Genomic DNA, 72,089 nt, shown 5'->3' with positions numbered 1-72,089 from the left:
AAGCTTATAGTTAGGGCCACTCAGGATCACCAGAGTAAATAGTAAATACTGTTTTAAAATATGTGCAGAACAAGTATAATATTCACCTCTGAACTTCTGGAGAGATAAGACAAGCTGTTTGGTACAAAATCCATGTTTTTTTTTCTTTGGGAAGGAATATGGCAATTTGAAATTGGTCCATTGGAGTGTCGGGTTCCGTTCATCTACTTTCTTGAACAGTTTCATTGCAAAAGTAATGGGAGGTGTCATACTTAGATCAGATGCCAGGAGGTCAAAACCAAGATGGTTCTGCACAATGCCGGAATGTCAACAACATGCAAATAATAAGGGCACCAGTATGTTTAAGTAGTTTTTGCAATTCATTCTGTCTCCATTCTCCCCTCTACATGTGTCCCATATCCATCCAAAGTCACCTTCCTTTTACTTCTCCTCTCCATCTGAATTCCATTGTTGTTCTTTCATCAACACATCTTGCTCAGGATGATGCCACTATAAAACAAGTGCAATGCCCTTTTTTTCTTTTGTGTGCTTCTTTTCTGTTTGTGTTCTCTGTCTTCCTCTGTTTTGTCTCTCATTTGCTCCCTCTTGCTTCCTCTTGCCAGTAGTTGTCTGTCTTTATAGAGACTTGTTAGGCTTTAGATAAGAGCTTTTCATGGCACAAATGATAAGGACACAGGATGTGGTTTATTCCTTTTGCAAACAATGATCTGTAAAAGCATACTGAATGACATGTAAAACAAGCGCTCTGCAGAGACTGCCTAGGTGGACCTGGAATAGACAATTCAACGCACCACTTACTGACACAGTCAGTCATTTGTACTTTAAGGGAATGTACACAAGGTGGAGAGACTGGAAGCAAAAGTATTTTTAAAAATGCTTTGTACAGCAAAGAAATAGTACCATGGAAATGTATCAGCCTGACTCAGTTGTAAAACAGAGGTTTGAGATGTGGTGAAAATAAGAGATTGTCCTGACCCCCGGCACTCCCTCTCTCTCTGGGTGTTTGTGCAGGAGACTGGCTCACCTGGTCCCAGTCTTCTGTCTCTGACATACAGACATGACTCATACCTTCACTGTCTGCCAGAATGTTGACTATGTTCACCTTTTCTTGTGACTGGTCTCCTGCCTCATTTTCCTCCTTCACTCATAACATTACATCAGATTACATTCCAGCTGATCACCCACTACTTCAGTGTTCACAAATGCCAAGAACCTCCTACTCCCGATCACCAACCTGTTTCTGCCATCTACAATCAACACCAGACTCCAGCTTGTCTGTCTGAAATATGATTGCCCCTGCCAGACCCAAACTTACCTGTGGCAAGTTAAGGAGGAAGTCTCCTTGGTGACCTTATCATCCTGCTTGTATTTTTTACTAGTTCAGCCTGTTCCTAGCCTACCTGGTAGCGTCGTGCTTCTGTCAGAAGTATTCTGGTGATAATTTAGCTTGTTCCTGCTATCCTGCGCTGCAATTAGTGACCAGTGTGTGTGTTGCTCTGGGAACCCTGTCATTAGTTCTGTTCACTCTGCTTAATTCTTTAAGCTAAGGGTGAATGATAGTATTAGCTCTGTCTTTAACTTTTTATTTATTCTTCTTTACCAGTGCTTTGTGTTAGTTTACAACCTGTCTAGCTTCTCCTGTTTTGAACCTCTTGTGCCTTGTGCATGTGTTTTTTTTTTTTTTTAATTACATTTATAATAAATTTCTTTGTCGATACCTGTGTGCTTATTGTCTGCACCTGGCATGTCTGATTAGCTGTGACACAAGTTTGTCTCCCAAGTCAGAGGCGAAAGCAATCCAACAAGAACTCACAAGCTGAGAAATCATCTGATGCAAAAAGTAACAAAAATATAATCATAAAAATAGAGCAAGTGATTGCATAAAAGTTCACCAACTTCAGGTCAAATTAAAACACTGGCCAGAATTACAGCCTTTCACCTGTGTGGATAGAACTTAATTAGCTTTGTCCATCTGAACGTTGCAATTTTACCCTATTCTTATTTGTAAAATTTTGCTCACATGCTGTCAGTTTGCATGGGAGTTGTCAGTAAACGTCTCTTTTGAAGACCAGCCACAAATTCTTAGGTGAGACCTGGGCTCTGACTCAACCAGTCCAAAATAGTTACTCTGTTGTCTTTAAATCTTTTTTGTGTAGCTTTGCCTGTGTGCATTGGGTCATTATCTTGCTGGAAAACAAATCTTTTCAATAGTAGTAGTTCACTTTCAGACTGCATCCGGCTATTCTCTGGGATTTCCCTATATTTTGCCCCATTCAGTTTACCCTCTTCTTCTACATGCCTTCCAGGGCCTGATGCTAAGAAGCTTTCCCACATGACAATGCGGCCACCACTGTGCTTCTCAGTGTGGATGATGTGTTTGTGATGATGGACAGTGTTTGTTGTCTGTCAAACATATCATCTCGTTTTGGAGGTCAACAGTTTTTCTATTTTTGCCATTGTCCCATAAAGCTTTTGACAGGTACAGAACATGCAACACTTTGTGTATGCATGGTCTCGTCTATGTCAATAACTAATGTTAGCAACTCCTTCAGAGGTGTCTTGATAGCCTCTTGTCTTTTCCTTACATAGTCAGTTGCTGAGGATGGCCTGCTCAAGGCAGCTAGAGGAACACCAGTTTCACTTTAGGGACCAGTGGGATAGTCTTCTGAACTTCAGCAAGTACAGATCTCTGTTCTCCAAACTTGCCAGAGCTTTAGATAAAGATCTCAAGAATGTGATCATAGAATGATGATAAACACATTTGATAGTCCTTTAGTGTGGTTTTGGCAAGTTGAAAAACATTCATCCTGCCCTGTCCTGTCCTGTATAAACGACCATTTTTCCCCTGTCTCTTTGTCACACTAATGTTGCACATGTCCTGGTTTCACAATCAGTTTCCGACTCTCACACCTACCTTACTTTTTGACCTTATCAGCAACAGCATTCTTTGATCGATGTATTATGGGTCCTTGACATTAAAAATATCTGCTGGGTTTAAAAATATACAGACAGCAATGCTAATCTTTAGTTAAATTTCCCTTTGCCAAGTTCACATCAACTGTGCTTTTGGTAGCCATCCACAAGATTCTGGCAAGTCTCTTGTAATATTTTTAGCCACTGCTCTTGACAGAATTGATGCAGTTCAACAAAATTTGTTAAATTTGTCAGTGTGAAGGAAAAATTACTCACTTTCTCACAACTGAGGTGGTCCCTCGTTGTTAGTTTATGACATCCCAAATGCCATATATGATTTGTAAATTTATGTGATGCCTTGTTTCAGCTGTGGTTTTATTTTATTTTGTACAAGCTGCATTAGCTGTCTGTTAATTTTATGTTCGAAATAAATACTTTTTCATTTCATTTCATTTCCAGTGTGTCTTCTAACTGCAGCCACCCTAAATCAAATGTAGGTACCAAGCCACCCCAAATTACTCTTCAGGATGTCACCCTTGACCTTTGTTTCTCCTAAATTGAGGATGCAAACATCTTATGCTCTGTCTGTCCCTAATATGGCACTTAGACAGACAGACGCTGTTTAGAGATAAAATAGAAGTGAAAGACAACTGTTTGTAACGAAAACAAGGTTACATTGCTGTATTCTTGTCCAGATTCAATTCAATTCAATTCAATTTTATTTATATAGCGTCAATTACAGTCAAATTGTCTCAAAACGCTTTCCAGAACCCATATGCCTGAGAGCAAGGCCAAAGGCGACAGTGGCAAGGAAAACACCCTTTTAACAGGGAAAAAAACCTCGAGCAGAACCCGGGTCTATATAGGGGGGACCCATCTGTCTGCTGGCCGGGCGGGTTGAGAGGGACAGAGGAGGGCAAGGGGGAGGGATGGGAGAAGAGGGAGGGGTGGGAAAGCAAGGAAAGTACAACACACATTTGGATACATGTATGACAAGATATGTGACACAAAGTATAAGCTAACATTGAAAACTGACTCATAGTTTACTCTTGTGATGTACGGCTCTGACATTAAATATACTACATATAGAGCTAGCAGTAAAATTCAAACAGTATGAAGATTAGCATAACAAGTATAGTGAGGGCGATGCAGAGTTGACTGGTGGAAAAGTGGAGCTGGAAGCGAAGGGCTGGAGGAAGATCAGCAGCGGCATCCCACAGTGGACATGGTGGAGACTGGACCAGTTGGTGGAACATCGACCGCATATCTGAAGCATCCAGCTCTGGGACCAGGGACACTCGGAGAAATAACACAGGGGCAAACAGAGTGAATGTAATGCAATAACAGGATACATATTAAATGTAAAGGTAGATAGAGAAGGGCTCAGTGCATCAAGAGAAGTCCCCCCAGCACCCTATAGGCCTATAGCAGCATGACAAGGGGCGGAATGAAGGGACGTCCAAGAGGGAGTCAGCTGTGGAAATGAAGACACAGGCCGAACCCCTGTGGGTCACCCAGTCAGCCCCAACTATAAGATTTGTCAAAAAGGAACGTTTTAAGCCTGGTCTTAAAAATAGAGAGGGTATCTGCCTCCCCAACCCAAACTGGGAGCAGGTTCCACAGGAGAGGCGCCTGATAACTGAAGGCTCTGCCTCCCATTCTACTTTTAGAAATTCTAGGAACAACAAGTAAGCCTGCAGTTTGAGAGCGAAGAGTTCTACTAGGATAATATGGTACTATCAGATATGTAGACTATCAGATCTTTAAGATATGATGGAGATTGGTTATTAAGAGCTTTATATGTCAGAAGAAGGATTTTAAATTCTATTCTGGATTTAACAGAAAGCCAGTGAAGAGAAGCAAGTATAGGGGAAATATGATCTCTTTTGCTAACTCTTGTCAGTACTCTTGCAGCAGCGTTTTGGATCAACTGTAGATGTTTGAGAGAGCTATTTGGACAACCCGATAATAAGGAATTGCAATAGTCAAGCCTGGAAGTAACAAAAGCATGAACTAGTTTTTCTGCATCACTCTTGAGACAGGATGTTCCTGATTTTTACAATATTATGCAGGTGAAAAAAGAAAGTACTACAGACTTGCTTTATGTGTGAGTTAAAGGACATGTCCTGGTCAAAAATAACTCCAAGATTCCTCACAGTAGTACTGGAGGCCAATGTGATGCCATCCAGAATAACTATTTGCTTTGAAAGCGAGTTTCTAAGATGTTTGGGACCAAATACAATGACTTCAGTTTTGTCTGAATTTAGCAGTAGGAAGTTAAAAGTCATCCAGGTTTTAATGTCCTTAAGGCAATCTTGCAGTCTAGCTAACTGATCAGTTTCATCTGGTTTCATAGATAAATACAATTGTGTGTCATCTGCATAACAATGGAAGTTAATACAATGCTTCCTAATAATATTGCCTAAAGGAAGCATGTATAATGTGAAAAGTATCGGTCCTAAGACAGAACCCTGAGGAACTCCATGATTAACTTTAGTATGCTCAGAAGAGTCATTGTTGACATGCACAAACTGGAACCTATCTGATAAGTAGGATTTAAACCAGTCCAGTGCTGTCCCTTTAATGCCAATTGAATGTTCTAGACGCTGTAATAAAATTTTGTGGTCGATTGTGTCAAACGCTGCACTAAGATCTAACAAAACAAGTATAGAGACTAGTGCTATGAGAAGGTCATTAGTAACTTTCACCAGAGCCATTTCTGTGCTATGATGCACTCTAAAGCCTGACTGAAATACTTCAAACAAATTATTCCTTTGTAAGTGTTCACATAATTGATTTGCAATTGATCTTTCCAGAATTTTAGAGAGAAATGGTAGGTTGGATATCGGTCTATAGTTAGCTAACACATCTGGATCTAAAGTGGGCTTTTTAAGCAAAGGTTTGATGACAGCAACCTTAAAAGCCTGTGGTACATAACCTGTTACTAGAGAGAGATTAATCAGATCTAACATTGAAGAATTAATTAAAGGTAAAATCTCCTTGAAGAGTCTAGTTGGGATAGGATCTAAAAGACATGTTGATGGTTTGAATGTAGAAACTGTTGAAATTAGTTCAGAGAGACAAATAGGAGTGAAGAATTCTAAAGATTCATCAAGTCTAACAGCCAATTCAAAAGCATCTGTGACATTTGTAGGAAGGGCCAGATTAATGTTATCTCTAATCATAACTATTTTATGTGTAAAGAAGCTCATGAAGTCGTTACTGGTTAGAGGTAAAGGAATACAAGGTTCAACAGAGCTCTGACTCTTTGTCAGCCTGGCTACAGTGCTAAAGAGAAACCTAAGGTTGTTCTTGTTCTCCTCTATTAAAGATGAATAGTATGTTGTCCTAGCATTACGAAGAGCTTTTTTAAAATAGATTACTAGACTATTTTTCCAAGCCACATACACTTCCTCTGAATTAGTGGAATACCACTTTCTTTCCAGCTTTCGGGATGCCTGCTTTAAAGTCCGCAGCTGGGAATTGTACCAAGGAGCAAGTCTTCTCTGGGATATAACTTTATTTTTTACAGGTGCAACACTATCAAGAGTTGTACGCAGTGAGGCTGAAGCATTATTAACATAATAATCCACTTCTGTGGGGGTAAAATTATAATATTTGCCTTCTGATTTATCAGTAAATGTTGCTGAAGTAAACAGAGAGAGTATTATTTCCTTAAATTTAGTTACTGAATTGTCAGATAAACATCTACTGTAATGATATTTGTTCTCAGCTGCTATACAATCCTTTACTTTAAATTGAAAAGGGTTCTAGGGAAACACTGTTAACTCTTCAATTTCTATGCCATAACTCAGGACAAGGTCAAGAGTGTGATTAAAACTATGAGTTGGTTTATTTACATGTTGAGAAAACCCAATTGAGTCTAATACTGAATTAAAAGCTGTTGAAAGGCTGCCGCTGTCTATGTCAACATGAATGTTACAGTCACCCGCAATAATAACTTTGTCCGAACTGAGCACTAATTCAGATAAAAAGTCTGAGAATTGAGATAAAAACTCAGAATAAGGAGCAGGAGGATGATATATAACAACAAATAAAACTGGTTTCTGAGCTTTCAAATTTGGATGAGAGAGACTAAGAGTGAGATTTTCAAATGAGCTGTAATCAGGGTTAGGTCTCTGGTTCAATTTTAAACTAGAATGGTAGATTGCTGCTACTCCTCCTCCTCGGCCTGTGATTCGAGGAATATGACAGTTAATATGACGAGGGGGAGTTGATTCATTTAGGCTAACAAATTCTTCCTGCTGCAACCAGGTTTTAGTCAAACAGAACAAATCAATCTGGTGATCAGTTATCAACTCATTTACTAGCAGAGATTTAGACGAGAGAGAGCTAATATTTAACAGACCACATCTAATTGTCCTGTTTCTTTGCTCTGTTGAAGTAGTGGTATTAATTTTTATTAAATTTTTATGGTTACTATTACTTTTGCATATTTTTGATTTGTTTAATTTATTGAATTTTGGTGGTCGGGGGACAGACGCAGTCTCAATAAAGCTAACTGAATTACTGGAGAGTGACAGCTGTGAGGAAACTGCAGAGAGGTGTGTAAAAATACAGCTCTGCATCCTGGTCTTAACTCTGGGTTGTCATGCTTTAGAGTACTAATAAAATCAGCCATATTCCTAGAAATGAGAGCCGCACCAGCCAAATTGGGATGGATGCCGTCTCTCCTAACCAGACCAGGTTTTCCCCAAAAAGAGCTCCAATTATCTATAAGGCCCACCTCGTTTGATGGACACCACATAGACAACCAGCGGTGAAACACGACGACATGTGGCTAAACATATCATCGCTGGTCAGATCAGGCAAGGGTCCAGAGAAAACTACGGAGTCCGACATAGTTTTGGCGAAAGTACACACCGATGCTACGCTAATTTTGGTGACCTCCGATTGGCGTAACCGGGTGTCATTATAATAATAATAATTGATTGTATAATAATCTTACTATATTTACGATTATCTTTAGCCAGCAGTTTCAAATTTGCTTCTATGTCGCCTGCTCTGGCCCCTGGGAGGCATTTAACTATGGTCGCTGGTGTCGCTAGCTTCACGTTTCTGACTATGGAGCTGCCAATGATCAGAGTTGGTTTCTCAGCGGGTGTGTCGCTGAGCGGGAAAAAACGATTAGAAACAGGTTTGTGGTGGGCCGGGACAGCGGGCATCAGATGGATGCTGAACTAACAGTCCTGCCTCCATATTTGGATTGTAGCATAAACATGGCATGCGTTCCAAATGATATACAGTCCTGGCCGACATTGTTGGCAGCCCTGAAATTTTTCCCAAAAATACACCATTTCTTCCAGAAAGTATTGCAATTCTAAATGTTTTTGGTATATGTGTGTTTATTTCCTTCATGTGCATTGGAAAAACACAAAGAAGCAGAAGAAAATGGCCAAAATTGACCGAAATTTAATAATGAATTAGATTTATATAGTGCTTTTTTGGCCACTCAACGCGCTTCACAATGGATCCATTATTCATTCATTCACACATTCTCACTCTGGTGGTGGTAAGCTACATTTAGCCACAGCTGCCTTGGGGCAGACTGACGGAAGTGTGGCTGCCAATCCGCGCCTACAGCCCCTCCGACCACCACCAACATTCACACACCGATGTGAGAGCAGCACTGGAGATAAGGCGGGTAAAGTGTTTTGCCCAAGTACACAACAGCACATGACTAGGTCAGAGCAGGAATCAAACCGCGACCTTTTGATCATTGGACGACCCGCTCTACCCCCTGAGCCACAGTCGCCCCACAATTTTACACAAAATTCAAAAATGGGCCAGACAAAATTATTGGCACACTTTTAAAACTGTGGGTAAAACATTTTATTTCAAGCATGTGATGATCGTTTAAACTGACCTGTGGCAAGCAGCAGGTGCTTGTAACATAGAAATCACACCTAAAGGCAGTTAGAATGTGTGAAAGTAGACTCAACCTTTGTGTTGTGTGCCTAAGTGTGTCACACCAAGAATGGAGAGAAAGAAGAGCTGAGAAGTGTCTGAGGACTTAAGGAGCAAAACTGTGGAAAAATATGAACAATCTTAATATTATAAGACCATCTCCAGAGATCTTGAAATTCCTTTGTCCACTGTGCGTATTATAGGTTCAAGGTTCAAGGTTTCTTTATTCGTACCTGTGGGTAAATTTGTTTGCAAAAGGGAAAGCAGCAATCCCAAACAACCACAAGAATAAACAATAAAAACACAGACACAAATAATATTATATATAATCATAATTATATATAATATAAATTATAATCAAGAAGTTTATAACCCATGGAACTGTGGCTGATCTCCCTGGATAGGGACGGAAGAGAATAATTGATGACAGTGCAACGCAGGATCATCTGAATGGTGGCTAAACCTCCTCAGTCAACTTCTACACTAATTCAGGCTGTCCTGCAGACTCAGGGTGCAAAAGTGTTAGCTTAGACCATACGTCATCATCTGAATGAGAAGAAGCGCTATGGCAGGAGACCAAGGAGAACCCCACTGCTGACAAAGAGACAAAAGAAAGCCACACTGGAGTTTGCAAAAACGTACCTGACTAAGCCTCAATGGGAGAATGTTTTGTGGACAGATGAGACTAAGGTAACGCTTTTTGGAAATGCACGTCATTTTTTAATTTGTATTTCTCTCATATTTCTCACTGTACATAGCTCACCTTTATTGTTTTGGTAGAATAGTTAATAAATGTTTTTACTTAGACCAGTCCACCGTCTTGTGTGTTTACTGTGTGTGAGAACTGAAGTCAATTTCAACCGAGAATTCTACACTTTCAGATATCTGACTGATCAATTGTATTTCAACGGGAATCTCCTTGAGATTCTGCCTAAATTAATAATTTCCCCGGATAACCGAGGTGGTGCCCCTTTATTTTAACGAGTGCAAATATAATCACTTCAGTGGTTACGCTACATATTGAACCTCATTACAACCTTCTTGTGTATTTCAGACTACTCCATCAATTGGTCAAAATCAATTACACACGTGGACAAAATTGTTGGTACCCCTCAGTTAAAGAAGGAAAAACCCACAATTCTCACTGAAATCACTTGAAACTCACAAAAGTAACAATAAATAAAAATTTATTGAAAATTAAATAATCAAAATAAGCCATCACTTTTGAATTGTTGATTAACATAATTATTTAAAAAAACAAACTAAACCAAACCAAACAGCAGGGTGACTACTTGTCTCCCTTTAAATAGGCAGACTGACTGATTATGAGTTTGGAAACACCTGTGATGTCAATTAAATGACACACCTGAGTTAATCATGTCACTCTGGTCAAATAGTTTTCAATCTTTTATAGAGGCACCATCATTTTTGTCCAGGCCTGTTTCATTAGTTTGTTTTTTTAAATAATTATGTTAATCAACAATTCAAAAGTAATGGCTGTTTTTGATTATTTAATTTTCAATAAATTTTTATTTATTGTTACTTTTGTGAGTTTCAAGTGATTTCAGTGAGAATTATGGGTTTTTCCTTCTTTAACTGAGGGGTACCAACAATTTTGTCCACGTGTGTATATTACCTCAGAAAACTTGTGGAATCCCGCTGTCCAAAACTCGCATTTTTCTATTCCTACTGGCAGGACTGGCCTTAGACTATCAGGTGCCCTAGGCGAAAATGTTAAATGACGCCCCCCCATCCCTCTCCAAATAGATGGGTTAACACATCTCAACACATTTAAAATTTCTTGTCTTTTTTCTTTATTTCTTACAATATTATTATTTTAAACAGTATGTACAATTACACACACACACACACACACACACACGTTTGTACTTCTATCTTAGTGAGGACATCCATAAGCGTAATGCATTTCCTAGAGCCTAACCCTAACCTTAACTATCACAACTGATTTCCTAAACTTAATCCTTACCCTAACCAAACCTCAATTCATACCTGTTCTCTAAAAACAAGTCTTCACCTTCAAACATGGCTGTTTCAAAGTGAGGACCGGCCAAAATGTCCTCACTTTGTAAAAATGTCCTCACTTTGTAAAAATGTCCTCACTTAGATAGTTAAATGCAGAAATGGTCCTCACAATGTAGCAAGTACAAAACACACACACACACACACACACACACACACACACACACACACACACACACACACACACACACACACACACACACACAATTTAACACTTACAAGTCTACTGCAAAAGTCCTCCTGGCAGGGGAAAAACTGAAAACACAGGGTCAAACTGAGCCATAAGCTCCACTTCCTTTAGAAAATTCCCATTGTTGGGTTGGTTCAGTGTGTCTGTGGACCCCCTGAGAGCAATATTTCGCTCTGCCAGTGACTGAATGATTGCCACCTTCTCCTTTCAGAATTTATTAGAGCAAGTTCAACTTTGTTGCTTGGCCCTTTTTAGACCGAGACTCCAGTTCTTTCCATGAGCCCATGTTCTTTGTATCTTCAGGACTGTTCTCATGTGTTTTGAGTATGTCACTGCAGTTTTTCCAGTCATTAACACCATCACTGCTTAGTTTAAATGTTTTCTGGGAGAAGAGCTTGCAACAGAAACAGTAAAACTATCATTCTTTTTGGAATTGTGGGGAATATTCATTTCAACCTATCTATCAAACAATCATGTTTTAATTCTAACTTTAGTTATAATCCATTTAATCATAAATCATCATTTGATCACATCATGTAACCAATTATATATCAGTGTGCTTGCAACTTGTATCAACCCAATAATCAAATATATTAAAGTGCTTATGAATGCATGTTTGAGTTCGAGCTCATAACCTGGAAAAGTGTTGATCTAAGCAGGTTGTGCAGGTTTCAACGTCTAACTTAAAGGAAAGTGTGTTTAAGGTAAATGCTTGATGCTCCACTTGACTAAAAGGCTTGTGGTTACAACTGACCTTTCAAAGAGCTGAGGGGAAAACTCTCCTCCTCGCTTCAAACTGACAAGCTGAAATAAGAATAACATCTAGGATGGCAGTTTAGCGTGGACAGGTGACAGTTTTAAAATAAAAGTGAAGAACATCCGTTAAAACTATGCAATACTTGGAAGAAAGAGGGGGGTCTGCGGTTACAGAGATGTGCAACTTGTCACGTACTCACAGAGGACAGAGACAGGGCAAAAGGTTCAAACAACAGCTAGATGTTTAAACAAGAATAAAAGTTAAAGTATTAAACCATAAAACAATATTGGGGAATTAAGATTAAAATATAATGTTCATAAGAAAAATACTTAAAAGAAAATGTAATCAACAATGTCTTAAATTAACAGTAAATTGGGGACAGGCATAGAAATCTTATATTAACCTATGAGGATCCTAGATTAAAATAGGGATGAAATCAGATTAATCTGCCTTATACAAATAATTAAATTATTGATATTGTTGTACTATTATTAAATATAAAATTTAATAAGCTGAATTAATAAAACTCAAAGCTCAGCATAAATTGAGCAAGAAGCTCAGACCTGTTGTCTGCAGAAAGCTGAGTTGTAGTCTGTGCAAAGGTCACAGGAAGCCACACCTCAGGCAGGCACATACACACACATGCAAAGTACTCTCAATACAGGGTGAAGACGGCTGTGGTTGGACGAAGACTGAAGACATCCGGCAGTGTGAACCAATCAGAAGACAACACCTTCTTAGTTAAAAACTCATGTAATAGTTTAGAATTCGCTCTTTGTTGCGAACAGCTGCATGCAGAGGAATATTGTCTTAGTTTTAGTCAATCTCATGTCAGCATGAACAACAGAGAGTCTGCATGCATGCATTTCTGTACTATCCAATGCGTTTTTTACTAAATATTCTTAAATGAATATTTTGACTCTGAGTCATCCTTGTCTCAGAGTGTTTTTTCCTCATTAACAGTACCAAAGAATCCGCTCTGACAGAATACATCAGCCACGTTCTTTTGATTTTCTCCCCATTCACTAACCGTCTATAGAAGTAGTGGTGATGGCAACTTCCTCCATCTTGTTTTTTTGGGAATGTGAAGTCTGATTTTATCACATAAGGCCCTTGACTGACTAACTTGGTCCTCTCTAGATTAGACAGATGAGGGGGCCAATCAGCTGGATCAATGGGGGCTGCTGTGACAGACTCATATACACCTGTTGATGTTGATAATGTGTCTTCAGGCTGGTGGATTGAAACATGTAGTCTGCTGGCAGTGCTGGGTCTTTCTTCTGAAAGAGAATTAAACATACACAACAAATCATTTAGGCATCTATAGAGGCATTAATACAATGGTTTTAGTTCAATTAAAAGACAAAAGTTTTCAGAGTTTCTATTTTTAGTTTTAACTTTTACAACACAAAATCTAGTACTGTCGTACTCACCTGGATTTACATCTTGAAGCTGTGTCTCAGTTGCTGCTGTGTTGCTGCTTTCTGTTTGACTTAAAGCTGCTGTGTAAAACACAAAAAACATCCACCTTTAAGAATAACATCTAAATTGTGCCTTTTGTGGGGTTTTTTTTGATACAACTTCTGAGTGATTATTCATATAAATATGCCAAAAAATAGTATAGTATGGATTTGCTTCTGTTTACATAATATTTGTACATTGTTAACAAAACTGACTACTACTGTAACACTTACCTGGATCTACATTTTGAAGCTGTGTCTCACTTGCTGCTGTACTGCTGCTTGCTGCTTGACGAGCAGCTGCTGTGTAAAACACAAAATCAGTCAGTTTATGGTCTTTATTTATAGCTTGACACTGATAAAAAATATTATTTAGTCTATATAAACCCCACTTTTGGACAAAGTCTGTGATGATCTGAGGCATTGGAACAACCTCCCCATCTCCCTTTTGGGACGAATAGCGACAGTCAAGATGAAAATATTACCTAAAATCAACTGTCTCTTCTCTATGATTCCATTTAAACCCACATCAAAGTGGTTTCAATCGTTAGACTCTGCCATTGGTAAATTCTACTCAAAGAGCAAAAAGGCTAAAATCAGTCTGACCACCTTCCAGAAGAATAAACCCGAAGGGGGACTGGGAGCCCCCAACTTCATGTGTTGTTACTTAGCCAACCAACTACAGTATGTCACCAAATGGATTCATCCACATGTAGAATATAACTCCTGGCTGGAACTAGAACAGTTAGATTGTAACCAGGTCAAAATCTCTGACCTGCCCTTTATCACTTCTGCCCTTAAACATCACTCCTGCTTCAAGAACCCAATAATCGCCTCCACCTTGTCTGCTTGGTGGAAAACGCTGGAAGTCACAGGCTCTCAATTAAAACCCAGCATACTGTCCCCAATCTGGCACAACCCTGATTTTGCAAACAATAAAATAGCTCTTTATTTCAGCACATGGGCAGAGAGCGGAGTCACCCACCTCCATCACCTTTTTGATGATAGCATATTTTGGACATAGATAAACTTATTCCAAACATTTGAAATAAAAAATGGGAATGTTCTTCAGTACCTACAGGTAAAGAAGACGATTACTAGTAGAATTCCATCGCTTCAGTCTACTTCTCAGTCTACTTCACAGCCAACTGATTTACAGCCACCTGAATTTGTCAAACCCATTACAAAACTGTCTCCAAGAAATCAGAAGAATCTGTCAAAAAAAATATAGTTTACTTTCAAAGACAGACTCTATTCACCTGCCAACTCACAAATGGGAAAAAGACTTAACCAAATCTTTTGACTCTGATTTCTGGACCGAGATCTGTGAAAACACATTTAAAATGACAAAAAACACCAACTTACAACTGATACAATTTAAGGTTCTTCACAGACCGCATATAACCCAATATAAATTATATAAAATGGGTTTCTCGCACTCAGACACATGTACTCAATGCACCCAAAACATGGCTGATACTTACTTTCATGCTCTTTGGCTATGTACACCTGTCTATCAATTCTGGGCAACAGTCACACAGAAACTCTCCAATATTTTGGACTGTGGGATTCCGCATTCCCCAAATGTTTGCCTAATTGGCGACCTAACACTAACAGCCTTACCAGACATTCATATCCAACCCATACTTGCAGCTATTGCCATTGCTATCTTACTATTTTAGTTAACTGGGAAGATACATTTTTTTTCAATTGCTAACAAGCATTGGTCCAAACTGAAGTCACATGTTCAAAACTCTTAACACAGCCTGCATTTCCATCATGCATCTCAGCTAAACAGAAAATCTCATCCCCAAAACTGTTTCTCATCAACAAAACACTTCATTCATGTTTCAAAATAAGCTCATTCAATCACAACAGTAGAAAATAGTCTCACTTTGGAAGCAAACGCTGTCACTCTGAGCACACTGAACCACAAAATACTAACAACAGAGAGCATTACATGAAATTAATTGAGATCTTTCAAGTTTGAATGATTCCTTTTTAGATAAATCAATATTTTATTATAAAATAAGATCTTTGCCCTCTGAGTGTTCTAAATCATTGTAATATATTGAAACAAGAATGAATCAGGAATGCAGCAGTTTACTTCACCAACACTGACGTATTTTCTCTGTGCCTGTGAATCGGCACTTTGGGACCTTAGAAAAAATAAAAAGTTTACTGTCAAAAAAAAAGCAGAATCTCAGAATTCAGGGGGCAGAATAGAAATCAAGAGATAAAAGTCAAAAACAACACATGTATTATAACATTCACACCCTGTCGTTTGCATTTGGCCACGTTTCCATCCATTACATCTGATGTCTTCTCTCACGATGCACTGTGGGTAGAACCTTTTTGAGTGTCTCGTTCTATATGGTTTCTGATGAGGCCAAACACAGATCACTTGAATCGGTTTTCAGCTGACAGCTACACTCAGCTGTGTTTGGAATTACATAATTTTTTTTAATTTATTTTTATTGTCAATACTTTGATATGATTTTCAATAGAGTTCAATGTGGCTGCAGCAGAAAGTCCCCATGTTTTTTCCCCATCATTCTGTTCTGATTGTGTTTTTAACTGTTTTGAAAAAAGTGTGTTAGCATTTGAAAAATGTGCAGTAAAAGTCTAGTGTTTTGCAGGTGGTGAACTAGTAACTGAGAAAAGAGTTCATGAATTTTGGTGACTGTGGTCACTGACTGCATTTTGTGTGAAAGCAATGGAAAGTGATTTGCAGTTCAGTTCACATGGACTGCTGTTTTGCAGACTGAGTTAAGAGTTCTGAACATGTGACTTCAGTTTCGACCAATGCATGTTAGTAATCGAAAAAAAAATGTAACTTATAGTTATTATCATGTATGTGATTTTTGGTATTCTTTCTTTCTTTATCTCTCTGCCAGAGGAAGGGGGATGTTTTGTTGTTGTTGTTTATTTGTTTGTTAAAAGATAAAATTAATCTAAAAAAAGTAATTCTCTAAAAGTTGACCCTTTAGTTTTCTTTTAAATATCGATAATGTAGCAGATAATTTTAAGTTATTCTCCAGCCCATTCCATAAATGTGGACCTTTACAGCTTATACTAAAGCTAGTACCTTTTAAATTCCTATATTTCCCTTTTAAAGACTTCAGTGGTCCTTTCAGACTCTAACTGCCTGGTGTGTAAAATAAGCTGTTGGTTGATGTGTGTTAAAAAGATAGAGTGATCTGTAGCTGGTTATTGAAAAGAGAAACGGTGAAAGGATAAAAAACATTTCATTCGCTCACAGTAGCTAGCGTAGAAGTACGGGGGCAAAATTAAATGTGCATTAACAACAATAATGATTTTAGCTTCCCACCATCGCATGAATGCGATCGACTGACCACATGAGCTGTTCACTGCGCGCATGTACAAATGCACTTCCGCATTGAAACTGCCACGTCACAATTGTGATGCATCATGGGAGATTAGCTCAAATGGTAGAGCGCTCACTCAGCGTGCGAGAGGTAGCGGGATTGATGCTCGCATCCTCTAATATGTTTACTACTTGAGTAACAGATAACATTACTTCTTGCTGCACTTACAAATGGAACATAGGTAAACAGTAGTGTCTATCGATACACTGATGTTGAAGGTGAGAGGTGGGGCTGAACAGTGGAGTAGTGGTTAGCACTTTCAACTTGCAGCAAGAAGATCCCCAGTTCAAATCCCAGCCTGGGATTTTTCTGCATGGAGTTTGCATGTTCTCCCAGTGCATGCGTGGGTTTTCTCCAGGCACTCCGGCTTCCTCCCACAGTCCAAAAATATGCTGAGGTTAATTGGTTACTCTAAATTGCCCATAGATGTGAATGTGAGTGTGATTGTTTGTCTGTATATGTAGCCCTGTGACATACTGGCGACCTGTCTAGGGTGTCCCCTGCATTCACCCGAGTCAGCTGGGAGAGACTCCAGCACCTCCCGCAACCCTAGTGAGGATAAAGCGGTGTATAGTGGATGAATGGATGGATGTTGGTAAACAGATTGTAGTTAATAAATTTCAGTTGCCTGTAATTATTGCAGGAGTTTAAAGTCAAGTTTGGCTTACTGAAAGGGACAGTACATATTTCGAAGGATGCTGAAAGTGAACAGCAGTGCTTTGACTTGTTGTGTATTGTGAAAGGAAATGCACACTCTTTATTGGAAATAGAAGTTACCGAGAATGTGTTTATCACAAAACTAAAAAACTACAGTGAAATTGTGCTATATTGAAACTGTGTAAATAAGGTGATAGACTATAGTGAACTGAGACAAGCAACTGAACAAAACATACAGAAGTCAGAAATGTATTTCAGCATTATGTTTATAATTTTGAAGTGTTCAAGAACACATGTGGAGAAGCATCCTGGAATAAAGTGGGATTCACTGTATGCTCATTGTTTCTGCTTTATCTACCTGATACATGCTACGTTTTGTTATTGTGGTATTTATTCTTGAAACCTGTCACATCTGCTTTTTCCTGCACCAGTCCCTGGCCCAAGTCTTGCTGCTGTTCAGCTCTGTATGAAACTCACAATGGACCTGCACTGCTTCCCCAAGCCCTATGGATTCTTTGTGCCTGGCTCCCCTATGCAAATTCCCCTCCCCTGCACTAGCCTCAGCCATTGTTGTCTTGTCACAATCTCTCTCCAGGTTGTGTCTCTCAGTCTCAATTTCCAACCTCTACTTCTTTGTTCTGCACAAAGCAATCCTTATAACATCAATTCATTAATTCATTTCTTTTTCAAAAGGACACAACATGCCTCCAGACTCTGAAAAGTTTACTTGACCAAGATGGAGAGTGGTGGAGGGCTTAAAATCGACAATGAGATATTTTGGGATGAACTGTCCTGCAAAATGAAGGAACGACAGCCAAACAGTGCTCAGCATATGCGGGAAGTCCTTCAAGACTATAAGATTTCCAGGTGACAACCTCAGGAAATTGTTTGTCAGAGTAAATTTGTTTTATTGAATTATCAATTTTTTTAGCAGGTTGGCAGACAGGAAAGTAGGCAATAATAAGGGGGGGGGGAGACCTGCAGCAAAGGGCCGTGAGCTGGAATTGAACCCAGAACACTGCGTCGGGAATCTTGCCCCTGTTTATGGCCCCTCAACCAGTCTATTCACCCTGATTTATCACATTTTTGTGCATTTTACCAATGTATCTTGACCGGTTTTACTTATTGCTGACCTCCCACCCCCTACCCTCTAGCCTTCCTCACTGGTTTACATGAGCATGCCTACCTTTCCTTGCTAAAGGTTAAGCCAGTACCTGGCTGTCTTATAAGGTTGTCTAATTGCCACACTTTTCATAGATGAAGGCTGCAATACTGAACCAGCGATCACAGAACAAAGAGAGGCCTGGGGACATACACCATTCTTGGGTGGGGAAAAGTATTGTATGATTGTGTCAGTGTGTTTATATTACACTGTTGCAGGGACATCTGGATTTATCATCCTAAATGCGTTATGTGTGTCCATGGAACTTGTCACTGCATCCACACATACACATATTGGTATAGTAACTATGTAAATAGCTTGAATTAATATGCATTGGAAGGTGAAAAGAGAGGGAAAAGTTTGTGAGTGGAAAGAAACAACGTACTTTCAAATGAGACGTGTGTGGTTGTGTGTGCATACAGTCTTCAGCATCTTTTTGCCTCTCTGGAAATGTGGTTTGTTTGTGTTTTTTTTTTCCAGTTGTAAGATATGCACTGTGGACGACTGGAGTGCCATCTCTTTCCGTTCAAGAGAATTTTCCACTTGTCTGCCTTTTGGATGTTGTTCTGTTCTCTTTCTCTCACATTCCCTCCATACCCCTGATATTTTTTCCTTATTCCTCTCGTCCTTTCTCCTCTTAATTTTGTTTAGTTGTTTCTTATTTGTGTCCTTCAATCTTATTTCTCTGTTGTTTCTTCTGCCATCCTATCAGCCTTTGTAGTCTCGTACCTTTGGCTTTTTAATCTTTTCCATCATCTTTCTATCCTATATTCCCTCCCTCTGTCCTTCACTTTCCAGTGTCGACTCAAAACACGCAGGTTGAATGCGTTAATGATGTGCTTGCACCTGGATCTGCCTTCACCACAGTATTTACCATATTATTATTTATTTACTGGGATGTTTTACATATCGCAGAACCTCCAACTCATCTCCCGTATTTACATTTGCATTTTCATTTTTTTTTTTTTTTTTTTTAACTGTGGCAGCTGTGCTCACATCATAGAAAAGAAATGTGCTGACGTTTCCCCCCATATTACATTTAAGGCCAGTAGCCAAGTTAATAGCATCAGCTACATGATTAAAGTGTAAACAATAAAGGTGTAAACTCTTTATAAAATGTTTTATAATTTAATATTTTTATTATTGTTATTATTAGAAAGAGGAACTGTTGACATTCTGGCAAATCTTGGCGTTTATACATACTTGCTCATAACTATGTTGTTTATGACAGTCTGTAAGCAAGTTACCCTGTTTGTATCTATTTATATGCATGCGTGTGTAATTTAAAATATGCGTGTACTCATGTCTCAAGTGTGTATCTAATCTAAACACTGACATTCAAGTGTGTGTGCTTTGTCATTATATATATATAAAAAATCCTGACAGAATATTAAATTACTTATAACAACTTTTATTTAAAATCTAGATTACATAACGCTAATATACGCTAATATGTTAGTACTAGTGCCTTTTTATCAAAACCAAGACTCAATTTTCCATCATTCATGCTACATAGGGTACAATATTTTTCCTTAGATACAGTGAGTATGGAAAGTATTCAGACCCCTTGAAATTTTTCACTCTCTGTGTCATTGCAGCCATTTGTTAAAATCAAAAAAGTTCATTTTATTTCTCATTAATATACACTCAGCACCCCATCTTCACAGAAAAAAATAGAAATGTAGAATTTTTTTGCAAATTAATTAAAAAAGAAAAACTGAAATATCACATGGTCATAAGTATTCAGACCCTTTGCAGCAACATTCATATTTAACTCACATGCTGTCCATTTCTTCTGATCCTCCTCAAGATGGTTCTGCTTCTTTATTGGAGTCCAGCTGTTTAATTAAACTGATTGGATTTGATTAGGAAAGGCACACACCTATCTGCCTTACTGACCTTACAGCTCACAGTGCATGTCAGAGCAAATGAGAATCATGAGGTGGAAGGAACTGCCCAAGGAGCTCAGAGACAGAATTGTGGCAAGGCACAGATCTGGCCAAGGTTACAAAAAAATTTCTGCAGCACTCAAGGTTCATAAGAGCACAGTGGCCTCCATAATCCTCAAATGGAAGAAGTTTGGAGCAGTTTGAAGACCCTAAGCACACAGCTACAATAACAAAGGAGTGGCTTCAGAACAACTCTGTGACCGTTCTTGACTGGCCCAGCCAGAGCCCTGACCTAAACCCAATTGAGCATCTCTGGAGACCTCAAAATGGCTGTCCACCAACATTCACCATCCAACCTGACAGAACTGGAGAGGATCTGCAAGGAAGAATGGCAGAGGATCCCCAAATTCAGGTGTGAAAAACTTGTTGCGTCATTCCCAAGAAGACTCATGGCTGTACTAGCTGAAAAGGGTGCTTCTACTCAATACTGAGCACAGGGTCTGAATACTTATGACCATGTGATATTTCAGTTTTTCTTTTTTGATACATTTGCAAAAAATTCTACATTTCAGTTTTTTTTCTGTCAAGATGGGGTGCTGAGTGTACATTAATGAGAAATAAAATGAAGTTTTTTGATTTTGGCAAATGGCTGCAATGACACAGAGAGTGAAAAATTTCATGGGGTCTGAATACTTTCCGTACCCACTGAATATTGCACAAAGTACTGCATGGTGGCTCGGTTGTCAGCACCATCACCTTACAGCTAGAAGAGCCCCGGTTTGTGTCTTACTTGTGTCCACTGCTGTCCCCTTGTGTTGCTGAAGTCTTTTCTGCTTCCGTGACATGAAGGAGGCATGACACTAGGAAAATACACACCATGTTGGAAGTGTGTATATGATACGTATATCACTCAGTCAGTATATATGTCATTCTTTTTTAGTCTTTTATCTTACACAGCACGTATGTGTTGAATAAAAGAATCACCATGTATGACTCACAATGTTTTCTTACTCTGGTATGTTGTGAACTGAATTATATCCTAAGTAAATATATATTGTAAGTTACCATAAAACTGTTCTGCTCATCTGACAGAGATAATAAAATACAGTGTTAGATTATAACAAAACTTGCAGATGTGCCAAACGTCACATTTAACTGATGCTGCTTTAAACAATGACTCCAAGGCAAGAATGCCTTTTTTTTTCCCATAGCCTGTTGCCTTGACACTTTCTCTTCATGTCTCTTCATATTTCTATGAGGAAGGACTTTTTTACAAAAATAAAAAAAATAAAACAAAGAGAGAGTAAAAAATCAGTATGTGTCAGATCTTGTGACAGACCACGACCAATAGATCAGAGAATGTATTTTTTAAACAGCGTCAGATGCCTCAACGAATATATCAGCAATCTGTGGTTGTTGAACTGACGGTGGCTGGTTAAAAATTTCCCAATCCTTACAGATTATTTGCAGCACTGATTACCAGGTATAAAATGCTGGCTGACTCTCTTAAATCTCTATTAATTAGTTATTTTTCTGACGGCTTATCCTTTTTTTTTTAGCGTTCTTATTTCTCTTTTTTATTTCTTGATATTCATCTTATCATTGTTGTTAGCTTTGTTCTTCCTTTATTTTGTTAATTTAAATGTTATGCAAATTAAGTTCATATACTACACACAGTATGTTATGTCATTTTACTAGAATTTGTCTTTTTTTGCATTGTGTTTTAATTTTTAGGTGAACTCCACAAGTGGCTGTACAGAAATACCACACATACATCAAGGAAACACAAAACACAAAATGATTCAGTAGGAATTCTTCAAAACCTGACAACCAAGAGTAGTCTGCGCTGCTGTTTACCAAACACCCTTTACAATTTTCACAATATAGATGCTTCACGCATTCGTCACGTGTGGCAAAGAATACATGCAAGAACCACGGTGGAGTAATAACGTACAGTTGAGGGAAAGCAGAAGTGACAGACATCCTCAGGAGAAGTAAACAATTCTTCAGTTACTTCAGGCCAAAACACACCTACATAAATTACACCGAGGTGAAGGTTAAACCATAACCAGCTCAGAGGAAAGAAACACTTTTTTGCATGTTCCCCTTGTTACATGATGGGGTGCCATGCACAGCTGTCAGTAATGGTCTGCAATGAACAAAAGTACTGCAGTGGTCCTTTAAGTTGATGAACAACATCTTGCCGAGATGTGTATAATAAACACTTTTGTAGATTGGCACGAAGCAAGAAGGAAATGATTGCCATCAGCAGCTCATTGCTTCCAAATATTTTAAAACATGCTTTTGTACAAGTTCCATTCCTGTGCTGCTTTACAAAAATCTGATTGCCACATACTCTGTAATATTTGTCTTTGTGGGACTCTGCTATTTCATATTTAGATTCCTATTTTCATTCCTTTTGTTAAGTGGGGCGAAAAATATAGCTTGCATGTCATTTAAAGCCTTTGCATTTGCAGAAATAGTGAAATTCTGTCATTATGTGGTGTTATGGCCATGGGTAATGATGCACAATAACTGCTTTGGCACTGCTGGAGAATAATGGCTGACTTCACAAAGAACCATTTCTCCACATGGAGGAATAGTGTTTAGAAAGCCTAATATTTATGGTCATCTGTTCATCAATGGAGTGCTTACTGAAGGACTTTTCCTCACCTGACACGTTTGACTGTAGTTATAAAAAAGTAGCAGAACTAATTATGATGTAATGGCAATATAGATGATGCTTTTCAGAACAGTGTAATAGCTAAATTCAGAGCAATACAAGAGTAAAAGTAATAAAGCAGTTTACAAAAAAATGCAATAACGACAGATTTTAAATAAAAACAGAGTATTTGCAGACTGTTTTAAATTTTTCATTGTGTTTTCCAAAAACAGGTTGAAAAAACTGTCAAATCTCTCATGAGTTAATTTTTACTAATGTTAATTTGGAAATACATTTAATTTGTGAATTCTCTAAGCCAAATTGTTGCATTCGACAAGTTCTTCAACCAAAAACAACATTAAAAAATTGCCATGAAAATGAACATTGTGCTTTCTATAATATTGGTGGTATAAAAATTGCAATGCCATATATTGATTGCTATTGCACTAATTAGTGGTGGAAATTACTCATTTAATTTCAGTTACTACATGAAGAGTTTATTTGCAAAAACAAATAACTACATTTTATACTTATTTCTTTATTGTTTACTTGTGATAATAATAATAACAATAATTATTATTTTTTTCTCTTTTTTGTCATGTATTTGTCTACTGAACAAATCCACTCAACTTCAGTTTGATTGATATTATCTCAAATAAACAACAACAAAAAAGTTTTCTGAAAATTCATCAAAACAGAGTTATCTGTTTTTGCAAATAACCTCTTCATATATCTCACTGGGACTGCACAGTGGATTGGCGGTTAGCATTTGCAGCGAGAAGATCCCCGGTTTGTGTCCTGACCTTCCTGGGATCTTTCTGCATGGAGTTTGCATGTTCTCCCTGTGCATGCGTGGCTTTTCTCCAGGTTCTCCAGCTTCTTCCCACAGTCCAGAAACATGCTGAGGTTAAGTAGTATCTCTAAACTGTGTGACTGTAGGTGTGAATGTGAGTGTGATTGTTTGTCTCTGTGTGTAGCCCTATGACAGACTGGTGACCTGTCCAGGGTGTCCACTGCCTTCGCCCTACGTCAGCGGCCCTGACGAGGATTGAGCGGTGTATAGATAACGGATAGATGGATATATCTCACTCATTGTCTGCCAGAATAAAGTGATGATATCATTAAAATGCAGCTCAGCACAGATATCACTACGTTTAGTGCGGATTCAGATTGCCTTCAGGGTAGAGGTTCATTTAATCTGTTGCCAGTTTGTTCACTTTATTACAAATAAGCATCTAAAGGCACTTCACATTGGATTAATATGTCAGTATCCCTGTCAGTTATGAGTTACAATGTTATGATTGTTTCTGTGGCTTTTACATGCTTTGAACAAGTAGATTAAATAAAATGAATCACTGATGAATGAATCACTGCAGACCTGAAATAGTTCTCCCAGTCACCAGAGACAAGATCAAACGCTAAAAGCTTCTCAGTTCACACCCATTCACACTTATTTGACAGAGTCATTCAAAGAGCTACATTTGGACATATGTCCACCTGTATTCATAACCCCACTTTGTCAATAAAAATCATTTTAGGACATTATTCCACCACAAGATCCCAAAACATAATTTTGAGTACTCTACTCTGTCTTACCACCTGAGAAAATGAGGTGATGTCATCAAATTGCAAATGTCTTTTTTTTCAGAGATAAAAACTATTATTTTATGTTAAAATATTTAACATTTGTTTTTTATTTTATTTCAAATTATAAAGTGACACCAAAAATACCGGTGAATTCTGACATTTCAGTAGCACTTCTCAGCACTGTAATATCCTCTTAATGGAGATGTTGTGAAACTTCCTTGAAAGATTTTCCACAAATGTCACACAGTCACTGGGACAAAATATGTTTTTTGCAAATCCACTTTAGTTAGGAACATAAATTTTTGGTGACGAGGTAGGTTTCAATAAATGGCCTGAAACCACAATAGAGCTATAAGTGATCATTAATGTATCATACATTTAATATAATTCAACATTATGCAGGAGGTGGCTTTATATATTTCATGAGTGTGAGGTTGAAAGGAAAGACAGCCTGTATTTAAATTTAAACACTTTTATGACTGTCCATCCAAGGAGCATTTACTCTTCAATGTGCAATTATTATTTTTTGTACAGTTTCGATTCTTATTCGCTGTCAGTCATGGCAAGTCTTAATGAATGTGTGTGTGTGCGTGTGTGCGTGCGTGCGTGCGTGCTGGCACCCACGTGTGAGTGCACACATACACAGATATGTGTATGAACACACATACTCATGTGTGTATGGATGTTAAGTGTGTTGCTTCTGTCCTGAGCTATGGGAATAATCATTAAAATTACATGAAACTAGGCGGCAGCTTCTTGATATATCTTGCTCTTTAGTATGGCCTGTCACTCAACTCTGTGTGTGTGTGTGTGTGTGTGTGTGTGTGTGTGTGTGTGTGTGTGTGTGTGTGTGTGTGTACTTGTTTCTGCTATTCCGGTGGGGACTTTGACCTGACTATTTGCTATAAAGGTGGGGACTTGTCTTACGGTGGGGACCTAAAATGAGGTCCCCACGGGTGGCAACACCGTTTTCTTGGCCATATTGTTGTTAATAAAAAATGTAAAAAGTGCAAAAACGTTTGTTTAGGGTTAGGCATTGATTTGGTGATGGTTAAGGTTAGGGTTAGGGTAAGGGTTAGGAGTTAGATATGAATGGGAGTCAATGGTAAGTCCCCACCGGTACAGAAAAACAAACGTGTGTGTGTGTGTGTGTGTGTGTGTGTGTGTGTGTGTGTGTGTGTGTGTGTGTGTGTGTGTGTGTGTGTGTGTGTGTGTGTGTGAGAGAACTTGTATGTGTGTATTTGTGAGCACTAATTTGGGTATTAGACATTAGAAATGGGGATGTTTTCAGATAAAGTGAACACCCTGGGTCTGTGTGTGTGCGCGCCTGTATCTGTGCTAAATTGCTGAAATTAGAACACATATTTCAAAATTCCACCAAGTAATGCATTAGATAAACTGAGCCAGAATGTTTCATATGTTTTGTTCATGTTTTCTTTTACTTTGGAAAACTGCTTATGGAAAAAGTGTTAATTTTGTAGATTTTGCAGAGTTTAAATGATATAGGGCTGTCTGTTATTCAGAATATTATACCATATTCCATTGATAACATTGGTGGCCGGGTGCTGAAGTCATGTGCCTCGCAGCTGAGTGAAATCTTTCACTTCATCTTCACCCAGTCCCTTCTAGTGCAGAGAGTCCCGAAAATATGGAAACATGCTACTGTTGTTCCTGTTGCCAAATGCACGAATCCAAAGACATTAAATGATTTTCGACCAGTGGCTCTCACCTCACTGGTGATGAAAACTTTTGAAAATCTTGTTAAAACTGAGATCCAAAGGCAGGTGGAAGGTCAGCTGGATCCTCTTCAGTTCGCCTATAGGACAGGCAGAGGAGTTGAAGATGCAACACTGACATTGTTGAATCTTATAGTTCAGCATCTGGAGGCCTCTAAGACTCATGCTAGGCTCTTGTTCATTGACTTTTCCTCAGCTTTTAATACTATCCAGCCACACTTACTGGCAGAGAAACTTCTTTCTCTTTTTAACCTGAATTTTAACCTTGTTGGCTGGATATTAGACTTCTTGACTGACAGGTCTCAGTGTGTCAGGGTGAATGGCGTTTTATCCTCTAAACTGTACTCCTCTACAGGCTCCCCACAAGGCTGTGTTCTCTCACCGTTGCTTTTTATCTTGTACACTAATGACTGCAGGAGCATGCACATGAATAGGCATTTTCTTAAATTTGCTGATGATACAGTGATCGTGAGTCTCTTGGATAAGGATGAGTCTGAACATGGTCCTGTAATTGATGATTTCATTACTTGGTGCAAAGAGTTTCACCTGCAGATCAATGTGTCCAAAATTAAAGACATGATTATTGACTTTAGAAAGTCACAGCCCAGTGTCAGTTATACTGTCGTTAATGACATGGATGTTGAGATTGTTTCTCAATATAAATATTTGGGAACAATTATTGATAATCTACTTCGATTTGAGCCGAACACTGATGCTGTTTGTAAGAAGGTCCAGCAGAGACTTTATTTCTTGAGAAAGATGAACACATTCAAGGTGTGTAAGGTTCTCATGTCTCTTTTTTATTAGTGTTTTATAGAAAGTGTTCTTACGTACTGCATGGTTGCTTGGTTCGGTTGTCTTGCTTTGTCTAGTGAAAACAGACTTGTGAATCTGGTCAAAATAGCGAGCAAGGTGATCGGAGTGCAGCAATCTCAGCTGCAGGATATCTACAGCAGACGTATCGTCAGCAGGGCCCAACAAATTCTGAACTGCCCTGATCATCCCCTGTTTGCTGAATTTGATCTTCTTCCTTCTGGCCGACATTACAGAATGCCTAGAACCAAAACGAGGAGAGCCAGAACTTCTTTTATCCCAGTTGCCATTGAAAACCTCAATTCATTGGCCTGACCAGTTTCTTTCTTGAGTCTGCTTTTTGCACCTGTGGATAGAACTGATTGTTGATTTTAAGACTGTAATCTTTTATTATTTATTGAATATTTATTGCATCTCTTTTTATTTGCTTTACCCCGTATGTTTATCATTACTGTTTATTTATCTATTGCACAGCACTTCGACTGAATGCACTTTATGGGTTTTGCCTGATCAGAGTTTGGCATTTTGTGGCTTAAGTGTTGTCCTTTTTCACTTGTGCTCAGGATTTTCCCCATTTTCTTAATGTCTGTATGTCTTATGTTTTATGTCTTATGGTTTATGGTTTATCTTGTACTGCCTGCTGCTGAAAAACAAATTTCCCACGGGATAATAATAAAGTTGAAGTTGAAGTTGAAGTTGATATTCAGTCAATTATATTTGAGATTATTTTTTAACATTATTTATGAAGGAATTTAATTTGCAAAAGGGTACAAAAATATCAACAAGAAATAAAATATAATAAAAAACCTGACTCAAATGCAACAGTAACACTAAACAGCAGAAAAGTAGAATCAAAGAGAAGATGCTGTCAGAAAACAGTTGTGAGTTAATGCTAAAAATGCACCTAATTTCTATTCTAAAAAGATAACAAAATATTTTGAATAAATTAAATGAAGGGAGTTTGTACGAGTAACTTAATTCTTTCAAGCTCTTTTTTATTGGAATGATAAGAAAGGTAGTCAGGATTTACAGTTTAAAATACACTGTAAGAAACAAGTTCAGTTTACTTAAAAAAAATATGGAAACTCGTTGCCTTACAAATATTAAGTAAACTTAACTAGAACTCCTTATGTTTAAACAAGCTGTTAATATTGAGTGCACAGTACTACCATCAACTTAATTATTTTGAGTATCGAATCTTAATGCTAACGTGATTGTTTTAAGTCTGCAATATTAATTTTGAATTTATTATTTTGAGTATATAACTATAGTGCTAACTTATTCATTTTAAGTCTGCAATACTAACCTTGAATTAAGCAAGTTACAGTTAAGCTAAGACAAGCTAAGACAAATTACAACATTACAAAAATTTAGAAGTAAACTGAATGTTTTCAATCAGTTTCCAGCCAAACAGGATGACTCTGACTTAGCAAAGAAGATAGTTTTTCAGTGTGAGAAGTTTTGTAGATAGTACCTTGGAGCCCAACCCAAGCATCACTTTTTGAGTTTTTTTTTCTCTCTTTATTTGTTTCGGAGGGACACTGCACATTAATAAACATTTTATATACATAAAAAAAAATGTAAATCCACCCGAATTAGCCAAAAGGCTAGTTTGCATCGGCTGTCCCCCCTCTTTCTATCCCTGTCTATATCCCTCTCTCCTGTATACTTCTGTCTCCCTCTTTCTATCACTCTCCCTCTGTCTATATCTGACTTAGCAAAGAAGATAGTTTTTCAGTGTGAGAAGTTTTGGAGATAGTGCCTTGGAGCCCAACCCAAGCATCACTTTTTGAATAAAGTTGAGTGTGTTTGTCATGCATTTTGGGTAGTTTAAATGTAGTGCATAAGTTAAACCAAAGACAAGGCAAACTGCCTGGGGTAAGTCCTTAATGTCCTCCATGACAATGCGTCCCTCAAGGACAATGGCGGTTGACGTTGGCTGAAGGTGAGTTGAGCCGTGACCCAGAGGAAAATCATCTTGACTGACAACAGTCACAACACCAACTGTCAGAGATGCCAGGTCCTTGTCACTTGTGTCCTGTGGAAAAAAACATGTGTATTAAATGTGATATAAGGAATAATCAAGAGCTTAAGTAGTTTAACAATAGGACCAGGGTAATGACCAAGATCAGCACAGTGGAGAGCGCTGCCCACCAAAGTACAGACCTTGGAAAAAAGCTCTCACCGTGACAGCTCAGCTCCCCACACACAGGTTGGTGACGACAACCCTTGCAAGTGAGGAGGTCTTATTTTGTTTGCATAGTCTGTTTATTTTGCTAACTCCTGTGTTGCTGGTGCCTGTAACTACATATATATATATATATATATATATATATATATATATATATATATATTCATACAATATACATATTTACATATACATTCATAAATATATTTTTATATTATATATCCCTCTCTCTCCTATATACATCTGTCTCCCTCTTTCTATCCTTCTCCCTCTGTCTATATCCCTCTCTCCTGTATACTTCTGTCTCCCTCTTTCTATACCTCTCCCTCTGTCTATATCCCTCTCTCCTGTATACTTCTGTCTCCCTCTGTCCATATCCCAGCTGCAGATAGAGATAAATGCTCAGAAGTCTTTACTGCTTCATTAGACAACCTTATAAACTTCAGAAAACACACAGAACATATATTTAAGAAAAGCCAAGACACAACAAGCTTGTAATTTTAATTCTAAACTAAAAAATTGTCCTGTTAAATATTTCATTTAAAAGTTGGTTTTTAGTTATTAGTATGTGCATGTGTAAAGTAACTTCATGCACAAATTGCATTGTATACAGCTGAGAGATGATCAAGAGTCATGATCTAGATATCCAAGAATGAACCTGCAAATGATGACCATGCAACTAAGAAACCAGTGCTGGGGCATTCAAGAGATGAACTTATAAATTTCAGTAGGTATCACATTCTGAAACTGCAACAACACAACTTATTTGATAAAAATACTTACATTGCATGTCTTGAAGAAATCACTGGGATTATCACCGACTGCAATGGGAATCCCTTGGAGCACAATGGAGCGCAGCACAGTCACATCTTGTGGCTTTGATAAAGGGATCAATAATCACTTGTCAGCTGAGGACCTCCACACATGGCTTTAACTTAGTACTTAAACTGAGAAAAAAAAAACTTATCAAGTTTGTGCCCTGCGTTAACTCTGTCAGTTTCTTTCCCAATGGCTCCTTTTTTCAACTTGAAGAGTTCAAAAAAGCGAGGGGTGTACTTGTCCAATGCCTCAAAGAACTGTACTTCAAGATTCTTACTGGCAAATTCTAGTGAACTCTGCTAATACCTGCAGAAAACAAGGGTGGGGGGGATTTAGGGGTGGGGGGAGGAAGAAGGCCAATCAGTAAAGTATGAAGACATCCTTTAAAATAAAACTAGTGTTGCAAACTAAAAACTGTAAGGGCTACAAACAAAAGGGAGAGTAAAGTGTACCTTCAGCTTTTTGTGTGAAAAAGGATATATTACAGAGTTTTACTGGAAGTTACATTTCTGGCCTCAATTTAACAATTGGTATAAATGGCTACAAAGTTTTGAAAACAGGAAAATTAACCCTTTAAGCTTCAGTCAATTCCAGCCGTTTTCAGTACAAAAAATCGCTAATATTCTATTTTTAAATAAAAAAATTACGAAAAATACAGGGAATATTGGACGCACATCGCGAGGTGCATTTCCTTGAAAACGACCGATTCGTGGATTTTATACCGACTTCAGGACATGTTTTGGACAAAATAGTTTACTGGCTTGTGTTGTCTGGATGTAAAAGGTTGGATTATGGCCGTTTTTTGTGGAATCTTTTTTTCTGTATGTAATAATAAACCCGGAAATGTGAGTCGCGCTGTGTGCATTGAAGCCGTGTATAGAGAACGGATGGATGAATATTTGTTTTTGTTGGACAAATGTGTTTTTCTCACCCGCTGTGGTAATCACATCTGAAAGTGGTTTATACCGGCGGATTCATGAGAATCTAAGCTTTCCATTGTCGTATAGTGTTTGTATAATCGGGTTTGCAGCCGTCGGACATTCTTGAAATTCCTATGCAAATTAGTAGGTGTACCGCCGGCGGTACACCTACTACGCACTGAAGCGTAAAGGGTTAACAAGTTGGGATTTTTCAAAATTTAGCGAAACAAAGCTAAAAGACACAAGTAGACCACAACTAAAGAGCCATGCTGGAAGACAAAGCTGTTGTTTAATTAAACAAAACTTTAAAAAATCTGAAGAATGTAGAATTGAGACTACAATTCTTGTACCTAATTTCTTGGATTTTTGCAAATTTTTATATATACTTTAAAGCTATTAAAATTTCTATTTTATCACAGAAATGACAAATATAGGAGTGCCAAAACTGTCTTGATCTAATTTATATTGCCAAAAATGTTTTAAGCTGGAGAGTATTATTGACATTTTACCAGAACTATGCTTGCAATAGTCACCCATAGCCATAGAAAACATTTATTAAAATTCTGACTTTAATCTCAGAACTCTAAGAAAAAGGCCAGAATACTAAAAAAAAAAAAAAAAAAAGGAAAAAAAAGGTCTGAATCTAATCTCTTAAATCATATTTTCCCCAATGGCTCTCATCCTTTTCAGTAGAATCCTGGCTTTAATCTTCTCAAAATTCTGAGAAAAAGGACATAACTTAGAGAAAAAAGTCAGAATTCTATGAGAGGATAAGAACTACTGTTTAAAAAAAGGTTAAGGTCTCAAAAAGTTTTTATAACTATTTTGAAAAAAATAAAATAAAATAAAGTCAGACCTTATTTGAGCCATTTTGGACCTAATTTTATCTTTTTAATCATATTCCATATAATTCTGAGTAAAAAGTAAAATTTCAACTTTTTCTCAGAATTCTGACTAAAATCTCATTCTAAAAGTAATTCTTTTTACTGTGGCCAAAATCCTGTTCTGTAGAATTCTGACTTTTTTTCCCTTCAAATTCTTAGAAGATTAAAGTCAGTACTTTGAGAAAAAAAATATAGAAATCCAGGAAGTGAATACCTGCCGCTCTGTGAAATGCACTGGCCATCTTTCAAGCATGTCCAGTACAGCAGGCTGAGTTTTCACTATCTCTTTTCGGCGCATGGGAAAGGTCTGGTCCATCATTTGAGCTGTAAGTGTTTCGTTTCATTTTCTTTTCTTCATTTCTCCCTGCAGAACATTTCTGGCCTTTTCCAAGCTTGTTTCATTGTGTCCATCAGGCAAGTTGGGCAGATAATTTGCTTCACCTCTTTTTGGACGCTTGATGCTCTTGCTTGAGAATTCTCCCGCTGGGTTACTTTTACTTCTCTTACCTCCATTAACTACAACATCTTCACATCCAGCTCTTTGGAGCTTTGTGCGATAATTGCCCCTCTTAAACTTTAGACTGTTTTTCCAGCCATACCAGCCTGGCTGTGGACCTGGCTCTGAGATACTTGGGTGCTTGCTGGTGAGAGATTGTGCAACACTAGCAAATTCCTCATCTGTACGGTAAGCTTTAAAACTGTACATTGCCTCAGCAAGTTTTTCCAACATGTCATGCTTCATATCACGGGGAAGAGGTGTACACGTTCCATCTCTCACAAAGGTAAGATCTCCTTGTCTCAGTCTGTACTCCACATCAACTGAGAAATTGGGAATGTCAAAAAATTCTGGCCATTGTTTCCTCAGCAATGGTGAAGATTCGGCAGGTGACAGGATCTCAGTGTCAGCTGTACTTAAGTCAGTGTCTGATGTTGATGCTGAGGGTGATGCCAGAGATGTCAGCTGGAGAGTGACAAGAGGTATGATTCTCAGCATTGCCTTTTCAGGCAAATCCGTAATTTCAGTCAAATTGCAGAGGGCGTTGTTGAAGTCTACATCTTCATATTGCAGGTTAAAGTCGATCCCTCAATTGTACTTTCAATTCTTCGATACAATCTGGTCTTAACCAACTTCCTGATATCGTCTTCATTGATGACCACTCTCAGCATTAACCTCTGTGCCATTTTGGTACGATATCCTGAAAGAGGAAGAGAAAGCCTAAAAGACTGCAACATTTCAGTATTTGCTTGACTCAGCATATTATGTGCCGTTTCAGTGTAACAAACCATTTCCCCTTTATTTTGTAGTGTGACAACGGAAAAATGTCATTCAGTTCAGACAACTGGGTGACTGCAAAGCTGGAAAAAATGGCTGAAACAGAGCTCATAGGCTGTAAGATGTGCGTCATACCATGAAGTCCCAAGTTTGCAGACAAAAACTATGCTGGTATTGATAACCACAATCTTTGCTATTTGCCTGAAATCTGGGAGTCCTGAGCAAGACCTGACTGAGATGATCATATCAACACTGTACTTAATGCCGTCTAGATGGACCGAAGATGCTTCAAGAACTGTGTTCGTTTTGCCGTTCATTTGATACAGACTGTTCTGCACATTTTTAAGGAATGATGCAACCATCACAGCCTTCATTTTATCAATTTCAGCAGGTGGCTTGAAAAATGAAGGGGAAGCTAAATGGAACGCAACCATTTTTTGGTGTCTGAGGGCTAACGTGTGGGGTAAACTCTTGAAATTGCGAACGTTTCGCACGTCTTTGAAAAATTTGTGTTTGCCCTCAAAACGCATGGTCCACACATCTGATAAAGGGCCAAAAGTTCTTATCAGGTCCGGGTAATGTTCGAGATAGTGGTGCTTTGGACGTAGTTTTTCATCTGGAAAAACTTTGTGAAAAAGACCCCTATGGTCTGCAATTTTGCAGTCAAGAAATGAAACAGACTCCTCTGTAAACTCTCCAGAAAGTGACAGTTCCACCACATCCTTCAAGATCATCAAAACCTCCCAGATTTCATCCTCACCAGGGATGTGATGACCAATCAGTAGAGGCAGAAGTCTGAGAAGTGCCCAATTTTCATGGGCGTTCCCACCAATCGTTCCCTTGGTGGTGAAGTTCTTTGTGAGGAGTTGGGGTCGATTTGTTTTGTCAGAAAATGTATATGGAAACTGTTCAATTGCCTTATGTATGATTTCAAGGGAAATATATCCCTTTGATATCAGTTTTTTTAAGCACAAGGCCAGCTCAATCGGAACAATACCCTCCAGAAGATCATGCAAAAGATCTGGTGGGTAGCCTTCAGTCACATGAAAATGTTCCAAACTTTAAGTCAGAGGACAGACTCCTTTGACACCATGTTTCTGTGCCATGCTAGGATCTTGCAGGACATCTTGCATCTGTCTGTTGTGACTTCCTTTTGTTCGGGGTTGGAATGAGCCTGTTTGTACTTCTTTGTGTTGTATTTCATCCTTTGTGGCCATACAAAATCGACACAGTTGACTGGCTCCTGCCTGGCTCTCTCTCCTCCTGTTGCCCCACCGGATTTGCCTCCCACCCCAGCTCAGACGCGTGTTGGCCACCGCTGGTCCCGGTCACCAAACCACCAGTCCGCGCTCCGCTGTCCCGGCATCCACCAGCTCACCGGCGCCACACTCCAGTCCTCCCAGGCGGCCTCCCACCGCTGATTCCCAGTTCCGCTACACCACCTCCCGGGTTCCTCCCTCCACCAGCCACCCTTCTGCTCCTCTCGCATTTCTCCTTGACCCTCCCTCCATTAAAGCCAGTATTCTTATTCAGCTTGCCTTGTTGAGTGTTCTCTGCTTGGGTTCCAACCTCAAACCGTAACACTGAGCTGCTTGGCCAAGACAACTTCCCAAAGCTCGTCAAGATCAATCGAGCCCACCGCAGCCTGAGACCCATACCACTTGCTAACGAGCGGCCGTGGGTTGTCATCACCAGGGTCCATAACGAAAGTGTCCTCATCAACATCTTTCGGCTCAGCAGACAAATGGCTCCATTAAACTACTGTGGAGAGAGAGTCAACAATGTGGGGAATGTCCCCACATTGCTTTCCTGCTACGCACATTTTGGTGCAGTTAACTTCGTAACTTTGGACTTTTGTACATTTTTTTGCATTTTGAAGGTGCACATGGGGCTGCTGGATCAGTTGTTTTGTTTTTTCCTTTAGTCCTCTATTCGCAGCTCTGCAACCCAGCAGCCTCCATGCTAGATACAAGGTTCTGCCGCATTGCTCCTTTTTCACAGCTTTTTTTTTTTTTTTGGGGGGGGGGGGGTGGGGGTGGGGGGGGGTGGGGGTGGGGGGGGGTGTTTGTTTGCTGCCAGTTCACTGCCAATGATGCATCAGTCCTAACTCTTTGTGTGCAAGTTGCATGAATACAGGTTCCCATTCTGCCGGGATCAGGGATGAGTCGTATTACGTTTACCACTTGGAACTGTAGAGGTCTTGGGAGGGCTCTTAAAAGGGGTAAAGTGTTTTCTCATTTAAAATCTTTGTCACCTGATGTTGTTTTTTTTGCAGGAGACCCACATTCAGCCAACTGAACAGAGATGTTTAAGATCTGTGTGGGTTTCCCAGGTATATCAGTCCACTTTTACCTCAAAAGCTGGAGGGTTCGCCATCCTTATTTGCAAAACTGTCCCGTTTGTGTTTAATTCTGTGGTTACGCATTCAGGTGGGAGATACTTACTGATCACTGGATCTATTAACTCAACATCACTTGCTCTGCTTAACATTTATGCCCCAAATTATGACTGTCCAGATTTTTCCACAAAGTCTTTGACCTGCTTGCTGATTATAATTAGTTACAATATTATAGTTGGTGGGGATTTTAATAGTTATCTCGATCCTCTGCTGGATAGGTCCTCTCTTAAAACAGCCCCATCTTTAAAATCCATCCCGGTCATTAATAACCTTGTAAGTTCTCTGAACCTGGCTGACGTCTGGAGGCTCTAGCACCCTCTTGACAGACAGTACTCCTTCTTCTCTCCTGTGCATGGTACTTTCACCAGGATTGATTATTTCCTAATTGACTCTAGACTGATTTCTAGCACTTCCAGCTCTGCATACCATAGCATTTAATATCTGATCATGCCCCCCTCGCAATGGCCATTAATTTTAACCTAAATCCGCCTCATTACAATTGGAAATTCAACCCTTCTCTAAATTCAGACTAATCTTTTGGTCAGTATATATCATCGAAAATAGCAGATTTCTTTCTTTCTAATGATATTGGAGCCATCTCAGATTCGGTCCTTCTGGGAGTCTTTCAAGGTAGTACTTAGGGGCCACATCATCTCTTTTCAGGCATCAGCTAAAAGGGCCAGGTTGAGCTGCTTGGCTAATATTGAGGCTAAGCTATCTGTGCCAGAGGAATCTTATCACGCAGATAATTCTGGGGATACGCTTAATGAGATGCTGTCAATTAAACTTGAGTACAATCATATTCTTGGAGAGCAGGTGGGGAACTGCATTCGTAAATTTAAGCAAAAACACTTTGAGTTGGGTGACAAACCGGACAGATTACTCGCGAGGCAGTTGAAAGGTGTGCAATCGGACAGAGCAATACATAAAATTTCCTCCACGACTGGGACACATAACCGATCCCAAACAAATGAATGATAGATTCCTTGACTTTTACAGTCAGCTATACACCTCTAAATCTAAAGTTACTGACGCAGTTATTGAGGATTTCCTCCATTCTTCGACCATCCCATCTCTTAGTGAAGCAGCTTTGCGCAATCTGGACTCTGATATCACGCTAGAGGAAATTAAAACTGCCATTTGCTCCTTTCCCAACTGCAAGGCCAGTGGCCCTGATGGTTTTGCCATAGAATTCTACAAAACCCATATAGACACTGTTGCCCCTCTTCTACACCGCATGTTAATTCATTCTATAAAAACTGGAATCTTCCCTGATACTCTCTATGATGCTCATATCTGTCTCCTTTTAAAGAAGGACAGAAAGAGCACTGACGTTTCATTGTATCGTCCCTGAAGTTTGCTAAATAGTGATCAAAAGATTATTGCTAAAGTTTTCACTAATAGACTAAATGAACACATTGGCTCATTGATCCATCCCAATCAAATGGGTTTTATCCCAGACAGATTCTCTTTCTCCAACACTCGGCGTCTGTTGAACATTATGTATTCGACCAACCCATCTAACTCTGCTGTTATCTCTTTGGATGCACAGCAGGGGTTCAATCAGATCGAGTGGAGATACACGTTTGCTACTCTCGCTAAATTTGGCTTTGGTCCTAACTTTATGTCACTCTTAAAAATGGTCTATGCTTGCCCTAAATCCTCAGTATTGACTAATCATGATTGCTCTGTCCCCTTTCTGTTGCATCGTGGTATTAGACAAGGATGCTGCCTCTCCCCTATGCTCTTTGTCCTGGCCCTTGAGCCCCTGGCTATCTCCATCAGAGCCAGTCTTTTACAGCTTTTTACAATTGCTTAAACACGATTTTGAAAACAGGGCTCGGAATTTCAAAAAACTACACACAATTAGCACAACCACACACACAATATGGAAAACACTTCAGATCCTGTGCAAAATGAAACACTATTGTAAAAACTATATACACATTTATAAAAACCATACTATGTTACCATATGAAACACACACATTTCATAAGGCTTAGCTCTGTTTGAACCAGTTACACACGACTGTGTTTAACTTAAAACATGTTTGGCAGTTCTACCTCTGGTATCTCAATCTCAATTCTACCTTTGGCAATTCTACCTCTGGACCTCTCAGTGAATAGATTACTGTAAGTGAAGTACACAGAGAAAGTGCAAATATACAACATAGTAAATTCAAACACATCACAAGATCAATGCTGCAGACTTTTGAAAATATGATTTAATTTTCTTCATATAACCACATTCAGTCAACATAGACAATCACAAGAAAACATATCCCAACACTGTAAACCCACAAAATAGACAAATAAAAATACTGTACTATCAGTACAGGTTAAAAATATGTAAAGAAAATGAAGAAAACAAAAAGAAATCTGAGTAAAATAAATTAAATACTAAACATCTCTTCGCCTGGAGAATTTCATCTACATCACAGGCAATATCTTCGTTGGCAAGACAACGTGGGAAGAACCGTCTTGAATGACGGATCCATCCTTGCACAGCTGCAGCGTCAATTTGGTCACAAGCCTCTTCCATGGCCTGAATGAGGGGCATCTGAGTCTGGGGCCGGAGATCATAAACTTTCCACCGCCATGCCGAGAAAAATTCTTCGATGGGGTTTAGAAATGGAGAGTATGGTGGAAGGTACAGGACTGTAAACAGTGGATGGTGTTGAAATCAGTTCTGGACCAGAGCAGACTGGTGGATTGACACATTGTCCCAGATGACAAAGTAGTGGATCTGGTGCATTTGGTTATTTACTGGGAGGAGGTTGTGCAATCTGTCCAAAAATCTGATAATTTGATCTGTGTTGTAAGGGCCCATATTGGCATGACAGTGGAGGACCTCATTCAGGGAAATGGCTGCGCAAAGGGTGATGTTACCCCCACGTTGCCCTGGGACATTAATTATAGCCCTGTAGCCAATGATGTTTCTGCCTCTCCTTCTGACTTTACTGAGGTTGAACCCTGCCTCATCGATGTAAATAAATTCATGTGGGATTTCCTCAGCATCCAGCTGTAAAACTCTCTGAAATACAGTGAAAGACCAGATTGTGTAGTTCAGCATAGGTCTAGTATGCAGTAAATTTACATGTAAAAATTATTACGTGTGCAGTATGTAGCGTCACAATGTTAAAGTGAACAATACATACCTCCACATACTCATGCCACAGCTGTTTGATCCTCTCTGAATTCCTCTCAAAAGGTACTTGATACAGTTGTTTCATGTGAACTTGATGTTTTTTAAGGATGCGTGCTATTGTTGTCAGAGAGACCTGATGGACATTATTGAAAATGGTGTTGTCACTAATAATTTTGGCTTGAAGTTCTCTGAGCCTAATGGCATTATTGGCCAAAACCATGTTTATGATTTATGTCTCTTGCTCTGGTGTGAATATAGGTCCCCTTCCTCCTTGTCGTTCTCGGCCCTCAATCCTATGTAGAAACAAAAATACATGTAAGCTATTGTAAAATGACACAGGAAGAGGTATCAAAAGTGCCGATATGGTGCATACAATACAGCAAGCAGCTGATTACTGTAACTGTTGACAACTTTTTTTTTACCTGTTTTCTTGTCGAAATGTCCTTATGACAGATGCCACTGTAAATCTGCTAAGATTTGGCTGAACTCTTAGTCCAGCTTCCCTCAGCGTCAATCCATGATTCACGACGTGATCAACTAGTGTTGCTTGAATCTCATTAGACAAATTTGGTCCTCTTCTTCTTTGAGGGTGTTCTCCTCCTGCTTCAGGTCTTCCTCTTCCTCTTCCTCAACCTCTGCCTCTACCTCCTGCTCGTCCTCCACGGATTCCCCCTCTCATCCTCACTCGTCTTCCTCTGGCTGCTTCCATTTTGGTGGAAAGCAGGTGACCTCACCTGTTGCATTTTTATAGTGCTCAAACCTGATTGGTGTGTCTACAATAAAGCAATCATGTATTTGCACACCTGATGTGGATGTTTAACCAAATGGCTCATGAGTGTGGTGATTTGTCCATCAGTGCTGTGGAATTGCAAGGAAGTGACATCATGATATACATCTGTGTCTAATTTATACAAGTGTGTTTAGTGTTTTGCAAATGACTGTGTGTATTGTTCTGCAAAAAGTGTGAGGCTGACTTTGTGTTTATAGTGGTGAAAATCTGGTCCCGTGTTTTGCTCCTTGAGTGTAAGGTATTGATAATTATGTGATTCTTTTGTTTTTAGTGTTCATGCAATCATAAAAAACTGTAATTACTGGAATCAAATGTGGCACAACCGAATGCACTGTTGGCTTGTACGCGGATGATGTGGTCCTGACTCTGTCGGATGTAAGGACATCTCTCCCCCCTCTTCTGGACCTCATCGAAAACTTTGGCCAGCTTTCTGGGTTCACTATTAACTGGGACAAATGTATATTTATGCCCCTGGCTGATGGCCTTGATTCTGGTTTTCTTGACTGTTTGCCTTTCAAAACCACCACTGATCACTTTAAATATTTAGGGATTAACATTTCCAGGAATCTTAAGCGCCTGTTTAAACTAAATTATTCCATTACGATTGATAAGCTTAAGACAATGATAGATAAATGGAAACTTCTACCCATTTCTCTAATCGGTCATTTGAATGTTATTAAGATGGTAGTACTCCCCAAATTTCTCCACATTTTCCAAAATGTCCCTATATTTCGTACAGCTGCCTTCTTTAAGCAGATAGACTCCATCATTTTTCTGTGCTGACAAGCCTCCACGTATTTCCAAATTGCATTTGCAGAAACCTGCGTCTGATGGTGGCCTCGGCCTACCGATCTTCAAACATTACTACTGGGCCTGTAATGCTAGAGCCTAGTTCTTCTGGAACTATTCTCCGGTGTTGTCTGGGCAGGAGGGCTCACTTTGCCCCCGTTGGCCTGAAATTGAATCCTGTACTGCTCTGTCTCTTACTGGAGCTTCCCAAGCAGCTATTTTATTCTCTGAGTTCAATTTGTCTATCAAATCGTTTAAAGACAATTTTGTTTTACACAATTGATACAGGATTCTTAAACAAATTAAGGGTGTGCTGGGTCTCAAGGATCCTTCTATCTATACTCCAATATGTCGGAATCTAGGTTTCAAACCTGGCTTATTGGACAGAATGTTTACATGCTGGGCGGACAGGGGTTTTCCACAATTGCAGATCTTTATGTTAACAATCACTTTGCATCATTTATTCAATTACAAGCCAATTTTGATCTCCCCTCTAGTCATTTATTTCGATACTTCCAAATTAGAGATTTGTCAGATAGTCATTTCATCAGTTTGAATCTATGCCTAATCAACACAACTTTTATGTACTTCTGACTAGGTCCCCTACTTCAAAACATCTGATTTCCCATTTTGTTGATTTTTTCCGTCCTGAAGCCCCCTCCCCTCACATTAAAGAAGCATGGATCAGTGACGCCGGTGTGGACATCTCAGATGAGCTGTGGTTGGTTGCTTTAAGCAGGGTGAAGAATTGCTCCTTTAATGCCAGGCTTCAACTCATCCAGTTTAAAGTCATTCATCACCTTCACTTTTCTGAGACTAAATTGAATAGCATCTTTCCCACTGTATCTCCCACCTGTGATAGATGTAAGTCTGCCAATGGGATGCTTGGCCACCTCTTTTGGGCCTGCCCAAAGCTCAAGATTTTTTGGGATAGTATTTTTCTTTTTTATAGTGATGGATATAACAGGCAACTGCTCCCTGACTGTCAATCTGTGATACTTGGCTGTTCTGAACACACTCTGACTCTTCCCAAGCGCTACAAAAAGCCTTTGCATTTAGTCTGGTTGTGGCAAAACATGTCATCTTGCGTGAGTGGAGGTCTCCCTCTCCCCCTTGTTTCAAAAAGTGTTTAAATGATATGGTTTCATGTATCTACCTCAAAGAAGTCTGCTACACTCTGGCTGGGGCCCATCCTGTATTTTCTAAGATCTGGGGACCTTTCATTGAACATATCAGAAAAAAAATGAACTTTGCCAAAGACCTGAATCACTTGTTACAAACAATGTGCCTGACGCAGATATTCCTGCTCTATTCTATGTGGACTTGAACTCTCTCACCTCTCCGGTTCCTGCAGTCACGCTGGTTTCTCGGCGTTTTGGATGATTCCTGCTCTCCCTGAGTATGGTCTGGACTGATGAACTTTTGTATCTCTTTTTATACATGTGTTTATATATATATATGTATATATTTGTACATGTTGATTATTAATTTGATTTTATTTTTTCTCTTGTTCTGCTTTTCTCTTGAACTGCCAGCTGTTGAGTGTTCTGTTCCTGTGTTGTCTTCTTTTTTATTCAATTTAAATCCGAAACTATAAATATATATATATATATATATATATATATATATAGATAGATAGATAGATAGATAGATAGATAGATAGATATACAGCCATGGCCATAAGTTTGGACACAAGTACCATGACGCTTGTGAAACTTAGAAAATACCACAAAATTGTCACTTACAATATAAATACCAGTCATAGCCATCAACCAAAATGAAATATATTTAAAGGAAGGAGTCAAGGGTGAGCAATCTGTTGCTTTCTTTCAACGCTGGCTGCCCAAAATATTGAACTTAGATGCTAAACGGGGCATAATTAAAATCGACCGGGCGCACAGAGAGCTCGGTCCCGCTTGCAAAAGTTGGGGGTGGCGATGAGACTCCCCCAACAGATGAGACCTTTTTTTTCTCTCCCTCTTTCTTTCTACCCGATGTCATGTTTCTGTCTTTTTTACTTTCTGAAGTAAGGGCAGTTAGATTATTTGGGTTTTGATGGTGGCTTGTTTTTCTCTATGTGTGTATACAGAGAGCACTTGTATGTTGTCTATGCTTTGTTTGGAAAAATCAATAAATTCTATTTTTTTAAAAAACAACAGCCTTATCTCTGAATGAGTGGTAAAAATTTTGGGCCATAGGTATACTGCTGCATATCCACAGGTGTACTCATATCTATGCTGGAGGGTTTACATTACCCTGATCAAAAAATAAACAAAGATACAAATCAGTGTATGTCTTGCAGAGAACAAAGTCAGTCACGCTACACTTCCATGTAATCTGTCATAATGGACAGATTCTTTTGTTCCTCAACTTTGGCCTTTAAGGCAGACCCTCCTGCCAGCACATATTAGAGCTTCATCAATGTATTAGAAGAGCTGGATACAGTGCTGCCATTCAGCTTTGAATCCAATAGTTATGTGTGGTATTGAAAAGCAAAAAATCTCTACCAGTTTAAACTGTAGACAGGACACCTTAAACTGTAAACATTTTTGCTCATTTCATTATGAATGTGTAATTCATAGAGGTTATGTATTTGCATATATTAGGGCTGGGACTTTACCACATTAATTGCCACAAATAAATTACTGGAAAAAAATAAGCTTAAAAAAAATAACGCATTTAATCAGACCTTTCTCTTTTCCCTAATTTCTGGAACACTGGAAACATTGATGCACACACTCCAGCCTGGTAGGTGGCAGTAATGCACCTAAAGTCTGTTTGCCAGCTGCCAAGAAGATACACAGGATGCACTGAGTGATGTCAGTGCACACGAAAGTTTGGTGAACAGTGATGGAAGATGAGACTGAATTAAGCTTGTTGGGCAGAAAGTTTTCTTGTAAAAAAAATTACAGATGGCAGCTTGGATAAAAGTGTGGTTGTGTGCAAATTCTGCAACAAACAGTTTTCTTAACACTGGGTATCACCTCTATGGAAAACATGTTGATGCGAGTACCAGAACTAATGTTAGCTACGAGAGTCCTAGTACAGGTAAACGGTGTAGTCAGCCCACAACAGACCATTTTTCAAGACACTCAAAGTGTTTGAGTGTCTTTAAAAGTTTTAAAATCTTGAATATAATCTCTATAACTGCACTCTGAAATTGCAGTAATCTGTGATTGTAGTAGACAGATGAAAAATGCACAGATATAAATGAAACATTTTTGTTAAGTTCACACGTCTATTCATCGATTCAGTCATCAACCAAAATTTATTTGAATTGAAAAACTTATTTAAAGCTTATTGTGTCAATATTGCTATTTGACAAAAATGTGATTAATCCCAATTAATCAATTACAAAGTCTCTAATTAATTAGATTTTTTAAAATCATGTCCCACCACTAATGTATAAACATTCACAGCTGTAAAAGAAACAGTCCACAACATACACACGTGGACAAAATTGTTGGTACCCCTCAGTTAAAGAAGGAAAAACCCACAATTCTCACTGAAATCACTTGAAACTCACAAAAGTAACAATACATAAAAATTTATTGAAAATTAAATAATCAAAAACAGCCATTACTTTTGAATTGTTGATTAACATAATTATTTAAAAAAACAAACTAATGAAACAGGCCTGGACAAAAATGATGGTACCTCTATAAAAGATTGAAAACTATTTGACCAGAGTGACATGATTAACTCAGGTGTGTCATTTAATTGACATCACAGGTGTTTCCAAATTCATAATCAGTCAGTCTGCCTATTTAAAGGGAGACAAGTAGTCACTCTGCTGTTTGATGAAAAGGTGTGTACCACACTGAACATGGACAACAGAAAGCGAAGGAGAGAATTGTCCCAGGACATCCGAAAAAAAATTATAGACAAACATCTTAAAGGTAAAGGCTATAAGACCATCTCTAAACAGCTTGAAGTTCCTGTGACAACAGTGGCTTCTTATTATTCAGAAGTTCAAGACCCACGGGACAGTAGCCAACCTCCCTGGACGTGGCCGCAAGAGGAAAATTGATGACAAATTGAAGAGACGGATCGTTGGAATTGTATCCAAAGAGCCCAGAGCAACCTCCAAAGAAATTAAAGGTGAACTCCAAGGCCAAGGTACATCAGTGTCAGATCGCACCATTCGTCGTTGTTTGAGCCAAAGTGGACTTCATGGGAGACGACCAAGGAGGACACCACTGCTGAAAAAAACTCATAAAAAAGCGAGACTGGAATTTGCAAAAATGCATGTTGACAAGCCACAAAGCTTCTGGGAGAATGTCCTTTGGACAGATGAGACCAAACTGGAGCTTTTTGGTAAGGCACATCAACTCTATGTTCATAGACTCAAAAACCAAGCATACGAAGAAAAGAACACTGTCCCTACGGTGAAACATGGAGGAGGCTCAGTAATGTTTTGGGGCTGCTTTGCTGCATCTGGCACAGGGTGTCTTGAAAGTGTGCAAGGTACGATGAAATCTGAAGACTATCAAGGCATTCTGGAGAGAAATGTGCTGCCTAGTGTCAGAAAGCTTGGTCTCAGTCGCAGGTCATGGGTCTTCCAACAGGACAACCATCCAAAACACACAGCCAAAAACACCCAAGAATGGCTGAGAGAAAAGCGTTGGACTATTCTAAAGTGGCCTTCTATGAGCCCAGATCTGAATCCCATTGAACATATGTGGAAGGAGCTGAAACATGCCATTTGGAGAAGACACCCATCAAACCTGAGACAACTGGAGCTGTTTGCTCATGAGGAGTGGGCCAAAATACCTGTTGACAGCTGCAGAACGCTCATTGACAAATACAGAAATCGTTTAATTGCAGTGATTGCCTCAAAAGGTTGTGCAACAAAATATTAAGTTATGGGTACCATCATTTTTGTCCAGCCCTATTTCATTAGTTTGTTTTTTTAAATAATTATGTTAATCAACAATTCAAAAGTGATGGCTGATTTTGATGATTTAATTTTCAATAAATTTTTATTTATTGTTACTTTTGTGAGTTTCAAGTGATTTCAGTGAGAATTGTGGGTTTTTCCTTCTTTAACTGAGGGGTACCAACAATTTTGTCCACGTGTGTAGGTCAGAAGGCAAAAACTATGGCACACAACCTACAAGCAAATCTGGGAGTTTGAACAATTTTGACTCTTAAACCAGGTGGAAAATTTTCATTCAAGCAGGTGAATTTTACCTCCGGTATCCACCTCCTGTAACAATTTCATAAACTAACAGATAAAACTGCCAGAAAGAGGTGTTATTTTACCTGGCATATTTCATGGGTCAGACAAATTATTTTGTCTTGATGCCAAAGTGCAGTGGAGTGTTTGGTTGTGTATTTTACATTTTAGAGTTCCATAACCAGGGGTACACATAACTTTTTTCCCCAGGTTCTCAGAGGAGGACCTGGAGATGTGACTTGGTCCTCATTGAGCTTGCGAGCGGACCCGCCTGACACGATAAAATAATGATACAAGCTTTACTTAGAGCAAATTACCTTTAATGATTATATTAACAATCAACGCTTGATTAACATTCTTAAGTATGTAAAATTGTAAACTGGCACAACAAAATTGCCATAACTTTGAAGTAAAATGCAATAAAATAAAACAAAAAATCACTAAATAAAAAAGTGCATTCTCTATGCATCACCAAATGTCATTTTATAAAAACTGAAATAAAGTGCCTTCACTGTTCTGTTCTGTCCAAGCCTTGGGTATAAATTGTACACCCTCCTCACTTTCACTGCTGGTACTGTCCTCAATCTCAGTGGTTTTCTTGGTAGAAGTAGGCCTACTTCTCTTCTGGTTGAGCCTGTGATCAGCTGTTTGCATCCACAAGTCTACAGCAGGTTTTGGATCGAAAGTCCCTGTTGTCATCTTGGACATGTGGATGTGCATCAGGGATGAGAGGTGAGCATCTGAGAGGCTGGATCTGTATTTGCTTTTTATTATATTCAGGTGTGAAAATCCTCTCTCACATGCAGCACTGCTTAAGGGCAGTGTTAAGGACAACCAAATTACTTTCCAAATGCTGCTGTAAGTTTCTGGGTTGCTTGTCTTCACGATTTTCACCAAGTCTTTTACAGAGGAAGATGCTCAGCGATTTGCTGATTGCTTCAACCTCATCCACTCTCTCAGAGTGGAGTCTTTGTCTACAGACATGATGGCCTCATAACTCTGCAGAATGCCAGAGAGTGTGGTGTTGCCAAAACTGTGGAGGTCTGTCATTTTCTGTGGCCAGGTTGAAGGATCAAATATTCAAAACTTATCACAGGACTTGAGTGATTCATACCTAGTTTCAAACTCCTCAATGAGACATCGCAGTATGTTATTTTTGTCCATGTCAGCATCTGCATTTGCATTGGTCTGTTTCCTGTACTGCTGGTCATCACAGTCAATTAAAAGAGTCAACTGCCCAACAGCTACCATGAGCTCATCCTTGCATTCACCTATAGTGAGTTTCTCTTGCTGAAACTTCAGCGAGAGGGACTGCAAGACTTTCCCTGTGTCAAGCATGTTGGCAAGGAAACACTGAAACCGCTCTGTACATGCCTGTTTCAGGTCATGATCATCACTTGAAGCAAGCTGGACTTTTATGGCAGGCAACAGTCTCTATATTTTCAATAGAGTCTCCTGTCTCCACGCAGACCATCTAATGTTGTGAAATTTGCCTAATTTCACAAAAGCAATGCCATGCTCGTCACACAATTTCTTTAGCTGTGCTGTTCTCTTTGCACCCCCTTCTGTAAATAGAAGCTAAGCACCTTCACAACAGTACGATTAAAAGACTCACAGTATGGCACCATGCGATCCGCTGATTTCGCGCAGTTCTCCAGCGTGTGGGCGGTGCAAAGGATATGCACAATGTAATCCCCGATGACGACACTCTCATGTAGTTTAGGAATAACGTCACTGTATTTTCCCACATTGACAGGCGCTCCGTCTGTGCACACTGAGACCAACTTTGTCCTCCACTCGTCTGTTAATCAACATCTTTCAAAAAGTTGCACAAGTCCATCGTGAATGTCTTGTGCAGTTCGCTGCGCACCCAGATTAATCAATCCAAGGAAATCTGAGCTGTATTCTCCCTGGCTCGATACAGACACAATGTACACGATTTCCTGCTCCATTCTGTTTATGTCCTCGGAACCGTCAAAAAGTAGCCCCCAAAAGTCTGCTGCTTTTAATCTTTCATGCAGATCTGAGCTGATTGTTTGAGTGATTGTCTGCATAATTCTGGTCCCACCTTCGCGTGAGTGGTTCCCACATTAACTCCAAGTCTTTGTAAAAGTGGGACGTCCTCTTCATGAGAGTGCATAGGACGTGCATGTTTGGCTTTGTGAAATGCGAGCAAAAACATGTTTGTCAGTGCCTGGCGCTGTTCTTCATTGATTTTATCCCTCCACTTGTTCATTGGGCAAGTGTGGTCCTGGCTGCCCTCGATAGCTTGCTCAATTGTCGCATGCTTTCTGCTTTGTTCGTGCTTGTCAAAGTTTGGATGGCTGAAATTCTTTGTCCCCACATAAAATGCGCTGCTCTTATCAGCCACATGGGGATTTTCACGGCTAATTTTACACCACATTTCTGTGCGTTCATCATTTGTTTGTAGCCATGGCACCTCCTGCAGCCACTTTTCAGCAAAAGCTCTTTTTTTCGGTGGCTCCGGTGACGACTCTGTCGGATTTTTTTGTGAAGGGGGTGGAGGAACACAAAAATAATTACTTAGCGGGGCCTGCCTCTTTGACATTTTGAGGAGTGCTTTTCCTCGTGGTCAGAGCCGTCGGTACACAAAAGCATATGAAAGCCTTTGAAGCCCAGCGCATTCGTCTAAGTTCAGTACGCATGCGCGCTTGCGGACCACTTATGTGCAGCCCTGTCCATAACAATAACTGCAGTCTAAAGAGAAATGCATCTCCAGAGGGACAACGGGAGACAGCTTCACACCACACCACTGACTGTGGAGTGTCAGGCCAAGTAAGAGTCATGCAATGAATCAAAAAATTAAAAGAAGAATCTATTCTTTTCTGGTTCTGTTGCATCAGTCTGCCTGTCATGAGTCATAGGACTCGTGTAATTTTAAGTATGTCTTCTAAGATGAAATTTTCTGGTTAAACCTTCAAACATATCATCTAAATTCTATAGTGTAAGAACACACTGTCCCAGTTGGGTTAGATAATTCCACGCGGTTCTTTTCTCTTGCTTTTTTTTTTTTTTTGAAGTTTTCTGGGAATTAGTGCCAGTTTTTGGAAGCAAGTGTTCAGGATTTAAAAATTACAATATGACAGAGAAGGCTTTGTATTTGAACAGGGAGACACAGAAATGTTTTTAACATCACTTTTGATCACACTTTTGTATGTATCTACTTCTCTGACCACCTGTCTGTTTTGAACAACAGATTGTCTGAGACAGTCAAAAAGTTAGAATGAAAAACAAAGGTTCTTCCTATTTATGATCCTTCCAATATTTGACCTCTCCTTTCCATCTCTCGCTCTTGTTCAGTCCTTCACTAACATGCATATGCAAACACACACCATCTCTTGTCACTTACTAGTTTCTGCAGTTCATTGTCTGCCTCATGGCAGCCTGACAATGTGCTCCGTGTCCCCTCCACACCCCTAATGCATTACCCATGACAGGTGTGTGTGTGTGTGTGTGTGTGGGGGGGGGGGGGGGGTATGCATGCGTGTCAACGTGTCAGAGAAAGAGAGAGCAGGAAAAGGCCATGCTATCTTCTGCCCCAGCTAGGATATGACTGGGGAATATACCCTTTTCCTCAGCCTCCTGTTCTTTTTCTCTTGCAGACACACACACACACACACACACACACACACACACACACACACACACCCATAAGTGTGTATGCCATGTAAGTTCTAATTGCGTGTCAAGTTTGGTATAGGGCAACTCTCCTGCCACACTGTCCCTCCTGCAGTTCCATTAGCCCTCACTCCTGTCCCACCGAGTCAAATTGTCACTCTGCCACTCCACCCCCACCCCACCTGAGAACGCCCACCCTATACTTCATGTCACTCGATGCTAAATAGTTCTCTTTTTTGTGGAAGCTTCTTTTCTCAGTTACAGTGGAAGAGCACTGCAGAACTCTTCACCTTAAGTCAAGTTCAGTTGGAAATTGGAGATGCCAGTTGAAGAATAAGTAGCATCAGTTGCACTGCAGTTTGAGCATCATATGCACCACAGTGTGTTGTGCAGTGTGCTAAGAGGCAAATCCAGTTCCTCTTCAGAATATTTGACAGTGCATTGACTTCTTGTTGCATAGATGACAAAAGCTCTGCCTCCTTAAAAATGTCAGTCACAATAGTTGTTCATGTGAACTTCAATTTTTAGAACCTCCTAACTTATCTTAAATAAATGTTAATAAAGCTGAAAGTGTTGTGTTCATCTTATCCTACAGCAATTTTATGACAAAATCAATGCACAGTGTACATAATTTGTCATTAGGTGAATTTTTATTATGAATCGCTTCTTATGCTGTTTCCTCCATGCAAATGACAAATAATACATGTACTGATCAGTACAGTCTATTGTGATTATTATGTTCTTATGCTGCAAAATCCCTGAGTAAGCCTAACACACATTCACAAGAAAGGCAGAAAATCTTTTTTTTTTTTTGTCTGCATTTATTCTCATTGTTTAACTCCATTGAAGGGGTGTTAACACTTTATGAGATTAATGCATATTTTAGTCTTGCAGCCAAATATCTTATTATTTAGTGCATGCGTGTGACCATCACCAGCCCTCCCTGAAAGCTAAGCTGACACTCTTTATTACATTTCCCTGTTTGAGAGCCAGGGAGGGCAGTGCTACACCTCAGTGGTGATGTGAGGGGAAACAAAGGGGTGGACAGGACGAGAGGGGACGGACAGGGACAAAGACTAGCAAGCAGTGCTATTACATCTGAAGAATATCAGGTGTTGTGTTATTCCCAACTAATAATTACCCATCAATAAGACAAACAAGCAGAACACATACACAAGAGAACAGAAAACCAAACAAACAATAAATAAATAAATGAATATTTAGCCAGACAGTACTGAACATCATAGTTGTGGGTGTCATGTTAGTAGAGAGTGGAATAGGCCAGAAGATACTAGAGGAAGATACCAGAGAAAAGGAGAGAGGGTTTAGTGTGAGATTAGACTCTGGAGAGAGTCTCAGCACATTCCGGCGGGTCTCATCACTGCTCAACAGCAGAACTCGACAGTAGCTGGTTGGACCTGAGCAAACATGCACATGCAAGTGTGAAAGACCCCGAAGCCCAGAACAGCCATCACAGCAATGCAGTGCCAAGCCGACAGGGCACCCCCCCCACAGGCCGAGGAGCCGCGGGGCAGCGCCCCCAGAGAGCAACCGGGGCCACCGTGTACCACACGGACCCCGAAGACAAGAGGGTGCAGCTACCGACACCCCCAGCACGCCAGAACGGACCCAGGCAGCCCGGGGCAAGAGGACCCACCCGCCACCCAAACCCCAACCCCGCCCACCCCTGCTATTTACAGTGCGGTGTGAAAAATGTGAAGTGCACAATCAGAGGCAGTCTGGTGTGGATCCGGCCCAAGAGTACAAAGCAGTGGGGGAGGCAGGTAGCAAGACCACCGGTACTGACACAGAGGGCCCCCAGAGCCAAGAGGCAAGGGACCGGGGAGGGCCCACACGAACCAACTGGCCCAGCCGGCACAAGAACCCCCCGGGAGCTGCAGATCAGAGCAGCGCCCCGGCAGGCACCATAGCCCCAACACAGGTCAGCTGCACGCGGCACCCCACCCCGAAGGGGGGACCAGGCCGTGCCACAAGGAAGCGAGGGCCGCCACGCCCACCCAGGAGCCAGTACGCCAAGGACACAGGGCGCCCACCCCGCAGTGCCCCCGAGACCCCACCCACCCCACCACACCCCAGGACAGCACCAGGCCCGGACGGAGGCCCCCAGCCAGCAGAAATTGGACTCCAGTGGGGGCACGCAGGCCAGGATCAAGGCCTGTGCCCAGGTGGGCCAGAGCCACCCCCCCAGAGAGAACACCCAGCCCCCACGCCAGACCACCCACCCGCAGAGGGCCACCGGCCCCCCACGGGAGAGGGAGAGGGGTGAGGAGGGGCGGGCAGGCAGGAGAGGAGGGAGGAGGAGGGAAGCGGAGCAGGAAGGGACAGGGAAGCAACGGAGGGGCCGACCCACCCCAAGCCCCAGGACCAGCCAGGCGCCCCAGAAGAGATCAGCCGACACCCTGAGATCCAGGCAGAGCGTGCAGACCCAGCAGACCCAGAGCTCAATGGGGGAGACACCCGAGACATCCACCACCAGGGAGAGGGGCCCAAGCCACCCCGACCCTGCAGAGCCAGAGAGCAACCCTGGGAACCATAGAGAAAGGACACCACCAGTGCATGCATACGGTCTTGAAGTCCATGGTGCTATCAATCTTTGAGAGTTGGAGTGTTAATAAACTGAAATAAAGCAGGGGAAAGTTAGACCATATGCACAGACAGAACAGGTATTACAATTTTTTTTTTATAATGGAGGCAGTGGCATACGCCCACATACAAGCAGGAGCTATGGGTTAATATTTAATGAATTAATAAAAGGAGACCATTTTTCTTTAAATGAGTCCAATTGTTTTTTCCGGGTAGCAGACATTCTCTCCAGTGAAATCTGTTCTGTGAGGAGGTTCAGCCAATGGATGATGTTGAGGGCTTTCTTATCTTTCCAGTTAATTAAAATAGTTTTTTTGGCAATGGCGATAGCTGCAAGTGTGGGTTGGATGTGGATGTCCGGTAAGGCTGTTTGCGTTAGGTCACCAATTAGACAAATGTTCAGGGAATGTGGAATCCTACTGCCCAAAATATCGGAGAGTTTCTGTGTGATTAGTGCCCAGAATTGATAGACAGGTGTACATAGCCAAAGAGTGTGAAAATATGTGTCAGCCATGTTTTGGGTGCATTGAGTACATGTGTCTGAGTTTGAGAAGCCCATTTTATATAATTTATATTGGGTTATATGCGGTCTATGAAGAACCTTAAATTGGATCAGTTGTAAGTTGGTGTTTTTTGTCATTTTAAATGTGTTTTCACAGATCTGGGTCCAAAAATCAGAGTCAAAGGATTTGGACAAGTCTTCTTCCCATTTGTGAGTTGGCAGGTGAATAGAATCTGTCTTTGAGAGTAAACTATAAATTTTTGAGAGGTTCTTTTTGTTTCTTGGAGACCGTTTCGTAATGTATTTGACAAATTCAGGTGGCTGTAAATCAGTTGGCTGTGGATTAGACTGAAGCGATGGAATTCTACTTGTAAGCGTCTTCTTTACCTGTAGGTAGTGGAGGAAGTTTCCATTTCTTATTTCAAATGTTTGGAATAAGTTTATATATGTCCTAAATATGCTATCATCAAAAAGGTGGTGGAGGTGGGTGACTCCTCTCTCTGCCCACGTCCTGAAATAAAGAGCTATTTTATTGTTTGCAAAATCAGGGTTGTGCCAGATTGGGGACAGTATGCTGGGTTTTAATTGAGAGCCTGTGACCTCCAACGTTTTCCACCAAGCAGACAAGGTGGAGGCGATCATTGGGTTCTTGAAGCAGGAGTGATGTTTAAGGGCAGAAGTGATAAAGGGCAGGTGAGAGATTTTGATCTGGTTACAATCTAACTGTTCTAGTTCCAGCCAGGAGTTATATTCTACATGTGGATGAATCCATTTGATGATATACTGAAGTTGGTTGGCTAAGTAATAATACATGAAGTTGGGGGCTCCCAGTCCCCCTTCTGATTTATTCCTCTGGATAAGATAAGATAAGATAGACTTTATTAATCTCACAAAGGAGGGTGGCCAGACTGATTTTAGCCTTTTTGTTCTTTGAATAGAATTTACCAATGGCAGAGTCTAACGATTGAAACCACTTTGATGTGGGTTTAAATGGAATCATGGAAAAGAAGTAGTTAATTTTAGGTAATATTTTCATTTTAACTGTAGCTGTTCGTCCCAAGAGGGAGATGGGGAGGTTGTTCCATCGCCTTAGATCATCACAGACTTTGTCCAAAAGTGGGGTGTAGTTCAGGTGAACTAGCTCTGAGAGTTTGGGAGGAAATATTTATGCCCAGATATCTGATGTTGCCAGTAGGAATAGAATAATTCGAGGTTTGGACTGTGGGATTCCATGAGTTTTCTGTTAAAGGTAATATGATTGATTTTGACCAGTTGATGGAGTAGTCTGAAAGACGTGAGAAGGTTGTAATGAGGTTAAATACTTCCTTCACTGAGGTTTTCGGTTCTTGTAGGTAAAGTAAAATGTCGTCTGCGTATAGGTTAATTTTTGTTCAGTCTCCAAAGCACAGATACCTTTGATATCAGTGCTCTGACATACAGCTGTTGCTAATGGTTCGATAAAAATTGAAAACAATAAAGGAGAGAGTGGGCATCCTTGTCTCGTTCCCCTTTGCAAACTGAAACTTTGTGAAGTGATTCCATTAGTGGTTACTGTAGCCTTGGGTGAGTAGTACAGAGCTGATATCCACTGGATAAACGACTCTCCGAATCCAAATTTGCGGAGCACAGCGAAGAGAAAGGACCAATTGACTTTGTCAAAGGCTTTTTCTGCATCCAGTGACATAACGATAGCTTCTTTATTGTGGTGTTGCGTCAGAGAGATTAGATTAAGAAGTCTTCTGATATTGTTGGTGGAGTGTCGGCCATTTATGAAACCTGTTTGATCATTGGTGGACCATTGACGGGATAATTTTCTCCTACCTAGAGGCGAGTGGTTTTGACATAATTTAGATGTCAGTGTTGATTAGTGACAGAGGTCGATAGCTGGAGGGAAGTGTAGGGTCTTTGTCTGGTTTCAATAATAATTTAATTGCAGCTGTATTCATATGTGAACTTATATAACCATTATTTTTATTCTCTGTCACTGTCCTGAAGAACAGGGGTGCTAACATTGACCAGAATTGTTTAAGAAATTCAGCAGGGAAGCCATCAGGACCAAGTGCTTTGCCTGCTGGCATACTGTCTAATGCACACTGTAACTCTTTGATAGACAATGGAGCATCTAGTGTGTCTCTGTAATCTGATGTTAATTCGGGCAAGTTTAGATTGTCAAGAAAGTTATGAATATCTTCTTCGTTTGGGTTAACTGTTGATGAGTACAAGCTTCAGTAATAATTATAGAAAGTCTGATTAATTTCCTGGGATGACTGAGTGTATTTTCCTGAGGGATCCTGAATTGCTGTTATGAAGGATTTTTCTTTATTGCGCTGGAGTTGGTTCGCAAGAAATTTTCCTGTTTTATTGTTGTGTTCAAAATTATTATATCTCAGCTGTTGTAATAAGAACTCTGTTTTCTTTGATAAGATATTATCGAGTTTTAGTTTAACATTTTGTAGTTCAGACCATAATTAATCACTTGGATTTATTGCATAGTTCTCTGTAAGTTCTTTAATTTTTCCTCAATTTCTTCCTGTAGTTGTTGATCCTTTTTTTCTTGTACGAGGAGTACAGTATTATTTTGCCTCTGATTACGGCTTTTCCAGTTTCCCAAAGATGGAGATACATCGTTGGAGTCATTGTTTTTTAGAAAGTCTGCCCACTCACTTCTTATTATTCGATCAAATTCCTGGTCTTCGAGTAGAGAGATGTTTAGGCGCCAAGTCAGAGGAGGTTTCGGGATGGAATCTGTTTGCAGGCTGAGAGATATTGGTGCATGGTCGCTGATAATGACTGGGTGAATTTTAGTAGTAGCTTTGTGTGGGATAGAGTTATTTGAGAGGAAAAAGTCAATTCTTGAAAGTGTTTGGTGCACCTGAGAGAAAAAAGTATAGTCCCTCTTTGTTGGGTTTTTGAGTCTCCAGACATCTTCTAGTCCAAAATCTTTCAAATAATCCTGCATGACTTTTGCTGATTGTGGTTGTTTTGCATGTATTGGACTATGAGATCGATCTAGTGACGGGTTTAATACTATGTTGAAGTTGCCACCGATAATGGTTGTTGAGTTAGCAGATAAGTCTGCTAAGTGGGAGAAAACCACATGAAAGAAGGCTGGATCATCATTATTTGGGGTGTACAGATTAACAATTGAATATAATTTATTAAAGACTGTTGCCTGGATAATAATATATCTGCCCTCTGAGTCTGTTATTGTGCTATTTAAAGTGAATGGTACTCTCTTATGGATTAGAATAGAGACCCCTCTTTGTCTGCTGTTATAACAAGATGAAAAGATGATATTATAATTACAATCTAATATAGATTTTTCTTCTGATTCTACTAAATGCGTTTCTTGGAGGAGCAAAATATCTGCTTTTAATTTGGAGACATAATCCATAATTTTAACTCTTTTTGTTTGTGAGCGTATGCCATGAACATTCCAGGCTACAATATTTAACTTGAACATAGAAAGAGAAGTTCAGTCATTGAATAAGTAGCAATATAGAATATCGTCTGTGTGTGTCCTTGTGAGCTGTTTGTTGCTGTCTGTGAGCTGTGGGTGTTGGAGAGCGATGTACATAGCAAGTCAGGATCTATATATACATTATATAATAACATTGCCTGAAACATTATCAACAAACACATTATAAAACATCGAAGCACAATAAACATGGGGGGTACATAGGGTGTGAGTGAAAGTGAAGGGGGTGAGTGTGTGAGAGGGGGAGACGGGTAAAGGGAAACATATAGAGAGGGAGAGACAGAAAAGTAGGAGGAGGAAGGGGTTCTCCAGTGGGGAGTGTAGATAGGGAGGGTGACACATTTACATTTATGTGATTTAGATTTTTTTTTAAATTACGTTTTCTAAACTAAATTAATAAGTGGTATACTAAGTGTTTAAGTCTTTATTATCATTCTTATTATTATTATTAGAAGAGCCAGGGGGTAATGGAAGTTTCCCGAAATAGCTGCCCATCTATGTATAGTTTGTCCACAACTAGTGCAGTCTGTTTACCTTTCTGTCTGTGTTCTTTCATGATGGGGTATAAAACTTTGCGCCTCTCGTTTATTTCTCTGGGAAACTGATCATTCATTCCGTAAGACGTACCTTTCAGCTCCCGTCCTTTGCTCCATACAAGCACTTTCTGTTGGAAGTGCTCGAACTTTGCGACGATAGGACGGGGGCGGTTTCCTCCTCGGGGTCCAAGCCGGTGGATGCGGTGGAAAGTAATGTTTTTAACCATGTCTGCAGGGATTTTAAGCGCTGACACCATGAAGTTTTTAACCAGGGACTCTGGATTATCCGGTGTGGATTCAGCTATGCCAGAGAAGATCAGGTTTTCCCACATACTCCTCGACTGAATGTCCAGGACGGTCTCCTTCAGGGTTTTGTTTTCTTTTTTAAGTGTACTCACCTCTGAAGTGACAGTTGTCAGCGTGGACCGGAGTTCCGAGTTGTCTCTCTGCAGGTCCTCTATCTGCTGGTGAGTGAACTCCAGGGTTGCCTTCAGGTCCTTAATCTCCTGGTGAAGCAGACCAAGGATATCGAGTTTTTTATTAATAGATTCGAGAACACTTACCTGGATATCCGTGGTCTGCAGGTCTTGTGTGTCAGTCGCGGAGTCGGCCTTCTTCCTCTTGTTTGGGTTTGGGGTCTGGGTGGCTGGTTCTTCCATCGAGCACCGGATGAAGCAGTCGTCGATAAATCTCTCGAGTTCCTCCACTTTTAGCTCCACTTCTGCGATCTTGAGCAGGCTACTTAGGTTGTTTTTTTAATATAAATTAGTCGAGAAAACGGCGATTTGTTTACTTCTAATCTAGCAGCTGGGGGCCGCCATGTTGAATTTTCGTCACTCTCGCAGAATCTCGCGATCTCACAGCATCTCATTCTCACTCCCAGCAATGCCTAGCCTTCAGTGATCTTTCAAGAATTCTAACACACATTCACAAGAAAGGCAGAAAATCTTTTAAAACTAGTGAGTAACCTGCCCCTTCCTCTGGGAACAATATGCAGATGGAATAAAAAGTGTCGTAGAGGATTATCATTTGCCATTCCTAGTTCAATTTGACTGAGCCACAAAAGACCACTGTTGATCTTTTGATTGATTCTTTCCGGAACCTGTGCCTGTGAAAGTGGCTGCAAAGTTTGGTGTCTCTTAACTGTTTTCAGTTTTTGCAGTATTTTTGCTCTATTTTTTTTAATATATTTTATCGTGTTTTATCGACTGCTGATGGAGGTTTCTGCGGGGAGAAGAAACTATTCAAGAGAGGAGCTTTTTTCATTGAGACAGAACAAATCTGGACAGCAACATCCAATTCCAGTGGACATCTTGAGGTGTTTTCGTGGTTGCCGTGCTGGTGCAAAGGTGAAGGCTAGGAAATGGAGATACAAGCCCTTTCTTCCATCAATCATTATGGGAAATGTGAACTCTTTGCCAAACAAAAGTGATGAGCTGGAGACATTGGTGAAGACGGACAAAACATACCATGAATGCAGTCTCCTGTGTTTTACTGAGACCTGGTTGAATCAAAACAACTCAGACTCAGCTGTGGATTTACCTGGCTTCACCCTCATAATGTCAGACAGAGATGCTAAAGCTCGTGGCAAGAAGAAAGGAGGAGGTCTGGCTTTATTTGTTAACCAGAGATGGTGTAACTCCTCACACATAACGGTTAAGGAGAAGTTGTGTTGTCCAGATATTGAACTGTTGGCGGTTGGACTTCGGCCATATTATGTCCCAAAAGTGTTCAGTCACATCATAACAATACTTGTATACATTCCACCCAAGGCAACTGACTTGGTTCCATGTGATGTGTTGCATGATACTGTTGCTAGGATACAGACTCAACATCCTGAGGCACTTGTAATAATATCAGGAGATTTCAATCATGTCAGCCTCTCCTCTTACCTGACTGGATTTACACAGTTTGTTAACTGCCCTACCAGAGAGAATAAAACCCTAGACCTTCTGTATGCCAATGTCAAAGAAGCTTACAGAGCTACTACCTTACCACCACTGGGCAGGTCAGATCATAACCTGGTTTACCTGCAGACCTGTTACAAACCTTGTGTGCTGAGACAGCCTGCAACTAAAGTCCAAATCAGAAAATGGACTCCTCAAGCTAGTGAAGTTCTAAGGAACTGCTTTGAATCAACAGACTGGAATGTGCTCCTGGAAACAGATGAGGACAGTATGAACATTGACAGACAGGTTGATTGTTTTACTGAATACATCAACTTGTGTAGAGACACAGTCACAACTGCAAAAACTGTTTGCTGTTTCCCCAATAACAAACCATGCATCACAAGTGACATCAAGGCAATCCTCAACCAGAAAAAACAAGCTTTTAGAGATGGTGACAAAGAACAGCTCAAAGAAGTGCAACATGAGTTGAAGAGGAGACTGAAAGTGGCAAAGATGGAATACAAAAAGAAGATAGAGAGGAATTTTCAACACAGTAACATCCGTGATGTGTGGAGAGGAATCAATACCATCTCTGGACACAACAATAAAAAGAGGAGGGAGCCAATAGTGGGTGATGTAGAAAGAGCTGACGAACTCAACTTGTTCTTCAACAGATTTGACACTGTGGACACACCTACTTCCACTGCTACTCCTCCTTCTTCTCCTCAACATATGGAAATCCCCACTATAGCTCCTCCTTCTTCTCCTCCGTCTCCTACACGTCTCCACAGCTGCAGCCACTTCCGTTCCAGCACCTGTATCTGTCTTTGTCACAGAGACAGGGGCGATGTTGGAGCTTCAGAGACTTTGCTCTGGGAAGGCAGCTGGCCCAGATGGTGTATGTCCAAGACTGCTTAAAGACTGTGCTGCACAACTGTGTCAACCTCTCCACAGGACCTTTAACCTGAGTCTACAGCTGGGGCGGGTGCCTGCTCTATGGAAAACATCCTGTATTGTGCCGGTACCAAAAATCAAATGTCCGGCTGAACTAAATGACTACAGACCTATTGCTCTGACCTCACACATCATGAAAACTCTGGAGTGGTTGTTTTTACGTCTCCTGAGGCTTGAGGTCAAAGACAAACTCGATTCCTTGCAGTTTGCATACAAAGAACACATTGGAGTGGATGATGCCATCCTCTTCATGCTTCACCGTGCCCTGTCTCATCTGGAGGAACCTGGAGTTTATGTGAGAATCATGTTCTTTGATTTTTCAAATGCATTCAACTCCATCCAACCCACCATCCTCAGAGACAAGCTCACAGAGATGGGAGTGGATCCTTCCTGTGTTTCATGGATTACAGATTACCTGACAGGAAGGCCGCAGTTTGTCAGGCTGGGGAACTGTGTTTCTGGGACATTAATGAGTAGTACTGGGGCTCCACAAGGAACAGTCCTGGCTCCATTCCTGTTCACTCTGTATACATCTGACTTCAAATACAGCACTGAGTCCTGCCACATTCAGAAATACTCTGATGACACTGCTATCGTGGCATGTATCAGAAATGGACATGAAGCTGAATACAGAGATCTGATAAGTGCCTTCAGTGACTGGAGTCACAAAAACTGCCTGCTACTCAACACCTCAAAGACAAAGGAAATGATCATAGATTTCCAAAGATCCAACCCCCTCTTCTTCCAGTGAACACTTGTGGCGTGGACATCAAGACAACATAAAACAGAAGGATGCAAGGCGTCTGAACAAACTGATTAAAAAAGCTGGCTCTGTGGTTGGAATCGGATTGAACACATAGGAGGATGAGGTGGAGAGATGGGCACTGAGCAAGATAGAGGCCATTCTGACAAACATGGATCATCCACTTCACATCTGCCTCAATGAACAACGAAACATCAGTGGACGGCTCCTATCCCTGCGCTGCAAGACCGAAAGATTTAGGAAATCTTTCTTGCCATCAGCAGTCAGGCTATTCAATTCAAAATTAAACAGATAAGAACCCTGACAACTGAATTTCCCTTCGGGGATGAATAAAGTGATTCTGATTCTGATCAGTATGTGTAATTTTAAATGTATGGTTCTATCCATCCATTCATTGTCTATACATCGCTTCATCCTCACTAGGGTTATTGGGGGGTGGGGGTGGGGGGGTGCTGGAGTCTATCTCAGCTGAATCGGGTGAAGGCAGGGACACTAAAAAGAAGGGGGGAAAAGTTAAAGGTACAAATGCTGTTGTGGTATCTTACCTGAGACGTGTTAATCATTGCATGTTCTGAATGTCCATCCATCCATCCATCCATTCTCTATACACCACTTTATCCTCACTAGGGTCATGGGGGGTGCTGGAGCCTATCCCAGCTGACTCGGGTGAAGGCAGGCGACACCCTGGACAGGTCGCCAGTCTGTCGCAGGGCTACATATACAGACAAACAATTACACTCACATTCACACCTACGGGCAATTTAGAGTAATCAATTAACCTCAGCATATTTTTGGACTGGGCTGCACAGTGAAGTAGTGGTTAGCACTTTTGCCTTGCAGCAAGAAGATCCCCAGTTCAAATCCCGGTCTGGACCTGTGATCTTTCTGCATGGAGTTTGCATGTTCTGCCTGTGCCTGCGTGGGTTTTCTCCGGGTACTCCAGCTTCCTCCCTGTATGGCTCTAATTGAACTGAAATAGATCTAGAAAATGCCAAACATTTAACATGGATTTTGCTCTTCTATTGGTGTCTTAATTGAATAATCATTGTACTCTTTTGTTAAGTGTAACAGTTGTTCTAACCTTGCTATGTTGTCTGCATTTGTACAAAATAGTCTTGTATTTGAATCCTAAAAAAAATCGGAGTGGTTCTGACAAACTGAGCTCATGCACAAAAAAACAGTTATTAAAAGTAAAAATGCGAAAATTATGTAAATCCTGCTCAAGAAATTGAGGATTGCATAAGTGCAATAACCTCAAGTATGTCTGTGTAAATTCTCAGTCATCCAGCTCATGGTAATCCTTAGAGCTTCAGCAGAAGCAGCTTGACTTCTTTCTTTTTTCTTTTTTTTGTTTTCAGCGGACCTTGGAAATATGTACTTCAGGGCCTGACATGGGAGGTAATCTGCTGCCACCATCTGCTCATGTCACTGAGGATGACATACAGGGTGCGCTCAGAAAGAAGGCTCAAGTTTATTTCAAACAATCAGTTGCACTTGATTTGACTGGAAGATCAACTTCAAGAAGTCTGGTTTACTTTAGATGTAAAATGTTAAGATCCTTGATACAGCCTTAGAGAAGTTTACTCAGACTGACTAATTATTAAACGTGATTCCTTTATTAAGACCAGTCAATTAGTGACACGATAATAACAAAGTCTAATGCTGTGTTTTCAGTTTTAAAACTCAGACTGTCACTGTGCTTTTCAGCTTGTAAAGTTTAATGTACTTCTGTAGTACAATCTAATTCATCTTAATGAAGAATGGAATGTTAAATACTTGTATACAGGTGTTGTTTCTATGTGTAAGTGCTGAAATCAGATGGGTTTCTAAATTCCTGCCATTGCTCATTGTCATGAATATTCTATAACAGTGTAAAATGTCACAGACACACATACAATAGCTACACTGCAGACATTTTTAAATGCTTTTGAAACACTTAATTTCCCAAATACCCACTAGAAAGAAAACTGTACTTGGAGCTGTGTTTGGAATGAGACCAGCCTCGTCATCCTGTTACAGTGTTATCAGTCTATTAATGAGAACATCGTCCCACATGAGGCCATCCTCATTTCACAGAGATCAATAACTATAATTTTTTTTTTTTAAGTGCATGGTTGAGGCCTTCAAGACATCACAATTTGGTGTGTGCTTACTACAAAACTGTTGTGTTTAAGGAAAGAAGTGCTCCCAAAAACCACATGCAGAATCAATGAAATGCTAAAAAATTTACGTTTAAGGGTAATATGGGGAAAGGTAGATTGCAGGCTGAGGGCAAGGAGCTGGGGCACACTGAGGGCTGGAGGCAGGATGAGCAGAATCAGTGATTCTCTGAAGAAAGGAGTAAGTCGATCAATGGCTGATCTAGCATGAGAACTGAGCATGTATTCACAGTGGAGAGTGAGTACGTAGGCCTGGAGGTGAATGTGTGTGAGAAATCAGGCTGGAATCTTAGTTGTATCCGAGGCACAAGAAAAGTTCTATCAGTCAATTGGCAAAGAGCATAAATACAACTAGGTACAATGGCCTGAGTTTGTCGGCTATTATTGTGGTTGACGGAACTATCTGGCTAAGAGTGTGTGACAAGTGTGCCAGCTGTAGAAGGCTCAGGAGTCTGAAGGAGAAACCACATCAGCAGAGACACAGAAACACAGCGATAGAAACAGTGGACTACAGAAGACAGAAGGGAAGAGGTGGAGGAGATCGTGACAAAAACTTTCAGATTCAGATATGTTTTTATTCATGCACAGAGAGAGACAAATATATTCTACCAAAGTAGTTTACAGCAGGTGTACATGAAAGGGAACCCCAGGGAAGCAAAAGCACTTATAATAAGGGGACCCAAGCAACCAAAAACATCATCATCCACATTTCCCCTCAACCCCACCTCATCAATATACACCACACACAAGCACCCACACAAGCATATACACAATCATGCATACACACAAATATACAAACAGCATCATTTCCAGACAATTCATAGTTTTGTCGGAGATTATACATAGGAAGACGGTAGACCGTAGACAGAAAAGGACTGTGATAATTTAATTCACCCATCTAGCTCATTCCAGATCTGCGGACCCTTGTCTCAGGCTGGTACATTCAAGTTTAGGCTTCTTTCTTTTAAGATACCCTTTGTGAACCAGGGATTGCAATCCTTTGAACAGGATGCCACCGTCTTCTCAGGTATAGTGCACTGAATGGATTTAGTTATAGCAGTAATCAGAGTTTTATAAGTGATATCAGCATTGTTGTGAGAATAGACAAAGTACAGATTATTGAACTTCAGATGTTCACGCAAATTATGTAGTGTTCGTTCATTGAGTATTTTGACTTGAAATTTTGGGAAGCTGGTGAGTATTTATTTTGTATATCAAAAGATAATATTATCGGGAAATGGTCAGAATTATCAGTGTTCATCACATCAGATGTTTGACCAGTGGTGGCTGGTGAAAAATATTCTAGGTGGGGCTGTGCCATATCAAATCAGTTTCAGTAACCATCCCGATACAACTGAACAGAAACGGCAGGATATCAGTGCTCTGTGAAATAATAATTATTTAATGCCAATATTAATAACTTGAGGCATTTTTGCACAAAACATGCACAACATATTGCGTAACCACAATTTTGGCAATAAATTATATATACAGCTGAGCACATGAAAAAGCGCATTAGTGTCGAATTGACGACTCAAGTATTATATTAAGTGTTAAGTATATTAAGAAATTAATACTAGAACAGAAAAATACTGTACAGTAATTTGATAAAGCTAAATGTTACTAACTGATCAGAACTGCAACAATTAAGTGATTTTTTCAGTTAGCAGACAAAGAAAAATACAATCTGCAACAATTTTGATGATTTCAACATTTCAGTGAACAACCCAGAAAATGATGAGCAGATTACATAAGCAAACACATACTATTTAGACAAAATATAAAAAAAATTACTAAGTGCAATACATTGCTGGATGATGTGCTAAAGTCAACTTTATACAAAGAAAAATCTGGTCAAGGGAATAAATGTGTGTGTGTATACAGACAGACAGTACTCTTCTGTTGAAGATTCCTTTGCATGAATAAGAAACAGGCCTGGACAAAAATGATGGTACCCTGAACTTAATATTTTGTTGCACAACCTTTTAAACCAGTCACTGCAGTCAGGTGATTTCTGTAACTCTCAGTGAGACTTCTGCACATGTCAACTCCTGGTGAGCAAACTGCTCCAGCTGTCTCAGGTGTGAAGGCTGTCCTTCTCCAGACTGCATGTTTCAGCTTCTTCCACAGATGTTTAGTAGAATTCAGATCAGGGCTCATTGGAGGCCACTTCAGAACAGTTCTGTAACTGTGCGTCACTCTTCATCTCTTCATCTAGCTGTGTCGCAATGTTAGCCTTGCCTAGCATCGTTAGCTTAACGGTGTTCTCCATATGTGCACTTCTACTCTCTTTATTTTCTCTGACAAATGTTTCATATCTCTTCCTCCTGAAACAGTCCATGCCGTGTCTGTCCCAGCCGTTTTATAGAGCAAACATGGGAAGCAATATAAAGCATTTGCATGACTAGATCCAGCTCGCCAAGCCTTCCTCTTGTCACTGTGACTGTGACAGTGTCACAGTTATCCACTGCACTCACGCATGCTCACTTGCCTTGGGGCGAAATCGATTTTGCCCCTCTGGGCATCAGATTCGATGACGCTGATTGGATAAATTTCTGTTGCTATGTCGAATCTCTTGGAGGTAATTGGCTGCTCTGCCTCACTAGAGGGGCGATTTCTCCAGCGCCCCAGCAGCTCAGCAGAGATGAGCAGGAAACTATTTTCCCCGAAAATTCTATTTAATATTTTGTACATGACATGTAATTGCGAATTTAAACATGCATGGTGCTCATAATAACTGATTATTGTTTATTTTAAAAAAATATTTATTTTAAAAATGAAAACTAAAAACACCGGGGGGGGGGGGGCGCCCGAGCGCCCTCTATTGGCCAGCCGCCACTGTGTTTGACGAAGACTGTGAATAATAGTGATGATGTTGTCAATGGCTGACTGTGTGCAGTTTGTAATTCTAGTGTAAGTATAAACTGTAGGGAAAAAAGAGGATGAATAAATCATATTTTGGAAATCATGTCTGATGGTATTGTCCTTCGCAATGCCAATGTTGAAGTCACCGAGAATAACACACTTCTTCTTGCTGTCATTAATATGATAAAGAAGTTCATCAAATTTCAGCAAGAAAGTACTGATGTCAGAATCAGGGGGGTGATGGATAACTCCAACTATAAGAGTTCTTGCATTACTCAAAGTTAGCAGTAGAGGGATTCAGAATGACGATCACCAACATCTAAATCTTCAGAGATTGCAGCAGTAAACTGTGAATTTATATATAGTCATACACCACCATCATTCTTATTTAATCTATTATTATTATTAATTAGAGTGTAGCCATCACTACTTAGGGTAGTCCAAATGAGAAGTCTCATTACGCCAGGTCTCACGACAACCCACAAAATCAAAGCCACAGTCAGTGATGGACAGAAGAGATATTAGCTCATCATGATGTTTTTTCAGACTTCTACTGTTTATATGCAGCAATGAAAAGTTGTTAGTACTGATAGAATATTTTACTTGGTCTGGAGAGAAGCTCCTACAAGCTATCCTATCAACAATATTGCAGCATTGTTGATTATCACCACCTATGTGTAGGGACATTTGGGGGGGGTTAGAACCCACCTCAAAGTGCCCAAAGTAGGGGTTTACGACCCCCAGAGAGCTCTCTACCTTCCACCAAAAACATCATAAATTAATTATGATGACATCTGACTCTGGCAAGGAAAACCACCTTTCTGCAGAAATAAGGACCCATGTGTTTATAACCTTCCACAGGAAAGACACCCAGATCTCCTGCAGAGAGATGGAGTTTGAAGCCGAACTTTTAACACCTTCAAATCACCATTTGAAAGACTTTGTTCCTCACTTCTACTGTGAATGCTTTGTTTTTGTCAATACCTTATGGTGACCTAACTTCCTCCCCCCTTTTGGAATGCTCTGTCTGTTCCTCCCTTGATCTGATAAGAGAGTCATAAATACTAATGACCTCCCAGGAACCTCTGAGAGGCTGGCAGAGACACACTCTCTTCAACTGAAACAGAACATCCTCAAAACTCACTTTTCTGAAATGTATTTTGTGTTTTCATGATTAACAAAGTTGCAGTGAGATGTTGTTATATATTTTGCTGCAAAGCTGATGTTCCTTGCTTTCTCACATCCAAAGATATCAAAAGTCCTGTCTAATACAATTTCTTCCACAGTCCCACAGTGCCCCCTGCTGACGTCAGAGAACACAATAATGTCATGTTGAATTCCATTTTTTATTATGAATATTTGTGTTATTCAGTTTGGAAAAGGTGAAAACTGTGTTATTCATCACCATAGGTATATCATGTTATCATATTTTCACTGTGACACATAGTTTAGTATATAGAGCACATTTACATAGTTTATTGAATTAATAACTCATATTTGTTAGCTGATATAATCTGAAATGTGTTACCTTTGATTGTTTTAAAGTAGATTTTAAGGATCATGGTGAGAAATAAACAGATCGTGTTTGCGCGTTTTAATTTCATATTTTAATCCACTCTGATCAACTCTCCTCTTTGTCTCTCCTGGAGACGGTGAGGGTTCTCAGGTTATAGGAGGAAAATCGTCCCGAAACGGTCATCTCCACGCCCTCCTGGTGAGCAAAACTTATAAAACTGCCCTCGCCTTTGTTCTCGTGCTCTTTTCCGCCCCTGAATTACAGAGGACACTCGTTGCTCTCAATTCAATATTTTTCCCTAAAGACACGTCTTTTTCTTCAATCTGAAGCTTCTTCCCTTCTGTTCCAGAGGCAGGCCTCTGGTAACTAAATTTTCTTTAATTGTTTGTAATCGAGAATAGACATTTTAGCTCACTTTCAACCAGCCGAGTTCATTCTTTATTTTACCTGTGATTTTTGATAAGAACCAATTAGATCCCGTTTCACGATTTTTTCCAAATTCTGCGGTTCCATTCAAATATCTGTTCTTTTGCTCTGCTAAAGCCTGCTGACAATAAGAACAGGAGCCATCATTTTTAATCAAGTAAATTTTTCATCAACCCGAGAAGATGATTGGGCCCTGGCTCACCCCATCAGCTGAGATAAACCGAAGTCTGCAGTGGACCAGACCCGGTGGTGACAAAAGGCTTTCTGTGGACAGGACGCTGAAAAGTTGCCTACCGACGATACTGCACGGTTCGGCATGTTGTAAAGGCGTCATTCAAAACCGCAACTGTGTCCCGGTTCCGGAGCCTCTGTTCAATTCAATTCAATTCAATTTTATTTATATAGCGTCAATTACAGTCAAATCGTCTCAAGACGCTTTACAGAACCCATATGCCTGACCCCCAGAGCAAGCCCAAAGGCGACAGTGGCAAGGAAAAACACCCTTTTAACAGGGAAGAAACCTCGAGCAGAACCCGGCTCTATATAGGGGGGACCCATCTGCCTGCTGGCCGGGCGGGTTGAGAAGGACAGAGGAGGGCAAGGGGGAGGGATGGGAGAAGAGGGAGGGGTGGGAAAGCAAGGAAAACACAACACACATTTGGATACATGCATGACAGGATATGTGACACAGACAAAGTATAAGCTAACATTGAAAACTGACTCATAGTTTACTCTGATGATGTACGGCTCTGACATTAAACATACTCCATATATAGCTAGCAGTAAAATTCAAACAGTATGTAAGTTAGCATAACAAGTATAGTGAAGGCGATGCAGCGTTGACTGGTGGAAAAGGGGAGTTGGAAGCAGAGGGCTGGAGGAAGGTCAGCGGCAGCATCCCACAGTGGACATGGTGGAGACTGGACCAGTTGGCGGAACATCGACCGCAGATCTGAAGCATACAGCTCTGGGACCAGGGACACTCAGAGAAATAGCACAGGGGGAAACAGAGTGAATGTACTGCAATAACGGTATACATATTAAATGTAAAGGTAGATAGAGAAGGGCTCAGTGCGTCAAGAAAAGTCCCCCAGCAGCCTAGGCCTATAGCAGCATGACTAGAGGCAGAACGAAGGGACGTCCAAGAGGGAGTCAGCTGTGCAATGAAGACACAAGCCGAACCCCTGTGGGTCACCCAGTCAGCCCCAACTATAAGATTTGTCAAAAAGGAACGTTTTAAGCCTGGTCTTAAAAATAGAGAGGGTGTCTGCCTCCCGAACCCAAACTGGGAGCAGGTTCCACAGGAGAGGCGCCTCATAACTGAAGGCTCTGCCTCCCATTCTACTTTTAGAAATTCTAGGAACAACAAGTAAGCCTGCAGTTTGAGAGCGAAGAGTTCTACTAGGATAATAAGGTACTATCAGATCTTTAAGATATGATGGAGATTGGTTATTAAGAGCTTTATATGTCAGAAGAAGGATTTTAAATTCTATTCTGGACTTAACAGGAAGCCAGTGAAGAGAAGCAAGTATAGGGGAAATATGATCTCTTTTGCCAACTCCTGTCAGTACTCTCGCAGCAGCGTTTTGGATCAACTGTAGATGTTTGAGAGAGCTATTTGGACAACCCGATAATAAGGAATTGCAATAGTCAAGCCTGGAAGTAACAAAAGCATGAACTAATTTTTCTGCATCACTCTGAGACAGGATGTTCCTGATTTTTACAATATTACGCAGGTGAAAAAAGAAAGTCCTACAGACTTGCTTTATGTGCGAGTTAAAGGACATGTCCTGGTCAAAAATAACTCCAAGATTCCTCACAGTAGTACTGGAGGCCAATGTGATGCCATCCAGAGTAACTATTTGCTTTGAAAGTGAGTTTCTAAGATGTTTGGGGCCAAATACAATGACTTCAGTTTTGTCTGAATTTAGCAGTAGGAAGTTAAAAGTCATCCAGGTTTTAATGTCCTTAAGACAATCTTGCAGTCTAGCTAGCTGATCAGTTTCATCTGGCTTCATAGATAAATACAATTGTGTGTCATCTGCATAACAATGGAATTTAATACAATGCTTCCTAATAATATTGCCTAAAGGAAGCATGTATAATGTGAAAAGTATAGGTCCTAAGACAGAACCCTGAGGAACTCCATGATTAACTTTAGTATGATCAGAAGAGTTATTGTTGACATGCACAAACTGGAACCTATCTGATAAGTAGGATTTAAACCAGTCCAGTGCTGTCCCTTTAATGCCAATTGAATGTTCTAGACGCTGTAATAAAATTTTGTGGTCGATTGTGTCAAAGGCTGCACTAAGATCGAACAAAACAAGTATAGAGACTAGTCCATTATCTGATGCTATGAGAAGGTCATTAGTAACTTTCACCAGAGCTGTTTCTGTGCTATGACCATTCTGTTGACCATTCCACGAACAAAGTAAGACCAGCTGATGCCTTACCTAGTTCTTTAAGACTTCTGTCAAATTGCTCACAAAATGTGCATCTGTGGGATTTCCTGATTTTTGTGTTATGTATGATATTTTATTGTATGTACTAATTCTCTTCTTTCAAAGAGATATAATGTTATGGGTACTAGAAATACTGAGAAAAAATGTGAACAGGATTTTCTGTTGGTGAATATGTGATTTGTAGAAAGGCTCACAACAGCTTTTTCCATTCAAAGCACAGAATAAACCCATGCAGTAATAGCTGGGTTTATTTTGCAGTTGGTTTACACCTATTGCTTTGGTGTCTTTTAAATATTGATTCATTATATAATTGGGCTTTTTTCCTTTATGGTTCAAATTGTCTACTTGTTGCGATCAATTCAACCACAGTTTACAGTAGAAAAGTATAATGGATTTTTTTTTAAAAGTGAATTTTAAAATGTCTCTTTTTTGGAGAAAATCTTTGAAACAAAATGTGGATCATCATCATCTCACTATATGAGTATATCCCATTCCTGCTGGTCTTACCTTTAGTTTGTCACTGTAACCTTCTATTTTTGCTGAAGAAAAGACATCAGCAGGTTAGCCCATTGTCAGGCCTGTCAGTGAGATGTACCTGGTTTGCCTTAGTATAAGAGAACTAGACTGAGGTTGCCCTGACTGGAGAGCAGAGAAAGCAGAGGCCTGCTTATACGTGTCTGCAGACAATAGGCAGGCAGCAAATGGGAGGAGGAGCCCGTCACACTGAATGTAGCACACAGCCGGAAAGCAAGAGAAAAGAAATGATTTAAAAACAGAAGTGTAATAAAGAAAGCAACAGGGTGGACCCGCATAAATGCTTATGTTGCAAATTACATTATTCATTGTCACAAGTTTGACTCCCTCATTATGAAGTCATCTACACATAATATGGTGCAATAACAGAGACTGTGTCACCCCCACAGCCTCGGGCTCAAGCTAGTGGCAGTGGTCTCCCCTCCTCCTTCTGTTTCCAGCTTGGCATGTGCATGTGGCACTGGAGACGGCAGATGTTTCCCACTCTCAGTCTGTGTGACCGGGTTCGAACAGATGGGAAAGATCCAATCAACCACTCCCTCGGATGTAAAAGCAGACTTCACTCACTACCTGACTGTCAGGAAGTGGAGTTTCTGCTTCCAACCTCTGGGCAAGGAAACACTACCGACACCACTCATGCTGGATCGAGCACACAGGTCCCTGGCTCTGAAACCTAAACAAGGCGAGAGACCGCGGCCCATCATCGTCCGTTTCCACGACTACCAAACAAAGGAAAAGGTTCTCCGTGACGCCCGCAAGAGGAGGTCAGAGCTACAATACCGGGGGAAACACGTGGCCATCTTCGAGGACTTTTCCCCCACGAGGTGATGGCGCAACGCACCGCGTATCGAGACGAGAAGTCATGGCCCTCCTCTACAAACATGGGTTGAAACCCAGTCTTCGCTATCCGGTGAAGTTGTATATCACCACGAGCAATGGGGGTAAAGTGCTACTTTCGTCGGTCGAAAAGGCTAGAGAATACCTCGCCAAGGAAAGCACTCCTGAATGACTCCCGGTCTTACGGTAACTGTACCCGGCTTACTGGCTGCTGGTCATTCTGGTGTCTATGATACATGAATATTTTGACTGTATAATGCTAACGGTCTTAATACTTAACAAATAACGGATAGCCTGTTCTACCTAAGATTGAATGTTTACCAATTGTTAGACTCCTTTCAGCTGACTAGCTTTGCACTATGTAGAATGCACCAGTTGTATGTCCAAGTGTGCCCGGTTGATTTCTGCATGGAAGCTAATGATGGTAAATATTTGTGGATGCACGGCTCTCACTCCCTGATCCTAACTTCTGCAGTTAACGTTCCTTTTTACGACTGGGGAGGCCTTATTTTGTATCAGAGTTGCTCTCAATGTTAATGGTCTTACATGTTAAGAGATGCTTGTTTTATACTTAATAATAATAATGGATTAGATTTATATAGCACTTTTTTGGCCACTCAAAGCGCTTCACAATGGACCCATTATTCATTCACTCACACATTCTCACTCTGGTGGTGGTAAGCTACATTTGTAGCCACAGCTGCCCTGGGGCACACTGGCGTAAGCGTGGCTGCCAATCCGCGCCTACGGCCCCTCCAACCACCACCAACATTCACACGCATTCATACACCAGTGTGAGAGCAGCACTGGAGGCAAGGTGGGTAAAGTGCATTTATCAGTAGGGAGAGAATACAGCCATGGCCATAAGTTTGGACACAAGTACCATGATGCTTGTGAATCTTAGAAAATACCACAAAATTGTCACTTACAATACAAATACCAGTCATAGCCATCAACCAAAATGAAGTTGGTTGATGAAATACATTTCATTTTGGTTGATGGCTATGACTGGTATTTATATTGTAAGTGACAATTTTGTGGTATTTTCTAAGATTCACAAGCGTCATGGTACTTGTGTCCAAACTTATGGCCATGGCTGTATTAGGGAACTTTTGTACCATTGTAGCTTTTATCTTTATCTCTTTCTCTATATGCATTTATTCTGACCTGTGCAACCTGACCACTACACATGGTGTATCTGTACATTACTATTCAGTGGTGCTGCTTTGAAATAAGATGTGGGTTCTGTTGGCATATGGCCTGGAGATTTAGGCCTAATTTCTGACCAAATGTTTCTGGCTTGATCGCTGCTTTTGTTTTCTTATTCTAAAAATTTGAGAGAGGTTTAGAAA

This window comes from Acanthochromis polyacanthus, chromosome 3 (assembly GCF_021347895.1).
Source record: "Acanthochromis polyacanthus isolate Apoly-LR-REF ecotype Palm Island chromosome 3, KAUST_Apoly_ChrSc, whole genome shotgun sequence".
Classification (NCBI taxonomy): Eukaryota; Metazoa; Chordata; class Actinopteri; family Pomacentridae; genus Acanthochromis; species Acanthochromis polyacanthus.
The sequence above is the reverse complement of the archived record's forward strand: the minus strand, read 5'-3'. Positions refer to the sequence as shown.